Source organism: Bacillus rossius, chromosome 3 (assembly GCF_032445375.1).
Source record: "Bacillus rossius redtenbacheri isolate Brsri chromosome 3, Brsri_v3, whole genome shotgun sequence".
NCBI lineage: Eukaryota > Metazoa > Arthropoda > Insecta > Phasmatodea > Bacillidae > Bacillus > Bacillus rossius.
The window spans coordinates 67822402-67883349 of record NC_086332.1 but is presented as its reverse complement, the minus strand read 5'-3'; the positions used below and the strand labels follow the sequence as shown (position 1 = coordinate 67883349).

The 60948-nt window shown below is 37.6% G+C and overlaps 1 protein-coding gene and 3 long non-coding RNA genes across 4 annotated transcripts; 2 read left to right on the top strand and 2 right to left on the bottom strand.

The window, feature by feature from the left end:
- Window positions 1-1012: 1012 nt before the first annotated feature.
- LOC134530837 (RNA transcription, translation and transport factor protein) lies at window positions 1013-30153 on the top strand. The gene is made up of 5 exons (XM_063366087.1): window positions 1013-1267; window positions 18845-19069; window positions 20342-20437; window positions 20516-20676; window positions 29745-30153. The coding sequence occupies exons 1-5, from the start codon at window positions 1207-1209 to the stop codon at window positions 29946-29948; spliced, it is 747 nt and encodes a 248-aa protein (XP_063222157.1). The 5' UTR covers window positions 1013-1206; the 3' UTR covers window positions 29949-30153.
- Window positions 13641-14617, bottom strand: LOC134530839 (uncharacterized). The gene is made up of 2 exons (XR_010074877.1): window positions 14292-14617; window positions 13641-13824 (listed from the first exon to the last, which is right to left on the bottom strand). It is a non-coding gene; the product is annotated as an uncharacterized LOC134530839 (long non-coding RNA).
- LOC134530838 (uncharacterized) lies at window positions 20306-48065 on the bottom strand. The gene is made up of 3 exons (XR_010074876.1): window positions 47698-48065; window positions 30154-30255; window positions 20306-20646 (listed from the first exon to the last, which is right to left on the bottom strand). It is a non-coding gene; the product is annotated as an uncharacterized LOC134530838 (long non-coding RNA).
- LOC134530840 (uncharacterized) lies at window positions 33586-37900 on the top strand. Its single transcript, XR_010074878.1, has 2 exons — window positions 33586-35916; window positions 37675-37900. It is a non-coding gene; the product is annotated as an uncharacterized LOC134530840 (long non-coding RNA).
- Window positions 48066-60948: the final 12883 nt, after the last annotated feature.

Below are 60948 nucleotides of genomic sequence, written 5' to 3'. Positions count from 1 at the left end.
AAGGCCGAACCCTCCCTGAGAACACGAACCGAACAAAAATTACGTTTAAATAATCAGAGGTAGCGGGGACGGCGTCAATGCAATGTTGAAAAAATACAATACTGACCATAAAAATTATGGTAGAGAAGTGCGATGGCCCTGAACAATAAGTAAACACTTGATTATGCACTAATGTTTAATAAAATATTCCGAAGGTTTTAATATACTGTGTAGGTATAGAGCTGTGTTGTGCATGTCTGCTACACAATGAAATTTAAATATACATGGTATGTGGAGTACAGAACTTGCTAAACGCCCTGAACAATTAGCTAACACAAGATTGCCCACTAATGGATTTTACAATATTTTAAAGGTATAAAGATATGTACTGTGTTTGTATAGAGCAAAGTGATACATAAGTTTTTAATTTCACAAAAAATCACAATACACTGAATATTACGAACAACATAGAAGTAGATGACCATGCCGAAACAACCAGCAGATTACTTTCTCTTGGAACTGTTTCTTGAAAGGAGGAGCATCGAGCGCATGACCTGAGTCCATCTTGCCTCCTTGCCAAAATGCCAACTGTGCCCGGCAAGTAAAATACACAATGGCACCAGGAGAGTTAAAAGGTGAAAAGAGACTTTGAGTAAATCAAACCTAATTTTTATACTTGAAGTCAAAATGAAATGATTCCTCTTACCATTTTTATTTCTGTAAAGCAATACATTTTGGTTTGGGTAAAATGAAGTTTAATGCTGATTCCTTGCAAATGTTATTATGGCACTACCAGATTGCATTTATTTCTAGCGAGTGTTAATAGAGTTATTAAACAAATTAATGGCATTATAGCCTTTATATGGCTAAATTTTGTTTTGTTTTTAATTTTTTTAATTTGTAGACTGCATGACATCCATTTTATTTATTCTATACATCTATAGCGCTATAGCGTGCTGTAGCTGGAGCGCTGAATGTAGCCGCAATTATCAACATGGAGTTTCCAATTTCGTCAACGACTTATATCATTTCTATGCTGAAGTTTGTACATCTATGAAAATTTGATTCCCGGTTTTCAGGTTAGTTACTATAAGTGGCATTTTTGTATTTATATCGTAATAATGACTATAGTAACTTAGATTTCAGTCGTTGAAGTTAAAGTCGTCGTTAGTATTGAGTTCTTTATTATTTATTTTTGTGAAAAATAAGTATTCTTTCAATGAAAAAATGTTTAAAAGAAAACTGACAGCATTAGATTATCATACGTCTGACAATTTTGACGTAAATGGTAAGTTGATATTGGTTGTGTGATTCAGATTAACCATAGTATTGTTAATATCATAGTTGGTTGAAAGTTAAATCACATGTTTATCACTCCCATACACTTAAGATGGGAGGAAGATATGTGAACGTGGGCAAACACCTAGGGGAGGTAGATGTCAGCGAGGATGGCATCCATCTTAGTCAGAGAGGGCAAGGCAAGCTAGCCAGGTTCCTGGAGGTGGAGATCGAAAAAATGCGTAGGGCGGTGGTAGGAGGGGGGGACCATTCGGGAAACTGAGAAATGAGGGGAAGGAAAGGGAGTGGATAGGGGAAGGTGAGAGATTAGGACTGTCAATAGAGGGGGCGGAAAGAGTAGAGGGAAGGAGGTGGAGTGGAGGGATCAGGAGAGAGGAAGTGAATGAAGGAAGAAAGCGGGTGAGAGTGGCGGTGATAAACTGTAGGAGTGTCTATAGAAAGTTGGATGAGTTTTGGAGTGTCGTGGAAGCATATGGGGTGGACATTGGCATAGCAGTAGAGACGTGGCTGGACAAGGAAATAGGGGATGGGGAACTGCAGGGGGCAAACTATGAAATATTTAGAAGAGACAGGAACAGGACAGGAGGAGGGATTATGGTATGTGTGCATGAGGGACTAGTAGGAAAGATTGAATGGGTGGGGGAAAGTGTGGAAATAATGGAATTGAAAATAAAAGGGAAAGGGAAAGATTTCATGCTGCTGGCAGTGTACAGACCCCCAGGGCAAGGGGAGGCGGTTATACAAGGGGTAAAGGACAGGCTGTCACTGTTGAGGGAGGATAGGTGGGTGATAGTGGTGGGGGACCTAAACATGCCAGGGGTGGTGTGGGAGCAAGGACCAGAGGAAATGGGGGTGAGGGAGCAAAGATGGGCAACCCAGTTGGTAAATAGTGGACTGGAGCAGGTGGTGGGGGAGAACACCAGGATGAGGAATGGTGAAGGACAGGGGGAATCTGGGAACATACTAGATGTGGTGCTGGTGAGGCCTGTGGAGGTAGTAGTAGGCACTACGGTGATGGAGGGCATCAGTGACCACAAAATCCCGGTGGTGGAGATAGATATGGGATGGAGGGAGGTGAAGGAAAGTAGGAAGGAAGTGTTAAGACAGTGGAGCAGGGCGGATAGAGCAGGGGCGGAGGCATTTCTTGAATTGGAGTTCTGTAGGTGGGAAGGGATTGCAGAACTAGAAGGGAAGTGGGAGGTTTTGAGGGGCATATTGGAGCAAATGGTGGAGTGCTTCGTACCCCAAAGGAGGGTAGGAAAGGGTGGCGACCCGCCCTACCATGGACGGGAGGTAAAAGTATTAAAGCGAAAGTGCAGGAGGCTCCACGCAAGAGCCAAGAAGCATGGAGGGGAGGGGCTAAACGCAGAAATGAAGGAGCTGGCGAAGGAACTGGGAAAGAAAACTAGGGAAGCACGGGATGCGTACATGGAAAGGATGATGGAGAAAGGGGGGCGGGGAAACTGGGCGGATCTGTACCGATATGTTAGGAGAGTAAAGGGGGAGAAGGGACTGCCAGTATTAAAGGGGAGAGAAGAGCAAGAGTGTGTGAGTGACCTGGAAAAGGCTCGTTTACTGCAGGGACAATACTTATCGGTTTTTGTAAACGGGGGAGTATGGTGCGGAGCACAAGAGGAGAAGTCAGGGGGAGAGAGAGGGTTGGAAATACGGAGGGATGATGTATTAAGGGAGTTGAGGAGACTGAATGTGAGGAAGGCGGTTGGGCCAGATGGGATAGGGAACAGGCACCTCAAGCTGGGAGGGAAGGTGATAGGAAAGTACCTGCAAGTACTGTATGCGCAGTCACTGGAGGAGGGACAGCTGCCGAGGCAGTGGAAAGAGGCTGTGGTGGTGCCCATCTATAAAGGGAGTGGGAATAAGGCACACCCAGCCAACTATAGGCCGGTCAGCTTGACGTCTAACGTAGGCAAGGTGATGGAGAGGCTGGTAGTGAAGTATATAGTAGAGAGGGTGGAGGAAAGGGACTGGATGGATGAGAGGCAGCACGGCTTCCGGAGGGTTTACTCCTGTGAAACGCAGATGGCGGGGCTGCTGGAGGACTTGGTGGAGGCAGTGGATGAGGGGAAGCAGGTAGACACTATTTTTATAGATTTTGAGAAAGCGTTTGACAGGGTGCCGCACAGGAGGGTGATGGAAAAGGTGGAGGGGTTGATAGAGGACAGGAGGGTGGTAAATTGGACAGGGGACTTCTTGAGGGACAGGATCCAGCGAGTGAGAGTGGGTAAGGAATGGTCAGAAGAGGGAAATGTGATGTCAGGGGTACCACAAGGCAGTGTCATGGGACCCCTGCTCTTCCTGATCATGATGAATGATGTAGGGGAGGGGTTGAAAAGCAGGCTGCGGTTGTTTGCGGACGATTGTGTGCTCTATGAAACTGTGGGGGAAGGGGCGCACCTGGCAGAGGACTTGCAGAAACTGGAGTGCTGGTCGAGGGAAAACGAAATGGGTATAAATGTAGGGAAAACAAAGGTGGTGAGGTTCACGAGGAAGAGAAGGGTGGAGGGAAAAGTGTACTGCTGGAAGGGACAGGTGATCCAGGAAGCTGAGGAGTATAAATACCTGGGAGTGATCCTGCAGAACGACTTGGGGTGGGGAAAGCAGGTCAAGAAGGTGGTGACAAAGGGCAGAATGGGGTTAGGGCTGCTTAGCAGGACACTGAAAGGGACAGGTAGGAATGTAAAGGAAAAGGCGTACGTGACATTGGTACGGCCAGTGTTGGAGTATGCCGCGGCGGTGTGGGACCCCTATGTGGAGAAGGAAATTGAGGAGTTGGAGAGGGTGCAGCGCAAGGCAGCGAGATGGGTAATGAATATGTGGAGGAGAAGGTAAGGCGAAGGCAGGATGGGGGAAACTCACAGACCATCGGTGATGATGAAGGAGCTGGGGTGGGACACACTGCAAGAAAGGAGGAAGGTGGAAAGGCTGGTGAGAATGAATAAGGTAATTCGTGGGGGGGAGGGGGGCTGGGGAAAGCTGGGAGCTAGGTTGCACAGAGGGCTGTATCGAGGAAGGAGGGATCATGAGTGGAAGATTCAGAGAGAATGGAGATGGACAGAGAGGGGAAGACAGGTATTCCTTGTGAGGACGGGGCGAGAGTGGAACGAACTTGAGGGGAGGACACTGGATCTGGGAGGAGGGAAGGACTTACGAAGGAGGCTCCAGAGGGGGGAGGAGTGAGGGTAGTTGGGGGTGGGAACTCCTTGCCACCGGGCGGAAGCCCAATTGCAGGTGTAAATTATTATTATTATTATTAAGGTCCGTTCTGAAATGGCATGAAAACGGAGACGGATCTCTCGGAACTTTTCACTATTGACGTCTGCTGTTTCCACAATATACAGAAACGTAACAAATGCCAAGGAATGAGATTTTATTTAAAGGTTACGAAATATTAATTTCAATATAAAATGGATAATGCTTTGAAGTAATATTACGGGCAGAATTTGCATAAATAATACAAATAAAGAACATTGCTGAGTTAATATGTATGGGTCCGTCTCCGCCTATGTGATATTGTAGAAAATATATTTTGTGAGACCCATCTCTGTACTTGCCATTGTAGAACTGGTCTAAGAAATTAAATTGATAAAATCTCTTAAGCAGCAACATAGGTTGAGTTCATATCAATGGCAGTTAAAGATCCTGTTACAATTGGACAGTACCGGTGGAAGTAAAATTCCATCATGGCTTCTCTGGAAAATGAAATAATGTAATTCTAATAACAATGTTTTTCAGTATTACAGATGTTCCTTGTTTTACCCTGAAAACACGTGTATAAATTTATATTGGTTTCTGAGAAATTAGCCTTTTGATTTTTGTGGCTTCTGCCATTTTTCTTCTCCATCTTTAAGGACGTGTATCATAGGTGTACCCAGGAATTTTTTTCGGGGGGTGTTCTTCCAGATTTTTAAGAAAAACTGCATAAATACCAAAAATTAATTATTTCTTGAGTATATAAATATAGAATAGTCTCAAATTTAATTTTTTAACCTGGGCTATTGTTGATATGTAATTTGTACGTAATTTTTCTTTCAATTAACTTAAGTAAGTTCACATTACAATATTAAAATATCTACAAAACAATATATACAAAATATATATAAATAGTTAACTTAATGAATTTACGTACACACTTAACAAACTTATTCCTAATATGTTGACGGCATGACAAGAGAATAATTGCTGTATAATTTGATTGTAAGGGTGTTTGCAACTAAGGCCGGAATTACAATAGCCCGTCCATCCGTCATCCGTCTGTCAATTACGTGACCTGCACCCAATAAGATGGACTGAAAAATGTCATCCACTAGTCTGTCTAAAGCTTGGTAACTTTATACTTTTGATGGGTGAACGGATGAAACTATAACCTCCTAATGTCTTCTAGGTGTTTGTATATAAAATATTATATTAAAATGTATTAAAGTTTGTTTAATTGTTTAGCTGATTCCAAAATCATCTCTTAGCTTACGTTAAGACACATTTCGAAAGCTCTTTTTTGAAACAAAAATGGTCTAAGTCACGGAAGTATTATAATTACGTATGGTAACTCTGGAAATGTGAAAATACATACTGGAAAAAAAAAACACTGAGTTTAATGAGTTTCAAGTACTTACTTTACATTATTGTTTAAGTAATATAATTACATATGATAATTTTTTCCCCCAAATCATTAAGTTTTCTCAACAGTTGTCAGCATTGACATGGAGAAATATTATGACGTACGAGCGGAGTGCTGTAAATCGCCAGCCGACCTCCGTAGCGTAGTCGGATGCACACCGGCTTATGGTGAGAAAGGTTCTGGGTTTGAGTCCCGGGTAAGGCATGGGAGTAAAATTGAGACTTATTCAAAATATACACTTGCGATAAAAGATGATGAAAAAGAATAATAAAATTGATATTTCTGGCTAAACGGATACCGCTCAAGGCCAAAATCCAAGCAGTGAAGTGAAGTTTTATATCGCTTGGCGGCTGACGGACGAACGGATGACGGATGGATGCGACGGGCTGTTGTAATTCAGGCTTTACAATTCAAGTTTAGCAAAACAGAATTAAATCTTTATATATAAAAATCTTGTGTCGCGATGTTTGTTCGGGCTAATTTCCGAAACTACTGCATTGATTTTAATGACATTTCGCACAAATATTTGTAACTTTGTCCAACTTTATATATAGGCTACATTTTATTTCGATTAATGACAGCGTTTTCCGAAAATCAGCTCCCAAGGGTGGTTAAGCACTGGCAACAGTGGGTACTCCATCTCCATGACAATGGGATTTTGCATTGTTTATGCCTTCTGCGTCTTCATGGCAACGGGCATCACTTAGATCTACTTATTTTTCAATTCAAGGCATATTTCTGTATAGATTTAATTATTATTTTATGTAAAATTATTTAAATTTAAAAACATTTGTGCAAAATACCACTGACTCATTACAATTGACTTGAAATCTTTCAACCGATTGAAACTTAGCATAGTTTTTTGTGATGTATGTAGACGCTCACTAAGATATGATTTTCCGAAAATCAGCTCCCAAAGGGAGTTTAGGGGGTGTAACATATCAAAATTCCAGTTTTTGGTAGAAAATCACCATGGCAACGGCTGTTGCTTTGTTGATGCCACATTCATCTCTATGGCAACAACTAATTCAATGTTAGTGCAGTCCTCATCACCGTTAAAATTTTACGGGGACTTTAAATATAAAAAATTGCCTTTTTTTTCTTTTCAATTTTATATCCTACAGACTTGAACTTGACAGTAATGTTCCTCATGTAATGCAATATGACGTTTTCCGAAAATCAACTCCCAAGGGTGGTTAAGCCCGGGCAACAGTGGGACAGCGGGATTTTTCATTGTTTATGCCTTCTGCATCCCCATGGCAACGAGCATTGCTTTGATTTTTTTTCCATTCGAGGTGTGGCGTACCCACAAGGAGGGGCATGTATAATGAGCGGCGCAAGTGTTCTGCCTGTAGACTGCCGTAGTGAATTACGGGTACATCAGTTGTACGTTGCGTGCTCGAGAATCTGGAAACCATCGGTGCTACTCGTTTTCTCTCCGGTACATTACAAAGCATTGTAATAAATTTTTGTCGAAATTAATTGCATTATATTTCATTTATTATTACTGTAAATGGGATATTTAGTCTCATTTTTCCCCCATTAGTATAGCCGTGCGAAGTTGGGTCGGGCAGCTAGTATAGGTATTATATATATTAAATTATATTGTTCTATTACAATATTCGCTAAAAACATCTACACATTGAGTTGAGACCAGCCATTAAGCTACTAACTCAAACACAACTTCACACCACGTTGCACTAAACGAGGTCCCTTTCATCTGAGGCGAGAAATGTACATTTCAGCTTTTCCATGTTTGTAAAAGTAGTTTAAAATTACGCACCTTGCGATAATCAAACCTTTTTCTTCGTGTTATACGTACAGATGTACAGTATTTAAATGAAAGTACCTGACTTGACAAAATGACCAAAAAACGTCAAATCACCCCCCAACCCCCACCCCACGTTTTAATAGTTTTATAGATTTTTGTATGAAATTAGGTCGTAATTACTACTGTTACTCAATGCCCAATTCTACTAAGCAAATCTAAAACATAATCAAAGTAGAGTTGAACTGATTATTCCATAGACCAATCACAGCGATTTGAGAATTTAGGCTGACCTATCATGAACCAACCACTGCAATTCAAATTTGTTTACGTTTACTTACCAATTGGGCTGCTTGGTGACGTTATTTCTATCGTTGCTCTGTGTTTAGAAATTGAGCTGGAATGACATGAGTGTTCATAATTTTCTTGCCTTATTTCAGGGGGGGGGGGGGGTTTGAACCCCCAAAACACCCCCCCACCCCCACCCCCCCTCGGTACTCTCCTATGACGTGTATATTTTGTATTTGGATTTTGTGATGCAGTGGAAGGTAAATGTTCATTCAAACCTAAGTGTCAACCTTTGACAGGGATGTTTTTATCAGTATGGATCGCTGACTTTTTTCATGCTACAGTAAATAACCTGATATAAAAAAACTGATTATTAACTTGATTCGTGTAATGACAGTTACTTTAGGTAATATTCGGACAGAGCTGCTTTATGGAACAGAAGGGAAAAAAATTGTAAAACATGGTTTTCACAAACTAAACACTTCAATGAATTTACCCTGAAGGAATGGTTTATTAATGCCTAATAGTTTGTGAAAAAGAATAGTTTATAGCTTACCTTACTATACCATCATTGTACACCATGGCTTCGTGGAACGAAAAGTAAATAAAAACAGAAAATATGTTTTTCAAGTACTAGAGACGTCCTTTAATTTACCCTGAAAACATGGTTTCTTAATTCCTACTGGTTCATGAAAATTAACAGTTTAAAGCTTACAATACAATACCTGTGTTTTCACACTGCTGCTGCCATTCATTGTTAACCAGCGATCGTGTATCTCTTTAGCACAATTGTAGCCAACTATGGAGAATAAAAGGTATGCTAATTCATATATTGAAGTTTATCCCTAGATCCTGAAGGCTTTCCTGACGGCATGATCCTGTTTTACATGGTACTTCCTGTTTTAATTCAGTACCTACATCGGAAGATCCTGAACATAAAAAAAATACTGTTATATAATTACCTAGTATTGTAAGTCTAATAAAAAGGAATTTTTTCAATCTAAAATCATAATTCACAATTATTTCACATTTATTTCATGTGCAAATTCTTCCGACGTACTAAACTAAAACAGCAAGCATTGCATCACAGAATCAAGCAAACAGGACCATGTCATCAGGATCTTCGGATTTACTGAACTAAAGCAGCAAGCATCATGTACCACAGGATCAAGCCTTCAGGATCCAGGGATAAACTGGGATACATGAAACACCAGCCATATCAAACAAAATTTACAATGGCTGTAATCAAATAATTCCCAGGAAAGACTGCTGATTTCAGTGTGTCAGTCAATTAATTGTGGGTTGTTACAGCAATTTTCGGTATCAGTTCTAACCAGTTACTGATACAGTAATGTACTTGTTACAAGTAGCTGATACTTCTGTATCAGCTACAGCAGTAGCAGTTCCAGGAAGCAACAAGGTATCAGCATTCTCGTAACAGGTTACACATCCTCCGTCCCATCACCACCAGCGTAAAAAGGTATCAGTTTTCACTTTCCACATTCTTCGTAAAAAGGTATCAGTTTTCTCATTCTACATTCTTCGTAGTCAAAAAAAGGTTTCGGTGTTCTCTTTCCACGCCTTTCGTAATCGGAGTCTTCAATCTTTGCAAGGAGCACACACTGCGCACTGAGCGTACTTTGATGAGAAGCCTAAGATGTACATCAAGCTCTGTCCCTGCCTGAACACGCCCGAATATTCACCTTCGGCCAACCTCTGGATTTGTTTTATTTTTGCGCAGGAAAAATGAATTCAAATATTAAAAGTGGTCGGTTAGGTTAGCGACATTAAAACACTTTAGAACACTATGGACGGTTAGTATAGCTACATTAAAATAAACAGAGAAATATAAATATATATATAAATAAACCTGAGCCGAAGGTGAATATTCGGGCCTGTTCGGGCAGGGACAGAACTTGATGTACATCTTAGGCTTCCCCCTCCCCTACATTCTTTCCCTTCATCCCTTATTCGTCGTGCCGCTCCCTCCCCTTTCACAAGCTCCGCCCAAGTGACCGTCATCTGCAATCGGGTTCTGCGCACCTTGGCCGTGGTGTTGTTCCAGGTGAATTCTAAACTGATACTAAAGTACATGATACTTGAATAGTGTACTCGTTTGCAGTACTTGATACAGGTGTGTATCAGTTACAAAGTAGCAAATTGATTCTCTGCAACCCACCTCTACAGTCAATTCAGTGCACAGCATGTATTTCTCAAAGAAAATGAACAATGTTAATAATTCTATTCAAATTTTTGCCTTCCATTAGACTCGTTCATTACAATATGACTCAAAATAGTACATACTTTAAATGCAATTTAACAAAACAAACATTTCATAATACACTTACTTATTCTAATAAAATAACAAACATGAAAGACAAGCATTAAAAATTCCTTGTAATTGCAATACAGTCATTATTATAACACCTAAATTGACTGAGTTCTCTAAACAAAATTTTTTAAAAAATCCACACGGGTAAACCATGAATGTCAGTGATTGCATGAATACATACGTATTGTAATATAAGAATGTAAGCTATAAACTGTTATTTTTTCACAAACCAGTAGGAATTAAGAAACCTTCCTTTCAGGGTTAATTCAGGACTGTCTGAAGTATGTGGAAAACATACATTCCTATTTATCGCGGGTAAACAATGAATTGCGGCGGAAGCATAATAGCACAGGTATTGTAAATTAATATATAAAAATTTAATTTATTAACAAACTAGTAGGAATTATGAAACCATCCCTTCTGAGTAAATTTAAGAACGTGTATAGTGTGTGAAAACTATGTTTTCAGATTTTTTCTTTACGTTCTAAAATGCTGCTCTGTTCGAGTATTCCAAAATCTCTATTAAGGGTTGACGCTTGAGTTTGGATGCATAGTATTGACTCCATATTTTTAATTTTTATTTACCTTTCACTGCATTACAAAATCCAAATCCAAAGTATTGTGCCCGAAAATTAGGCATTTCGTCACTTTTTTTTAATTTTTTCTATAATTTTAAAATTTTTTGGGGTTTCTTATTTTTTTAATTTATCTGGTTGTTAATGGGGGTGATTTACTTTTGTTAGGCCGGTGTACGCCACGGATTTAAACTTTGTGCCAGTGGACCAAAGCCCCTTCCCAGGGGGCCAATCTGATATTTTGCTGTCTAATGTGGACATGGTCAGCCCGGTTGAAATTTCTCTCGCCTGCAGTCACGTCCCGAGTTTGTAATTTTAATTCCCTGCATGACCAAAACTGCTTTGAGCAGCTCCTGGGCTGCAAGCTGCTACCTTGTAGAGGGCTGCTGAGAATAGCATGTCTCGTCACGAAGCAGTCTCCAGTGGAGCTGCGTTCCCACCTTAGTGGCTATTTCTGCCCCCCCTTCCTCTCTCTCCACCTCACTTTAGTTCTGAGAAATCAAGCTAGGAGCAGTGACCGGACGGGACGACGACCTGATGCAAAAACCTTCTCCCTGGTCCGACAGACTCATCCCCGACACCTAGCGGCAGAAAAAAGCAACTTCACCCATGTTGGCCAGCGAGCTGAGACTACGCTCGTGACACCTGGCGGCGAGTCAGTTCACCGCCTCCGTTAGTTCCCCTTTACACCGCCAGAGCGCAGCGCCGCTACGCCTTATGGCCCTATGCTTCTTCCTCCCGACCTGTAGAAGTCGATTGTTCGTTGCCTTCGTTTCGGTCCGGTAGAGAGCGCGCATGTCGTGTTGTTGTCACGCCTCGCCTCGGACTCCTTCGGAAATTTTCGACTTAGAACCGAACCTTCCCCACTCCTCCCTAGGGCTTTAGCGCTTGTTTTAATTAGAAGCCTCGTCCGCCCTCGGGCACTTAGTCCTCTGATCGCGGCTACTGACCAACGTCGTCTCGACGTCCTCTGCGCTAGGAGGTTTTTCGCGGGAAAGGCGATTTTCGGTTGTACTAAAGATGTAGTCAGTTGCTTAAGAGATGTGATCCCATTTGTACAGTAGCCAGACAGAGGTAGTTTTTAGAAAAGTCATGCGTAGTTAGATTTTTTTATTTATATTTAATCCCGAAATTCTGGTTTGCTTCGCGCATCCGCGGATTCTCGGTGCGCGTCATCCACATGTCGGCGCGAGACATCTCGCGAGCCCTGTTTCCACACCCTGTTTGGTGAGTAATCCTTTTTTTTCTTGCCCCAAATTCCCGTTGTTGTTTTCGTGCCAACTGTGTATGACTGTCTGGACGCAGGTCTAATTCGTTTTGAATTTGGGCTGTGTTTCAGACAGGGTCGAAGTTACGGAGGGAGAAATTGCCCCCGCATGATCTTCGGGACCTCCAGCTGATCCCACCCCCCCCCCCCCCCCCCCCCCACTTGTTAGAAGAGTTTGGCCGGCAGTCCGAGGTCATCCTGGAAAGATCCGGGTGATATGAGATATAATTATATATATATATTTTTTTCACTTAAATAGAAGGATCTAAAACAAAGATACCAGCGAGCAGTGTTTTAAGGACGTCATCCTCAAGAATCTGTAAAATCGAGGAAACTCATATATATATATATATATATATATATATATATATATATATATATATATATATATATATATATATATATATATATATAATTGTTGGGACTTTCAAATTTGGTGCAAATTTTAAATTTTTAAATTATGTAATAATTTTTTGTTAAGGTGTAATATGTATTGTTTTAAATAATCCTGGGGCGCGCCCCCTTTAACTTTGTTCATTACTAAGATTGTTATTGTCAGGTTTGAATATTGCGAACACAAAATTCCTTAATAATAAACTAGGAAAACCTATAGACCAAGCTACCAATGTTGTGTATTCATTTATCAAATACCTTCTTCATTGTAACGATCCACGAACTCCCAAGTTACTAGTGTGCAGGGAGTGTAAATTTTCTCTTGTTCACCGGCTCGTGCCCCCTCTGGTAAATTAACTTTAATTTTCTTAATATTTTGCCCAGCAGTTTCCAAGGACTCTTTGATTAATTTAAAATAATATAAAAATTGGGCACGAGGGGCGTTACAGTATACACTTACCTATATATCGAGAGCCACAGGATGAAGTTGCTACACTAAAGCCCAATGGGGGCGACTGCTTCACTGTACAGGCCGCATGATGTAACCTATAAATAGTAATTTATCGGAAACCAGTAGGAATTAAGAAACATTGTTTTTAGAGTAATTAAGGGAACTTATTTAGTGTTCGAAAAAACCATTTTAGGAGTTTTATTATTTTATTTAAGGAAAAACTGTGATATTAGAATTTTACTGTGGCAGATGCTACTGTGATGCTGCCGGTGCAGTGCTAGTCTCAAAGCATTTGGATATTATAATAGATGCTGGAACTTTGATGGTGAGCTTTGTTCCTTGTCCTTATATAGGTGGCATGGTGATAGTGTTTATATCATATGCTTTGTTGTTCGACAAAACCGTTTAAAATGCAGACAGCACAAAACAACACTAAAAAATAATCAAACAATTGCTACAGTTCTAATCAAAAACATTGGTTGGATGTTTTCTCACACTCATCAAATACTTTTGTATTTTTGTTTTATTGATCTTTAGTTTGCTATTTGCAGCACATTTTATAATTCTAATGAAAAAAATTTGATTACATTATCCATAATTCCCATCCATATGAAATATAGTGGAATAAAAGAACAACCAGTGAACACGTACGTAAAAGCAACTGCTGGTAGACATTTTATTTAGCATACATAATTTGTGACATCTCAGAACAATGATCAGTCATGAGTGCCCTGCCGGTCGGATGGCCCCAAAGATGAAAATTGGCCATTGCGACCGCAGCATCACAGCATGTTGTGTCATTGCAGGCCGGAGTTGATGTGATGTCCAGTCATCTTCTGGAATTTAGAGCAGCACCTTAGCAAAATGTTTGGAAACCATCTGATTGTAACACGGCCTTAATTCTCTTAACAGATCAGCTTCTTTGTGGAAAGATTGATTATGAAAATGTTATTATGGAGCAATTTTTTTAATTTATGTGATATTGTATGTGTTTGGACTTGTAAATATTGTGTGTAATTTAGTGTACACCAATCCCTCACTTAGCACGACTAATTCGTTCCTAAAAATGTTCGTGTTAATCGAAATCGCGTATTCTGAAGCATTAGTCCCCATAAATATAAGGCTAAATTATTTAATGTGTTCCAAGATGTGTAGGGAAGTAATCTTTACATAATATAAATGCGTAGAATAATACTTGAAAATGCATATGTCATATAATTTATCTTTTTAAGCCTACCACCGAATACGTTAGATAAAGAAAACATGGCACAGTGTAACGGGAGATAAGTGGTAACATATTTACCGTCAGTCAGCAGGTTGGCTTGCCCGCCCAGGCGTGACCTTCAACACGCGCGCGCGTCTGTCTGCCTGCTGTTGCAAGCAGCTGGATCCTTTGTTATTACGTTTAAAACTTAACAAAATTAAAACACTTTTATGAAATTAAGAACCGGTTTTATATAACTTTAAAACACACAGCCATATGTAAACATTTAATTTGTTATGCACACCTCTTATAAAAGCGGCTATGTAAACAAATCAGTTAACAGATAAACAGATTTAGATTTTCCCTAGAGCACAAACATAACATTAAAATACGGGTACACTCCCTATTTAACGTGGTTGTCGGGGGACATAACTTTTACCCGCATTGTTGCATAACCGCGATGTTTCGATGTGACCAAGGTCAAAAGGCATAAAACACCGCCTGTGCTCTAATAGGTCGGCAAGCACGCACAGTATAGACGGCCCGCCTTTGTGCGGACTTTGCATCCGCAGTTTCCACTAAACACGGGTGAAAAAATAAAAATAATAAATTTTAAAGATAAATATTAAATGTTGAATTGTTTTTATTTTTCCGCGTGCGCGCACAGTTTGTCGCACGGCCTACGAGCGCGCCACACGCCGCCATACACACGTGCGGCACGCAAGCTGCTGCTGCCAGTCTCGTGGTGTTAGCCACAGTATCTGCTTCGTCAGTGTCCGTAACAAAGTAAGTGCAGTGTGTGCGGTTACACACGATTCTGTGGTCAAAGTCTTCTAAAAAGAAAGGCCGTAGTGATACTTCAAACCGAATATGAATCGCAAAGTACCGAGTTTGATTGACAAAATAAAAATTCTAGATTTACTTACAGATAGCTTGTCTTTTGTAGAAGCAGGCCGCAGATACAGGAAAAAAAAACGATTCTAGCATTCGTACAATAAAAAATAAAGAATCGTCTATCGTGTCAAGTGGTTAAACATTATTATCCATGCTTACAGTAAATTATAAATGGTCACATGTGGGAAACAAAAATTGCGCCAATTTAATTTTAGCGCAATCAGTGACGCCGTATTAAAAACCGTGTTAAACTTTGTCTTTACTTGTTTCACCAAACGCTGTGTCGAGTTGCTGAGTGTGTGTGGCTCGGATCGGCAAGTGTTATATTCCCCAGCCTCTGTTTAAATGTCGGGAGACCGCTACACATAAACATTTCCGGGACTTGTTTACTACCTCACGGCAAAAGTGGTACAGTATGGTTCACGTAAATATTGGACCACTGGGAATTCCTGGGCAAAGATTAAAAATACGCTAGCCGATTTACTTTACTATTTAATGTTAAAACATAATACCAAAGTAAAAAGATGAACTTGTATAATACAATGAATTACCCAATAATATTACGTCTGTAGGTTTAAGTTGTAACAAAACATTTATATACAGATGTCCAGTAAAGTACCAATTAAGATTCTGGAGTGGAATTTTAAACACCGGACTACCTGATTTTGCCTTGTACGCAGCGACGCTGCTCAGTCAAGTGACTCATGCTCTGCCTGTGTGCTGCGTGAACACATTCCCTCCCCCACTCCCCCTGGTGTTTCTGCCCGCTCTAATCTCTACCTCTCTCCATGTTCTCGGCTAGCCTCTCCCTACCCAGCGCTTGCCGACAACCAAGCCTATCACACCTCATACCCTAGCCGAGTCACGCTGGACAATGTCGCTGGATGGTGGGCTTTATCAGGTCCCCTGTCCGATGCTTCATTTGTGAGATAAAGCGACGTTAAGAACTAGTGTTTCAGAAAATATCACTGGGCTGGATTGGACCATAATTTGAAAACCCTACAAGATAGAGGAATAATATACGGAGATATCTTGTTTAGAATTTTACTGCGGACATTTTCTACGCCTAGGCTTTTTTCTGCCCGATGATTAGTTTGTTAGTTACAACGCAAAATTATCCTAATCGGCTGTCAACCATTTATTCCATTATTATTATTCATTTCTGACTGGGGGACATGGTTTGACCCGCGATATACCCGATTCTGCGATCAATCGGGGCGCGATATACCGGGAGTTTACTGTATGTACAATATGTACATATACAAAACATAAAAGTTAGTTAAATATTTTCTGGGGTGAAATTAACACTATCATCTTGCTTTTTTTTAAAAAAACGTGTCCAATTTCATCTGCTTTGGTTTCTGTACGGTACGGCCTGGTCTGCAGCCGGGCATCAACGGTAGGGCCTGGTCTGCGGCCGGGCATCAACAGTACGGCCCGGTGTTTGTTTATCTGCGTGCGCATCTCTTTCCCCTCGCATTCCAAACCACTCTTCCCCCCTCGAATTCCATACCTGACGTCGCGTCGTTTCCGAGATTTTTTTTAGCCTGTGGCGATTTCGTGCTAACTGAAATTTACAGACGTGCTATTCGAGACTAGGGCAGTAAAATTTACATTGTGCTAACTGAATTCGCATTAATTGAAGACGTGCTATGCGAGGGATTGGTGTATAGTGTTTGAAACATTTGAATTTTGAACTTCCCGTGCTGCTTGCTAGCAGCGCCAAGTTTTTCAAGTTGGCTGCCTGCCAAGGTGGGTAGCCCTGCAGCTTCCGGCAACGAAGCAACAGTTGTTGTTCAATCATCATGGCGGTAAGTTGTGCTATCGTGCACGCTTGCTGCCAATCGAGTTGTTTGCAAGTGCATCATCATTAATTGTGTAGTTTTATCTGGATTTTACAGTTTCGTACATCTCTAGACAAAACATTTAATCCTCCGGAAGGGATAGTTTCGGTTTTTTCTGGTTTTTATTGAAACGTGTTTCGTGAACACGTGGTAAACAATCACACTTCGTTCATGTTATTTCGTGGGCTATGCTTTCGTTATTTAGATTATTTTCATGGTCTAGATCTGTTCGACAACGTGTTTTAGAAGAAATTCGCAGAGATTTAGTGATCTAAGAAATTGTTAAATATTCTTTGTTTCCGTGGAATATATTTTGTGTTGGGGTTATGTTGTATTATTTCTCGGCGTCTGCTCATGTTTTTCGTTGCGTTAGGTGTTTTGCTGGATATAAATTTTGATTTACTGTGTCTAACCTTGGTTATATTGGTCTTCGTTGTGTTTATTTCTTTGTTGTCGTGCCTTTTTGGTTATTTCGTCTTTTGCTTCTGTATGTGACCATGACATATATAGGCTCGGCACTCGTGCTTATCCGCCTAACAGAGGCTCGGCTCAAACGTGCCGTCGACCTGTCTCAAAGTGTTGTTGGCGATGCTTCTAAGCAAGGCTTGTTTCGGGCCACAGTTCGTGATCCACCCCAAGTCTGTGATAAGTTTGAGGCGGATTTTGTGGTTCTTGGGGCAACACAAAATTCTGACATCGATCTCTCGGAACTGACAGCACGTATGGACGGCTTTGAAGATAAATATTTTGAAGTCATGGCAATGGTAAGTGCCCTGGAGGGGTGTTCGATGGAGAGCTCTGCACGTAACAAGTTAGCGCTTCATGCCTCTGTAATGCTAATAAAAAAAACCATCAAGGGTTCTGGGTAAATACAGGAACATATCTAGTGTTTGGAAAAAGTATTTTCGGAATTTTATTTTTACTTCACGTAAAACCGCGCTGTTAGAATATTACAAAATATTAATTTACCACCAAATTGTAGTTATTTATATAAACTTTACGCTTGAATAACTGTTGGATGCTGTAAAATGGGCAACAGCATATTTTATTTTTAATACAGTGTCACAAAGAAGAATGGAAGAAACATAGTTTATTCATTTAGCATGAAACAAGGGAAAATTAAAGTAAAGTTTCTCGCTGCTTGCTGTAAATAATTCTATGTATTTACACGTGTCAGTCTGGGTTAGAGGAAAATAGTATTCATTCTAAAAAGATCCTGTAAAGTTTAAAATAGGAGAATCTTGCTAAGTTAATGTAACACAATCTCTTGATTATTATTTTTAAATATCTGAATAGCACTAAAGTTGAACACAATTAGGTGTTTTTATGGCTTCTAGACTAATTGATATATTAAACAAAGAAATACTTGAAGAATAAGTTTTTAAAAGTTTAAAATAGAATACTGATTAACCAAAGCACGTAATTTATCTAGTCCAGTCCTTACAAATCCATGTGCTCTACCATCTTTAACATTTCAGTAGCCCACAAAAAATGAAGACTTTTGGAAGAACTTGGATGCTTTCAAACCACTCTTAGAAATTGTCCATTACTTAGCCACTCGCAAAATAATGAAAATTTCGGGCCTAGAGTTAGATAAGGTAAGAAATATGCACTCCAAGATTAAGTATCGCAAGTGGGAGATGTGGTGGCATTACAGTGAGCCAGTGGTTTCCTCGGTCTACTCCCATCTCCCCCACCCATTCATTCTCAAGACCAGTCATAGTCTCTAATGACCTCTATGTTGACGAGGTGTTAAACACTACCTTTCGTTCATCCATCCGAGACTAAGTTTGGAACCTTAAAGACTTTTTTTTTCCTTCCTAGGACTAAGTTTGAAAAATGTGGTAAAAATTCCTCTTTAAGTTAGATCAGCAGCCGTTTTTAAATTTCTTAACTGTATTGGTGGTGTCCCAGATGATGATCAGTACCGCAACTTGGTGATTTGGCTGGAGGACCAGAAGATACGGCACTACAAAATTGAAGACCGGCAGAAACTACGAGACACCAAATCATCAGACTGGGTCAAAGGCTACAAGACCTATCTCAAAGACCTTGCTTGCCCTGTGCAGACGGAGAAGAGGGCCGAACAACTGCAATGGCTGTTGTCATTTGCTGTGCGACTTGAGTATGCTGATAATGGCAAGTAACATCATAGATAGTGTGTTGGAAAGGTGAATTTGTTTTCAAATTATATATATTCAATATATAATTTAAATAAAATATATTGAAAGACCATAATGGAATATTTATTAATAGGTTTGAGTGTAAACCATCATAACAAAATTTCACTATTGCACACTTTAGTGCATAATTCTTTACTTCCTTCTGATGATACCACAATGAGTTTTGTATTAGTGGTAAGTGCATTGTATTTAAAATAAGCAGTATAAAGTTATAAAAATGCAGCCAAGTATTATTTTCCAATCTTCTCCAAAAAATAATACAGATTGTGGTATGACAGCTGTGATCATAAGTATGCCTAAAAAAGTCAGAATTATTTTCATCATACTAAATATGGTAAATATGTAGTTAGTTATATTCAAATTAAATAGTGTTCTTTCTAGTTTCAAGCAGTTAAACTCTTAAAAATAAATTAGAATTACAGTTCTTATACAAGTAACTGCGCATGAATTTGTTTCAACTGTTAATGTTTTGCTTCCAGTAATATTCCTTTATTCATTCAGTTCTCAACTGAAGAAAGATACAGATCCCAGGCCCCGAAACATTATGAAGTCTTAGGTTGTCATCTTTACTATTTTTCATTGTTTATTTTACTTACAATGATTTTCTAGTTTAGTTGTATTTGTTTTAATATATCTGTTGTTTTTTGGATTTGTTTGTGCCGATTTTACTATGGCTTTTTGACTGCTATGATCTCTTGTTGATTCCCAGGCCTGTCATTTTGTTGTGCTCAGTCGCTTGTGTTGTCCTGCAATTTGTTATTTATGTAGTGTTGTGTTAGGCAATGAAAAATTTCCATTTAAATTTTTTGATAGCAAAACGAAAAAAATATAACTTACCATTGTGCTTGAATGTATGTAAAAATAGCAGTTACTTCCCCCTTGTTTTTAGTTTGTATTTTTAGTTTTGGTATTTGCTTTCATTTAGTGTAGTGTAATGCACTACTAGTCTTTTTTACTCTTAAAATGGATTGAGATGGCGCAGTGGCAAGTCACTGAACTATTCCGGAGAAATCGTGTTTAAATCTTAGCCCGCCACTCTGATTTCAGTTTTCCTGGAAGTGTATAAACTTAAGTATTTTTCCCCCCATCGCTTGATATTGGAAATTGGGCACATTAACTTTTAATTAAAAATGAAAGCTGTAGGGTGGCAGGGTTTGGTGTTCCAATGTACAAGTGCGAGTGTACAAATTAGTTTTATTTTTGTTTTCAACAAAATTTATTGTTTCAGTGGACAAATACAAGAACCAGACATCGGAGAAGATTGCGAAGTCAGAATCTCATACACCAAAAGTTGTCTCTACAAATCCATTGGACAATCTTGATTGTAAGGTTTGAAATAATTTTATTATTTTTACATTTCATGTCCTAGAACATACATAAGCTCATAGTGGTTGTTTGACAGTTGACAGTGCAGACTTCAAGAAGGGGGTGAACACACTTGCGCAGCTGCTGAGTGTGACACGCCACCCAGACCACCTCATCACGTTGCGGGCGGTCAGCAAGGTGGTATGCCGGCGGCTGTCCGCAGAAGCCCTTGAGAACCCAGACTCCGTTATAGTTAAGGCAAGATAAATCACCATACTTCTTTAGTGCATTTACAATTTTTAAAGTTTTTGAGGAAATATGGAGGTATGGAAGATGAAATGATAGGCATAAGATAAATTATTTTATCAACCTACAAAGACCCCAAATTACAACAGTTATTAACGGAACCACTGATACCAGCTTTAGTACTTTTTTATTTGCACGTGTTCATTTTTTCTGCATATCTTGTCTTGCTGGATGCACTTAGCAGTCATGCACATTCTATTGATTACTGTTCATTTACTGGACCATACCAATAGTTTACGGTTTTGCCTGTAAAAATTGAAACATTGTCTTGTCAGGTGCAACATGTCAGAGAGAATTGTGGTCATGTTAATAGCTCACCCTTTTCTTCAGTTATTTTTGACATGTACTTTTGAGATCTTTTAACCAGATCAGTAGATTATTTATGTTCAAAAACAGTAAAATTAGAAAAGAGACATGTATTGACACTGTGTTTGTTAGGCCTATTTAATTTTGACGTATCCTTTATTCATGTCTGCAGATAATTCATATCATTTTGGATGGAAAAAGTCTGCATGGTGGTAAAATATTACAATTCTAACCTAAATAGAGGCTGAAATTTTAATTCTCAAGAACCACTGCATCCAAGAAAAACTTCAGTAGACTCAAACACAAAAAAAAGTAAATTAGTTAATACACATGACCATCCATAATACAGCACTTACATTTATTTACCATGTTTTTTGAGTCATCTTTATTTAATATATTGCAGTAAAATAAATTTCAGTATGCTAGCATATTTTTTCCTATCAGTAAACTGTTAAAAAAAAAAAAATTGATTGGAGAATAACCAATATACATAGCAAAAAAAAAATTACTGAATTAGTGTGTGTTCCATTACTGCTTACTGCCTGTAAGTCTGAAAGAACAAGTTGAAGTACAATTTTTCAACTACAGTAAACTCCCGGTATACCGCGCCCCGATAGATCGCGGAATCGGGTATATCGCGGGTCAAACCATGTCCCCCAATCAGAAATGAATAATAATAATAATAATAATAACACAGTAGAACCTCGTTGATTCGTGATGGTCGGGACCGAGATAATCACGGATTACCGAATTTCACGGACTAGCGATTAAAAGCCCGGAAGGTCTTGTCAAGCTTCTCAGACACCGGCGTGCACCTGGGTAGGCCAAGGTCATGTGACGTAACATCTACCGAGGCTTACTGCGCCTTGGCAGCAGATGGATAAAAAATAGTAAACTCTCCATTATTCGTGTTAATTGGGACCCGCCGATGCCCGGATAATTAAAATCCTGTAAAAAAAATTTAATAAACCCGGATAATCCGTTCACGGTAAGGACCGTCTTCGAATTAGTCTCGGCTTAAAAAAATACGGCACTGCCTAGCCATTAGTTCACGGTCATTTACAACAGCCAAAGAGAGAAAGATAAGATCGTGCTGAACTTGCACACATAAATTTTTGGTAGCCCCTCCCTCCCGCCCCCTTCCCCCTCCCCTCCTTAATCCAGCCGAATGCCAGCCAGACACGTCACTCGCCAGGCGCCTGCCGTGCGTTGGCGGGTGGAAACAAACAAAGGGAGACGGGAAGCAGAAGTCAGGACATCCCCCTCAAGTTGAAAGAGTGACAAATGTGACAGCTGAAAGTGGGACGACACAAAGGGTCGGTACAAACAGCGTTGCAGTTTGGCGGCCCATGCGAAGGCTTGCAGTGTTTGCCGGCCGCCGGCCCGCGTGACGTTAATTTTAAGCGCTGACAATTTTTACTTCTCTTTTTTTTTCTCTGCACTTTTAAATCGTCCCGGATTATCCGATTCCCGAATTAGCGCGTCACGGATTAACGAGTTTCTACTGTAATAATAATGGAATAAATGGTTGACAGCCGATTAGGATAATTTTCCGTTGTAACTCACAAACTAAGCATCGGGCAGAAAAAAGCCTAGGCGTAGAAAATGTCCGCAGTGAAATTCTAAACAAGATATCTCCGTACATTATTCCTCTATCTTGTAGGGTTTTCAAATTATGGTCCAATCCAGCCCAGTGTTATTTTCTAAAACACTAGTTCTTAACATTTTTTTTAACCCACAAATGAAGCATCGGACAGGGGACCTGATAAAGCCCACCGTCCAGCGACATTATCCAGCGTGACTCTGCTGGGGATTGATGTTGGATAGGCTTGGTTGTCGGCAAGCGCTGGGAGGGGAGAGGCGAGCCGAGAATATGCGACCAAGACACCCGGGTAGACGGGAGGAGTGGAATATAAGCGCCAGTGATGAGAGGGGCGATTAAGCCGAAAGGGGGGAAGTCTGGTGACCTTGAGTAGTTCACTCATTTCCGTCTGCACACTTCTCGTGGTCACGTGTGTTGACAAGCGGAGACATATAAATGTTTTGTTACAACTTGAACCTACAGACGTAATATTATTCGTTGTATTATACACGTTCATCTTTTTTACTTTTGTATAATGTTTTAACATTAAATAGTAAAGTAAATCAGCTAGCGTATTTTTAATCTTTGCCGAGGAATTCCCAGTGGTCCAATACTTACGTGAACCATACTGTACCACTTTTGCCGTGAGGTAGTAAACAAGCCCCGGAAATGTTTATGTGTAGCGGCCTCCCGACCTTTAACCAGAGGCTGGGGAATATAACACTTGCCGATCCGAGCCACACACACTCAGCAACTCGACACAGCGTTTGATGGAATAAGTAAAGACAACGTTTAACAGACTTTTTAATACGGCGCCACTGATTGCGCTAAAATTATTTTGGCGCAATTTTTGTATCCCACATGTGACCATTTATAATTTACTGTAAGCATGGATAACAATGTTTAACTAACCACTTTACACGATAGACGATTCTTTATTTTATATTGTACGAATGCTAGAATCGTTTTTCACGTATCTGCTGCATACTTCTACAAAAGACACGCTATCTGTAAGTACGTAAATCTAGAATTTTTATTTTGTCAATCAAACTCGGTACTTTGCGATTCATATTCGGTTTGAAGTATTACTATGGCCTTTCTATTTAGAAGACTTTGACCACAGAATCGTGTGTAACCGCACACACTGCACTTACTTTGTTACGGACACTCAGACGAAGCAGATACTGTGGCTGACACCACGAGACTGGCAGCAGCTTGTGTGCCGCACGTGTGTATGGCGGCGTGTGGCGCGCTCGTAGGCCATGCGACAAACTGTGCGCGGCGTGCGGAAAAATAAAAAATAAAATTCAACATTTAATATTTATCTTTAAAATTTATTATTTTTATTTTTTCACCCGCGTTTAGTGAAAACTGCGGATGCAAAGTCCGCACAAAGGCGGGCCGTCTATACTGTGCGTGCTTGCCGACCTATTAGAACACAGGCGGTGTTTTATGCCTTTTGACCTTGGTCACATCGAAACATCGCGGTTATGCAACAACGCGGGTAAAAGTTATGTCCCCCGACAACCGCGTTAAATAGGGAGAGTACTGTATTGTATCTTAAGAAATGCATCCTATGAAGTTTTGTTTCTTAAGTTGAAATGCTTGTCTACAATTCAAAACATTTTTCTTACTGAATGGTATGGTAGACAAGTTTCACTATTCAGAATTTTAAGTTGTAGTTTTTTAGAAGATATACATTTACCTACTTGTTATTAGTGATTGTGTCTAAAAAAAAAAGGCATATTTGTACCTCAGGTTTCAAAACAAGAAATAAACTCTTCTGATAATAATTAAGTTCAAAGTTGTCTACTTTGCCAAATAGATAAACATTTGTGTAGCAGCATGCCATTATCGGTGCTGCAGAAGTGTAGCTGCGATAGATGGAGAAAAACGAGTGGGCTGAAAGTGATTCTGATGTGGAAGAAGAGTAAAATAAATTTTTGATTTTCTGTAGACATACATCAAAATGTAGAGGCTGGCTTGTGATTGAGGTCAGCCTCTATTCAGGTAATTACGGCAACTTCTCATAGCTGAACACCATCATATTTCATGTCAGGCAGGACATATTTTTCTGCAATTTGGTACATTTTACATTATTATTATTTTTACCTGCTTTTCTGGAATATCTTTTATAGGATATGTAATGATTCCTAAGCTACAATCTATTTTCTTGAAGAAAATACAGGAAAGCACCAGTACAACGAACTTCAGTTAAACGAACACTTCACTTAACCGAACTCATTGTTTGGTCCCGCCAAAAACGTATATAATAACCTTGAATTTTATTTCATCTTAACGAATTTTACGACGGTCCGTTTCTTCGTGAAACAAAAATATTCACTTGAACGAACAACCTTGAGGCACATTATGAAAAAAATTACCATCCAAAAACTTGTTCTTTATTTTTAATTTTCTTATTCAAACGTAACAGCGTGTACGTAAACAAAAACAATAACGGAACTAGTATGTGTGCGCACGTACTATCGAAATTAGTAGATTAATTCTCGTGTTTTGAAATAATATTGGAATGGTATTACGTCCGTTGTACGATACAACTAGTACATATTCTCGGATTTTTTGTTTTTTGGCTACTTACATTACGATAATTTTTGTACGGTACTTTGGCTAACCTGTGTTTTAATTTATTTTTTGAAAGTCATTTTTTTCATCACAGTCCATAGTGTTTTTGTCGTGTCTACAGGCGTGAAATTTTTTACGTTTTTCAATAGCGTTGTGTTCTTCAGTGCCGGTTGTAGAAATGAAGCGTGTGACAGAACAAAAGTGTATATGGGGGAGAAAAAAAAATAACGCAATTCATCAAAACTTTCGACCTAAGACCTAACTATTCAAAAGAATGACGATGCTTGTCGTCTTCAAATGTTTTGGAACACCATGCGTTTTGTAATGTATGCACGTGTGACTTTTCGATTGCACACGTTGGAAGGGATGACTGTAGAGGGCACATTGAATTAAAGAAACATGCGGAATATTTTATAGTCATGACGAGCAATAAATCCATATCGTAGTTTTTTCGCTACATCTGAAGAAACGAAAGTAACTAACGCAGAGTTATTGTTTACAAGTTCTGTTGTTTGTTTATAAGACAGTTCTTATCCAACCAGGATAAAAGAAGCAAATAAAAAGACAATTGTTCAAAAGTATAACTTTGCATACTTTGAATTGAAGGTTGAAAATTTCCTGTAAAATTATTGACATTTCTTACATATTCAGATGATTGTATTGTTCAAATAGTTTTTTTTTCCCTTTGATTCATTAATTTTCATTGTATTCATATGCATAGGCCTACATTTTTCATTTTTTTTTTTTTTGCATATTATTGTCCTTATTTTATCTTGTGTGTGTTATAATTCCTCAGGAAAGATTTATCGTGCATGATTTACATGTACTTTTTCCATATAATTGTCATTAATGATGGGTGTGATTTGAGGTTGGCAGCTCTGCCTACAATGTGTCTCCTGACCATAGACAAAGCATCAGCAGAGAGTATGTGAACAGGTTCTTCAAGCGGCCATAGACTAATGACTGTGATACTGAACCTTAGTACACTTAAGGTGTTTCATGTGTTTATCGGTGTACATATTAATAACAATGCTTATGTTTCAGTATAAAGAACTTCAGTATAACAAACTCAACTATTTTTTGGTCCCTTCATGTTCTTTATAGTGAAGCTTTCCTGTAGTTACTTTTAATGATGTAATTTCTATATTGTTACAAATATTTTAACGTAGTTTTAGTTTTAAATGGACTTTCATCTCATAAGAACTTATTACTTTTGTTTGTGTAACTACAGTGTGATTTCACATTTGTAAACAAAATATGTTGTCTTTATTTAGGCATTTGCGAATACTAGTTTGTTTTTTTTGTGCGAAGCGAATATCAAATTGAATGTTAAAATTTTCACGAAGTTGAATCGAATTGCGAATATTGTTCTCAGCGAGGCTGTATTACACTTATGATTATTTTTATAATTATTATTATAAAATATTGGATTTAAGTAAAAAAGGTATGTTAATGTTTGTAATGTTTTAACTGATTGTCATTAACCAATTGGGCCGTATATATTATACCATTTATTAAAATCATAAACAAACCAGAATTATATGATTATTGCGCAATCATTTAAGTAAACCTGAGTGTCACACTAGATTTTTTTTAAGTAACTCAACACAAAAAGCTAAATATTTTCATCAGAACGTGAAACTTTGTATCACAACCGAAGCTTCACATAAAAATAATAAATTTCCTGGCTAAGTGAAATAGAATATTAGAGAAAAAAAGCATTTATTGATTCACTTGGACGAAGCTTCGCACAGGCCTACTACACCAATCCCTCACTTAGCACGACTAATTCGTTCCTAAAAATGTTCGTGTTAATCGAAATCGCGTATTCTGAAGCATTAGTCCCCATAAATATAAGGCTAAATTATTTAATGTGTTCCAAGATGTGTAGGGAAGTAATCTTTACGTAATATAAATGCGTTGAATAATACTTGAAAATGCATATGTCATATCATTTATCTTTTTAAGCCTACCACCGAATACGTTAGATAAAGAAAACATGGCACAGTGTAACGGGAGATAAGTGGTAACATATTTACCGTCAGTCAGCAGGTTGGCTTGCCCGCCCAGGCGTGACCTTCAACACGCGCGTGCGTCTGTCTGCCTGCTGTTGCAAGCAGCTGGATCCTTTGTAATTACCTTTAAAACTTAACAAAATTAAAACACTTTTATGAAATTAAGAACCGGTTTTATATAACTTTAAAACACACTGCCATTTGTAAACATTTAATTTGTTATGCACACCTCTTATAAAAGCGGCTATGTAAACAAATCATTTAACAGATAAACAGATTTAGATTTTCCCTAGAGCACAAACATAACATTAAAATACAGTAAACTCCCGGTATATCGCGGGTCAAACCATGTCCCCCAGTCAGAAATGAATAATAATAATGGAATAAATGGTTGACAGCCGATTAGGATAATTTTGCGTTGTAACTAACAAACTAAGCATCGGGCAGAAAAAAGCCTAGGCATAGAAAATGTCCGCAGTAAAATTCTAAACAAGATATCTCCGTACATTATTCCTCTATCTTGTAGGGTTTTCAAATTATGGTCCAATCCAGCCCAGTGATATTTTCTGAAACACTAGTTCTTAACGTCGCTTTATCTCACAAATGAAGCATCGGACAGGGGACCTGATAAAGCCCACCGTGCAGCGACATTATCCAGCGTGACTCGGCTGGGGATTGATGTTGGATAGGCTTGGTTGTCGGCAAGCGCTGGGTAGGGAGAGGCTAGCCGAGAACATGGAGAGAGGTAGAGATTAGAGCGGGCAGAAACACCAGGGGGAGTGGGGGAGGGAATGTGTTCACGCAGCACACAGGCAGAGCATGAGTCACTTGACTGAGCAGCGTCGCTGCGTACAAGGCAAAATCAGGTAGTCCGGTGTTTAAAATTCCACTCCAGAATCTTAATTGGTACTTTACTGGACATCTGTATATAAATGTTTTGTTACAACTTAAACCTACAGACGTAATATTATTGGGTAATTCATTGTATTACGTATACAAGTTCATCTTTTTACTTTGGTATAATGTTTTAACATTAAATAGTAAAGTAAATCGGCTAGCGTATTTTTAATCTTTGCCCAGGAATTCCCAGTGGTCCAATATTTACGTGAACCATACTGTACCACTTTTGCCGTGAGGTAGTAAACAAGTCCCGGAAATGTTTATGTGTAGCGGTCTCCCGACCTTTAAACAGAGGCTGGGGAATATAACACTTGCCGATCCGAGCCACACACACTCAGCAACTCGACACAGCGTTTGGTGAAACAAGTAAAGACAAAGTTTAACACGGTTTTTAATACGGCGTCACTGATTGCGCTAAAATTAAATTGGCACAATTTTTGTTTCCCATATGTGACCATTTATAATTTACTGTAAGCATGGATAATAAAGTTTAACCACTTGACACGATAGACGATTCTTTATTTTTTATTGTACGAATGCTAGAATCGTTTTTTTCCTGTATCTGCGGCCTGCTTCTACAAAAGACAAGCTATCTGTAAGTAAATCTAGAATTTTTATTTTGTCAATCAAACTCGGTACTTTGCGATTCATATTCGGTTTGAAGTATCACTACGGCCTTTCTTTTTAGAAGACTTTGACCACAGAATCGTGTGTAACTGCACACACTGCACTTACTTTGTTACGGACACTGACGAAGCAGATACTGTGGCTAACACCACGAGACTGGCAGCAGCAGCTTGTGTGCCGCACGTGTGTATGGCGGCGTGTGGCGCGCTCGTAGGCCGTGCGACAAACTGTGCGCGCACGCGGAAAAATAAAAACAATTCAACATTTAATATTTATCATTAAAATTTATTATTTTTATTTTTTCACCCGTGTTTAGTGGAAACTGCGGATGCAAAGTCCGCACAAAGGCGGGCCGTCTATACTGTGCGTGCTTGCCGACCTATTAGAGCACAGGCGGTGTTTTATGCCTTTTGACCTTGGTCACATCGAAACATCGCGGTTATGCAACAACGCGGGTAAAAGTTATGTCCCCCGACAACCGCGTTAAATAGGGAGTGTACTGTATGTACAATATGTACATATACAAAACATAAAAGTTAGTTAAATATTTTCTGGGGTGAAATTAACACTATCATCTAGCTTTTTTTTTAAAAAAACGTGTCCAATTTCATCTGCTTTGGTTTCTGTACGGTACGGCCTGGTCTGCAGCCGGGCATCAACGGTACGGCCTGGTGTTTGTTTATCTGCGTGCACATCTCTTTCCCCTCGCATTCCAAACCACTCTTCCCCCCTCGAATTCCATACCTGACGTCGCGTCGTTTCTGAGATTTTTTTTAGCCTGTGGCGATTTCGTGCTAACTGAAATTTACAGACGTGCTATTCGAGACTAGGGCAGTAAAATTTACATCGTGCTAACTGAATTCGCATTAATTGAAGACGTGCTATGCGAGGGATTGGTGTACTTTTATTTCAGGTTTTTAGCCTATTATGACCTTAGTAATTCCCTTTGGGGATTTTTCTGTTACTTTTGTATGTTCACCAAACTGATCAGTTTTTGTTTATTTCAGGGAAAGCCATTTCCATTTCAAGATGCTGACTTAGGCTTTGACATGGGCGACTACGTACTGAATCAGGCAGCCAAAATTTTGAGACTACTCTACATTCACGACTTGCGAGACCTGCAGACACGCATCAATGAGTGCATAGTTGCAGTTCAGGGAATAACTGCAAATCCTAAAACTGATACCAAACTTGGGAAAGTTGGGTTTTAGCTGCAAAATTGTGATACCCAAATACTTTCAAGTCATATTCCACCTTGAAGTAGTAAATTCATCTTGCATGCTTGTTTTAACTTTTCTTTCACAGATTCCACCTATCAACAATTTTTGCTACACTTAGTATTTCATTTAAATTTCATATACTTGTCAAAACAAATCTTGTACAAACATTGTAACACTAAATAAAGTATGAAATTACCTTTTGTTTCTTTTCATTACTCAGATTTCTTTGGAGTATGCAGAAATGCAGTGTCAAATGGTGGCAGATTCAGCAGTCGAGCAATTCCCAAGCCTCCCACAACTGCAAACAATAATTTCAAGTATAAATAGTATAAAAATTTAAATTTTTCTCCTTGATTAAAAAAATAATTGAAAACTGTATATTTTTAAATTTATAAAGGAAATGTAAAATTACATTTTTATATTTGGTTGGAATAAATGGACGTATGCTGAAAGTAAGATAAGTGTTTTGGTAATTGTCAAATGCTTACACCCCAGCTACAGCACTCATTTGAAATGTTTGTGCTGTCCATCCAATCTCCCTCCTTCTATACTATAGAAAGAAGAAGAAACAGGGGTTATACTCGGGATTCAGGTCCCTAAGGCCACATATTGGCAGCTGGAGTTTGATATGCCTCACTGTAACTAACTGCAGAGGTGAATCAGGTTTTTAGAGGCTGACTGGTCTTCTTGTCTACATCAACCTGAGGGCTGTACCTTTGACTAACACTTTGCTACCATGCCTCTACACACTACCACTGTTTTAAGTAGTCAACTGTTATTGTAAGGCATACACGAGACACTGAAGCCAAAACACTGCCCCCATATCACCCCCTTTTCGTACTGCTGGCAACTACATAATTAATGCCTTGCAGAAAGTGGAAGGTGTGAAGAAGGCCAAGGTATTGGAGGAAGCCATTCCAACTGATTACACTGAAAGAAAAGGGAATTGAAGGGCTGGGGAGAATTCTAGATGTGGTGAAAGGCATAGTTATATAGTCTTCTTCTGGTGGTTACCCCTGTCGGACCACCGCTATTCAGCCTGCTAACCCAACCATCTGCCCAGGAATTGAATTAAGGTGCACCATGGAGGATGTCTGCTCAAGTACTGACACAGGTCTCCCCTACATAAGCAACCCAGTCTAAGGAAAAACTAAATCACTTAACAGAGACCTGTTTGATTTAGTGCTGAGGGGCTCGACACAGCAGCCATACTCTCCCGATTACTACTAAAAAAAAGAACATGTTGCTGCAGCACCTCTCATGGTGACAATTTTATCATAAAATTAAAATGTGAAAATGTTTATGCCCACTTGAAGACAGATTTTTTTTTGTGGTTTTCACCATTGAAAATACACAACACATTTCGGTTCATTAACTTCTGATCTGCTTGAATATATGTATACAGACACACATGCACACACAAATCAAAGTTATTCCTCAAAATTTATCCAGACTTGCCAACTTTTGAAACCCTCAATTAGTAAAATACATAAAAACTAATATAACACGCGTAAACTGCTCGCGGCAATTAAAAAATTAATAAACTTTCATGATATCACATTTTTTCTAGTAATCGAAATTATGTAATCGTTTTAACATACATTAACATTGCAGACCAACAATCATTCTCATTATTTACCATTATGGAAACATTTTTGCTTAGTATCACATCAAAGAAAAAAACTTCGTTCCTTGTGGTACCCTACAAATCAACAGTGTACCTTTGTTACAATATACACTGATATCAGTTAACTTCCAGTAGGATCTCCCTGGAGTACTGGTAATGAAAGCAACCTTGACACTATCATTTTCAAACTTACATCACAAAATGTCACTACTAGTGGATATAATTTGGATTCAGAGTCATTGCTGCCGTCGGTCGCGACTGAAAATGCCACAGTTTGTAAATTGCAAACAATTTTATAGTTGCATCTGTTGCCATTTCTTTCACGATAGCCGTCGATTTTGTTCTTGCGCAACCAAATTTTTTTGCTACTTCAGAATTTGAAAACATTTTTCTGAATAACGGGCAGGCGTGATCCGAAACATTTAAAGGAATATTATTTTCAACCAAAAAGTTTGTAAACATACATTCTGCACGTATTACAGCATTGTCTGTGCTATTACTTTTAGCGAACTAATCACTAACCTTTGAACTGACTGCAACACTTTTAACATTTGCGAGATTTTTTGAACAGTTCTTCCGCCGTGCCCAATGTTGATGTCACATCTACACACTGAAAAAAATGTGAACTGTGTTCCCTTGCTTGATTTAAGAATACACGGAAAATCCAGCGTATATGTATCACGAAATGCCTGAGAATAATGCGTATCACGTTTCGGGGGCATTTTCTTCTTCACTTGATTCCACTTCCGTTAATTGTGCACATAACACGTTTTTATTAAAAACATGCAATAAATTTGATTCCTAACCTGTAATAAACAAAATCAAAATTGGCTCAACTTTAATTGAAGAATCACAACATACGCTTATGCACGACACCATCTTGCCAAACTAAAAATACTATTTAAACTGGTTCGTGATTGGTTGTAAGCGCATCAAATGTAACTCAGGCGGCCAATAAGGAAAGATATACAATCGAACAACAAATTACGTGGTTCGCTGGCCTTCGACCAATAATATAACTCAATTACCGCACTTGTTTCCACAGCAACAACACATGGCAACAGCTTTCACAAACCATACAATAAAACATTTAAGGCAGACGGAAAATACATGTTTTAATAAACATCTCGTACTTAAAATTCGTAAAAAATGCAGACATCCTCGTACAATCGTAAAACGGACGTGATTTTCGTACATTTTACGAAAAAATCGTAAAGGTTGGCAAGTCTGTTTATCAATGTTTTTCAACATTTGTAAATGGTTTTAAAAGGCACTAATATCATCGGTATTGCTGCATTTATCCTGAGGTCCAAGATTTCATGTTGCCACATTTAAAAGCTGACAATTACTCTATAATCTATAATAGACATGGGCAGGCCAGATAAAACAAAAATAACTAGGTGAGCCAAAAAAAAATTGATCAAAACACATCCTTATAAGTCATAAACTTTATTTTTACATATCACACAACTTATAATATATACTACAATGTTAAAAAAACTTAGAAAATAAGTTACAAAAATTGATTATTCGTTAGAGACTGCTTCTAAAAGTTCTTCATAATCTGGTAGAAACAGGGAGTTTGCACGCAACCTATGCAAAGTTGCGTGCAAACTCAGTTAATATTAGATGCGTTAATACTGTACTTAAAACGCAAGGAGAAGAAAACCGTTATTCTATTCTAGCTACACAGAAAATACATTTTGTCCTATGTGTAATTGTAGGGGTTTTTAAAACCACGTCGCAGGCCAGATTGACTAGTCCGAAGGGCCGCACTTTGCCCATGAATGGTCTATACCTATTAGAATAGGTCCCAGCAACATTTAGATCAGTAACTTACAAAATATTTATTTTGGACTTGAATTAAATTTTCTGGTAATGACTAGAAAACAATCCCTAGCATACAAAACAAAGATGCTTTTTTTTTCTTTTAACCAAACACATTTAACTTTCATAATTAATTTACCTTACAATTTAACTTATCACTACAATAATGTTGAGCCTCACAAATTAGTATATAAACTATATTCAATAACTTTCTAAATGAAAGCTTTAACCTAATATAACAAAATATTTTTTTTGTTCTGTAAAAATTCTTTAATTTCACTAATAGTTTATTCCTCAATAGGTTTCTAACTAAAAGGCTGGTATGGCAAGCAATATTTAAATTACTATAAACAATGTAAGAGACTGAATAGGTTATGTCAATATAAATAACTACACTGTAAAATGTTGCAAAAAAAAGTGTGTGTGTGTGTGTGTGGAGTCCACATGCGACAGAAATGAAACTTTTTGCATATGAGGTATAGATAAATATAAATTTTTAGTATTTTTTTATTGAACAAGCAATAAAAATTGAGAATAATAAGGATGTAGGTGTGATCAGAAATGAAAAATAAAAAACAACCCTTTTTCCGCATCCTGTACTGTTGCATCCGTTCACATGCACTTTTTAGGGGTTTATTCCCATGTCACCTTTGATAACACCTCTTATTTGCTTCTGCCTTTTTATTATTTTTAGTCAAGATGTTAAATCACAATCTCCAGTTGAATAAAATGAAAGAACAAAAAAACCACTATCGAACATAAATTACTAGAGACATGCATATTTCGCAATTGTGATAAAACAAATTTTTACGCGAATTTGAGTATATTTTTTAAGAATAACGTGAATTTCTCACATTTTTGATAATAACGTGAAATCCTTGAATTTTCGGCAAACAGTCAGAACATTTTTCTCATTCGAACACAGCAATTCAATTTGTAAATACAGTAACAAACGTGAAACAACAAAAAACCAAAAATAACTACGCACAGTGTATAGCAAGTTGACGAACAATACACAGCACACAAGTTTTCCGTTGCTGAAATAAGTCGTTTGATGGCACAGATCATATTGATCTTGAACAAAATGGTGTTGTGATCGCGCTCGCGAGCAAGCAGTCATGTGTATGTTCAATATATTTTGATATTCGGCTCGCCTGGACAGTCGATTATCACGGAGTTTACAGCAGGTTGTTTCTCGAAGCGTTGTTTGTCCATTACGTTCATGTTTATTAAAACCAAATACCAAATTTAAAATGCAAACACGGTGACGATTCGTAACATTCTGTTGTGTGCAAGTTAAAGTTTAACGGGTCGAATTTTGTTAGAGATAGTTTTCAACGTCTGTGAAACAAATTAGAGGTGTACAATTTAAACTTCGGCTAAAACATTAGGCCTATTAAAATGCCTAAAGTGCCGGTAACTGCAAAACAGCGAGCCTCTGAATTTTCTCAACACGGACTTTATGCTAGTGATTCAACCACACTTTTTTGTCGTCACTGCAATGTCACTGTCTCTTGGGATAGGAAAGACTCATGTGAAAAACACAAGAAGCGTGTCTTCATTGCAAGGCTCATCTAGTACGTCTGAATGCCAGTCGTCAATATCTTCAGCGTTTCAGACAGCAAAAAATAATGTCCAAAAAGACAAAAAGTTGGAATTTATAAAGGAAACAACCGAGACCTTTATAAAGGCAAATATACCCCTTGAAAAGCTTGATGATCCTAATATCAGGGCATGGCTGAACAAATACATCGAAGGTGCTGGAGACCTGCCACTTGCGAGAACAGTCCGTGAGAAATATTTAGGGGACATAGCCAAATGCAGAATTGAAGATGCCAAAACTGCATTAAAGGACAAAAAAATTGACATACTGTGCGACGAAACAACAGATAAAATGGGTAGGTGTGTATTTTTTGTTTTATTTAGAATTCTGAATCTTCGGCAGGATAAAACAGAAATATTTGTTGCAGGAGTTTACTTTCTTGAAGCTGCTAAAGCCACAAACTGTGCGAGGGCAATTTTAGATTCACTCAAAATGTAAAATGTACAGTATGGTGATGTGCTCTCAGTAGTAACCGATGCTGCTCATTATATGACCAAGGCTGTTAGTATTCTCGAAGTAATCCTTGGAGACCAGTTAACGCATGTCCAGTGCTGGGCATAAGTTAAACCTTGTTGACAATGTCTGGGTGAAAGAGTTGCCTGAGTTGAACAATGCTATGAGCAAAATAAAAAATGTGTTCAACAGCACCAGCGGGCTGATTACGAGCACACACTTTGCGTTATAAGTTGCGATAAATAACGAAGGTTTGCGAAGAATATCGCAGGAACCAGCAACGTGATTACGAACACATCGTGTTTCGTTAAACTTCGAATATTGATGACGTTGTGGCGGTATATATCGCAAACTTTGATTACGAGCACACTTTTCAAGTGATATTTATCGCACCGGAGCTACGTTATATATCACGGGCATTTCAAGTGGTGATACGAAGCGATTGTGAGGTAAGTGATATAATTACTCTTAAAAATAATGTCCTCCCGTCCTAAAAACGGCATTATAATTGCACATTATTGTTTTAAATATAGTCGAGTACGATGTAAAGCGATGAAGTTAAACGAAAACAATTGTTTTAGGTTAGCGTGTGTATATTTAAAACGCGAACATTATTTTTAAAGTGCTATTTCTGTTTATTAATTGTACCATGAAATCATTGTTTTCAATGCATAGTTTGTGTGGAATAATTATGAAGTGGTTTAAATACGATCAAAGTAGGTAAGAAGAATATTAATAAATGCTGTGTCATAGCTTATCAAATTAATCCTAACCTAAAGAGCGATATTATTTACACGCACATTATGAACTCAACATAGCTATAAATAGTTCAAATAGGCTACTTATGTATATTTAGTGTTCGGGTATTTGCTCAACATGCATTTTTGTTTAATCTGTGCGCTTGTAGACTTCAGACAGTAAATTGTATATTTCTTTATTTAGTTTCAGAAAGCTATTTCCGGCCTCCTTGTGTGTTCAATTGTGCAATACATTTTTCATTTGTGCTCATTCATTTACATATTGGCTCTATTACCTAAATGTGTTAACATTGGTAATTGTTAACAAGTGGGGCTGATCATAAAACAAATAACTTGATGAATAATTTATTTATGAATTCCCCTCCTTAAACAGGATGATTCTATTAAATAACATTTCGAGCTTTTATGTAGGGGAGGCGAGGCTTTATTATAAAAATAAGTTTATGAAAACGGTAATTTTGAGTTCCTATTATTAACCTTGATACTTATTTCTGTTGAGATATTTCAAGTTGTTTACTGTTTAAATTGTTGGTTATGTGTGGTTAGCTACACTTCAAATACTGCAAACCTATTCATGTCTACAGTTGGTTAGGTTAGCTACATTTTAAATATTGTATAATGAGGTAAATATGGTGAAAAGCTACTTGTCCATATGTTTTTTTAAAATTATTTATTAGTTTTCAGACATTAATTCCAATAATTAACATAGGCTATCAATACTGTAACATTGTTTTACTAATAGAAAATTAAGCTTACCTCACCTAACCAACCATCCACACATATTTTGTAGTACAATTAATGTAACTAACCTAACTTAACTTACCATTCACACAGATCCACACTATTTTTTTGTTATTTTTAATTCATCTAACAAACTTAATGGTGGGAATGGCTGGTTTGATTAGGTTAATTATAAATACTTGAAAGTAGTGTAGACAGTTTATTAGGTTATGGTAGTTATATTAAATATACTGTGAACTCATTTTAACGGTTTTTAAGAATTATATATTGTAACACAGCTAACTCTAACCTAACCAACCGCACTACAGTTTATACCTATTATTTTTGTTGGTAACATAACTTAAGAAACAGTTCACAAAATCACACAGTAAGTATTTTTAATGTAGCTTACTTAAGCCAACCAATCATTCTCATGTCTAAATTTTTTGATTTACCTAACCTAACAAGCTATTAAAATGGCATATTTCTAGTTTAACTGCTTGAAGAATTACAACACACACATGGAGAATTGTTGGAAAAGAAGTCGAAAAGTTAAAATTGTTTTTAGAAATTAAAGAAAAATGAATGCAGTTATGCGTTACATCGAGGAATATTAGCTCAATAATATCATCTTAAAAATTATTTTTATTAATCAGGCCCTCTTGTTAACAATTAGTAGCCTACCAAACTATATTACACTAATTTAGTTAATGTTTGAAAATATTTCAGGTTCTACACAATGGCCTTTGCTGCCTTTCTGCTAAATATCGAACTGGAGGAGAAGGCAGAGAAGATTGTTAAGAAACCATCAAAATCCCTTCGAATTGCCAGATTGCACCCTCATAGCAGTTGGAAAACCTTAGAAAATGAAGAAACATGAAGAAACGAGCTATGCAATTTAATAAATACTTTGTTATCAAGTTTGTTGCATTTATTAAAGAAATTGTGAAAATAAGTGTTCACTCATTTCCATGTTTGTATACAAAAAATTATTTCTTAACACAATATTTTCTCATAATTGGCAATTTTAGCACATGCCTCTAGCATGCCTTTTAACTTTTCTTTAAGTTCTTTGATGCATTTTTAATCAAATTGCTGGTTACCATTTCAGAAGCACATATTCCCAATGCTTCTCATCAGCTGCCAGCTGTCTTTCTTGAATGTTGTTTATCAGCTGCCAGCTATCTTTCTTGAATGCTGCTCAACTGATCTTTTTTTATTATTTTTAAATTGTACTATTGATCATTATCAGTATGAATTGTATAGGTTACACTAGGTATCATAGAGGCAGAGTTATAATAAAGGAGGTGCTAATAACAAAGTACAGATTCTATAAAGTATGCTGACTAAAAGAATTATCAAGGTTTTTCCAGTCAAAGATTTCACAATGCTTGTATATAACCATTCTTTACTTTTTTTTGTGTAAACAAGATATAACATGGAAGAATTTCATTAGACTAGCTGACTATCAATGCAAGTTCCAGCAGGTACAACTGCTTGTTGTTGCCAGTGAGCCCATTTGTATACAGTATAGACATTGTTTCATGTGGACGAATATAAAAAAAATATTTTGAACTAATTTTTATTATTGTAAGTTTAGAATCAATGTAGGTATGTTTATTGAGACTGAGACAAGTACAAACAAATTAAATGACACACATTGCATTTAGCTAGATAATTCAGGAACAAATATTGACTTACTTAGTATGATTCATCTTGCGATAAAGTTTGGTACAGCTCCATTCCTTGCACCTCCCCAGTCAACACTCTGCATCTTATGAATTTTTATCATCACTCACTGTTCTTATCTTTCTATTTATCATCAGAATAACCAATAACCATTAAATCTGTGCTTAGATGTGTGTGAACATTAAAATAAGCAATTTAAGCTAGTATTTAGAGATCAAATCATATGTTTCTTAAAATATGTGATGAAGCATTTGAACAGCTTATTTAACTTTAACTATATTAAGTAAAATTTAACTTAAATAAAAGACTAATACAGTAAATTAATATGTAACTGATTGTGACTGATGGCCATTATAACAAATATGCATAAAAAACTCTTAGGTTTCTTGGCTATCTTATGAAAACACAAGGATTGTAAGAGGTCTTGTTTTAATAATGAACCTACCAGGGGTATATGCAGGGGCAAGAGGAATATATGCCTCCCCCAAAATCCTAAAAGAAAAATCTATATTCCCCCCCCCCCACCACCCAAAAAAAATAAAGCCAACAGGCTAAGTGCTTCTATACCACTTTCCTCCTCCCCATCCCCCTTCCTCCCTCATAACAAAATTCTGCATACACTTCTGAGTAGAACAACTTTAATTTTTATTTTTTTTAATATGAACTATTAACACTTCCATGTTTATGCAAGTCATTTTTTTGTGTTTCATTTTAAATGTAGCACACCTCCAATTTCTCTCTGTCAACTTTCAGGTATCTTAACTACTTAATTTTCACCACTCTTATTTTAAACCCACTACACCAATCTCAAAAAACAAAATTGGAAGCATACCAGTATTGAAAAAAAAATATATTTAATTTTCAAATAAATATTTGGAAAAGTATAGGATAAACAAAATGCATGACTAACACAATATAATGTCTACCAGAGGTTGAGGGACAAAACCACCTTCTAGAATCTACATCATTCCCAATGATGATGCTGTACCGAAGATTTGGATAATTCACTGGTCAAGGCTGCTCAGAAATATAACTTGGATAATATTGCCAGCTGTTATCTTAGCAGCTATTGCTTAAGCTGCTCTTTTTATTGCAGCATATATCATGTTGATCCATTACTGAAATTAAAAAAAATGGATTAAATAATTGGAATGCATGTACATGAGAAATTGTTCAAACTGAATATTATTTTACATATTAAACCATCAATTTCTAAACTTGCTGAGAAAAAGTAATCTATTAATTTATCTTAATGGAAAAAAAAGGGGGAGGGGAGAATTAAAATTATTGAATATTTCTAGACAGTTTTTAAAATAATTGCAGCATATTAATAATTTACATACATGTTGGATCATTAACCAACTTGAATGCCATCTTGAAAACAAAGTTGTTTACTCAGTACTTACTCTAATTACTCAGTACTTAGTTTCACTTGTTTAAGTCATTGGTGAGATTAAATTAAACAGCAATTAAAAAAAACATAGCAATGAACTTTCATATCCTCAGATTATAAAAATAAACTGTTCTTACACTGAAAATTTTCAAGAACTGTTCCATAATAACTGTTTAAAATGTCAATCTTTTTAAATTGAAACATTATGGGCCTAATTTTATCCTTAGAATATGCAACCCAATACACTGAAGAGTTTAAAACAGACTTCAAAAAATGAAAATACAAAAAGTAGCCCATATCTTCTCCATTGTAATTGAAGGCTGCTGCTTACATAAAAATTGTAATGCTATATTCACTAAAGAAAAAAAAAAGAAAACTAATATTTTGCCAATGGTCAATGGTTTTTAATGTCCCTAAACGTTTGTTAAGCCTCTTTGTCAGTTAAATCCACAGATACATGCAAGCTTCACATTCATTATTTGAAGAAAAATTGGCTGCAAACTCTCTGTGGCTCTTAATAAACCACACCATGATTTCTGTTGGGCAGCAGTAACTTTACCAGTGCCACTCTAAGGCTTATTTTAACTGAGAACACAAATATTCAACAGTGTCCTCTTTAATAGCGGCATGTGCACTCTAGTCAAGAAAACCACAAATTTAAATAATTTACTGTAATTAAACTTTACCAAGTGTACGAAGGGAGTAAAAAATGTTTGAGTGACCTATAATATAAATATTAGCAAAATTATTTTTATTTATGAATGGTACTAATATCTTGGAAACATTGTTTCAAAACACTTGTATATAAAATATACGAAAGCACATGAGTATTAAAATATATTTATAAAATTTTAACTGATTAGATTACATAAACTAGAAAGCTCACCGCTGGAAATATGTTAAAAAGTGTAGTTTTTATTAGGTATGCTAATAACCACTTAAATATATCATCAACCACATATATGTATAACTTTGAAGTATAAGGTTATGTTTTTACACAAGCACACAAAACTTGACTAAATATTTTTTTTTAATTCCACTCTTCATATCATATCAATAATAGGTAAAATAAAAACAGACACGGGTTCGTGGTAATTAGTTGTTCCTTTAATTTTGTAACCTGTAGAGTGGCCTCATTTTCATTCTATTGAAGTTTAAACATGCTTCTCGTTCGATGTTTATGTTTACATGGCAAGACGCAGTTAGCCACAATGACGACGCGAAATCTTTAACTGCATTTTTGATTTAAACTTCTACGAAAAAGGCAGCAAAAAAAGCTTTAAAGACTTTATTTAAGAAATTAGTGCATTAAAAAAGATTATTTTGTTCCCAGTAACACTAAGTATTCATGATTCACTTACAAAATAGTCTGTTCGACGAACATATTAATTGTTCAATTGTTGCTTGTCCTCTGACGTCATGGATTCGTATCGCAGGTCAGCGTTACCGTGGAAAATAACGAAACGCATATCGCAAGGTGGGTCGTAATCACCAAATGCGATACGTGTTTCGTTACCGCGTGAAGAATAACGCTAGTCGTCGATAGTGTTCGTAATCAGCCCGCAGGAAAAGAAGGCACTTGTATACTAGCTTTCTTGAAGAAAAGCATGGAGAGAAACTTCTATTGTTCCCACTTCCTGTTGTTACTAGATGGAATTTCTGGTTCAGCATTTTTTATGTAGCAGACTACATACATGACATTGTTGATTTCTGCAAAACAGATTAACTAAAGGCAACACAAAATTCAGGGGTTGAGTTTCTGTGCCCACTCACAGAAAATGACATTTCTCTCATTCTTTGTCAAGCTGTCTTTGTGAAAGAGCATGCCAAGAGCCTTGTAGAGCTGTTGTGCTAATAAAGAAACTTGAAGGTTCTTTGTATCCAACTGCCCATTCACTATATGGGGACTTGCAAGATATAAAAAAAAAGTGAAAACATCACTTGTGGCATTTATTTTGAGGCAACCAGTAGAGCCTTGTCTAACATGCCCCCTGCTAAAGCTGCTGAAGCTAAAGTGTCCATCACAAGAACAGCAACACAAGCCCTTTCCAAACTGAACTCTCTCATGACAACTGACCCAAGTAGAAAAAGATTTGAAGCAATTCAAATTTTTGGTCAGGAAAGTTTGTTGCTTGCTAAATTAAACCCAGAAATGGTGCAGAAACTGAAAACTGTCCATAGTCTCTACTCCATAAGCACTGAAGAATTAACAGCTGGTTTTGGTCAGCTTCAGGACATTGTTACAAAACAAATGGAAACAGACAATTCAGTGGACGTAGTGAAGTCATTGAATGTAGTAAAGCTGTCACAACCATTGTTTGCTTCCAGCTGCCTTGAAGCCATCTGGATGCCTGCTGCAAACATTGACTGTAAACGATTTTTGTCCTCATATAACACAGTCCTAACAGACCGCAGGACAAATTTAAGTGAGGCTAATTTGTGTATCATGGCTATTTTTGCTTTCGAGAGCTAATGAGGATTTTGTCCCATGCGTTTATGTCACTATTTTAGAGACTTCATATTTATTCTTGCTGGTTTAGATACTAAAATATTTTCAATAACTATGTAAAAAATATGTAAATTTGATTGTAAATTACTGCTGCTAGTGCAACTGTACAATGCAAGAATGTGTCCAAAATTTCAAGGTATGCTTAGCTTAATTTTTTTAATTTATAGTGCTAAAACTATTTAAAAAATAACACCACTTTTGATGTATGATAACACTACTTTTAAGGGTAAATAACAATGAATTTTGCTATAAAATAAACCCCAAAACTGCATGTCTCTATAAATTACACTTACAAAGTCTATCTCACAAGTATATAAGTCCTTTTGACATTTCAAATCACAGTGTTGTTTTTTTGACATATTCAACCACACTATTTACATAAAAATGAATGAAACTTATAAAGTTAATTGCACAAATAAATAACTCTTTTCCACACTAATAAATTGTAGATACTTTAAATAAAAGAAATATGGTAGCATCAATCAGCCATTATGAAAACTGAGGAGTAAACAAACAAGCAGGATTATGAGAATTTGTAGCATCACTACTGTGTCATTTCTACCTCTCCCCTGCTGTCTCCCCTTCCGGCCATTACAACTATCATATAGCATGCTACAGTACATACCTATCCCCCCCTCCCCCTATACCGTCTTCCCATTATACTACTAGTGCATGCGTAGGAGTGGCGCCGCTGATGCACTCTCCTCTTCTACCGGTTCCCCCACCACGTACCTATTTCCCTCATGCAATCGGAATTTTCATAACGCTCGAAAATTGTAGCCCCCTCAGCAAAGAAGTTTAACTTCAAAAAGGTTAAGGAATATAAAAATGTTATGCAGGATAGTAATGGAACATAAGTAGGTCTGAAAATACCATTTCCTTATTTATATTTAAAATAAAAAAGTCATAAATAGGAAATAAACATTTCTTTTCAAAAAATAATTATATCTTTTATTGTGTGTGTTAGTAAAATGTTCATTGCATATCATAAATTTGGTTCCATAAAATAATGTGAAGTAGTTTGTTTTCAACAATTTTGAGTACATAAGTATTTAAGGCCTAGACACAATCAACATCAGCATTTCATTAACATAAAACTGTATTTTACATCAAAGTTAAACTTTACGTACTCCAATCTGATTAGCTATGATTGTACATTGTGACAAGCATTTTCACAAGCCCGGTATAAGTATTTTTTAGAGTTCATTCTACATTCATTTCTCGCTTAGTAATATTTGTTATTGCTAAAACTATGACAACATTTTACACTAATCAGAATCTCTGAAATTCCTACTTCGTCATTTGAAAATTTTATTTAGTAATAAAAGATGTGTGACGAATGCATTGTGCAAAACGTTATTTTCTTTTGTTTATAATGTTCACACTTTCCGAAAGAGAACAAAATTTATTTCTGTATCTTATTTCAAAATTCCTGTGCTATTATGGAATTTTTTTCTGTAAATACTATTGCTTTCCCTCATGATTACTCAAATACAGCTACAGCAGCATTAATTTCTTAAATGCTAAAACCATAATAAAACACAAGAATGGTCATGTCCGATACAGACAGACTGCTGTGATTGTTTTGCAGTATGTAAAAGCTTATCACTGTAAGGTTCCTGCCATATTCGCGCAGTCATGTCTGTCTGATCGTGTTGTGCAACCGTGCTGCTGTAGCAGCGTGCCACATTCACTTTGTCCAATGCATATGGTTTACAAGGGTATACATAGAGAGCAACACATTAGATTATAAATATTTATCTAGGCTTTACTTTAAAGCTTTGTACAAAACAGAGATTAATTAAAATGTATAGCAATAGAATTTAGATACATTTCTTAAATATTAAAATTAATTGACATAGAAAATGATTATTTTTGCACTAACTTACAGATTGTTTGAACTCATGCTTTATATTTGTGAATATTGTTAATGATGTCAAATGCAGATGGGGTTGTATGGCTTCGGAAGTTAAAGTTTGTCAGCTCCAGACATCTGCTTTGCATGACTGTACCATTAGCACCTGACATCACTGATGTGGCAGGCCCTTAAGGCCCGTCTAAAACAGGCCGAACCTTTGGGTGGTCTGTGTCCTTATCCTAATGTGAATATCACATTGTCACACAAAAACCTGCCATCTACAAATGTGATGTCTAATTTCACTGGTTTAAACACTAGTCACCAGACCGCAGTAAACATATAGTACCAAACTCTTAAGAATATTCATTTAACTTGTGCATGCTGAGGGATTTCAATATTATTTAGTTATTGTTACAGCAAAAGTCAATTATAATAAATAAATTAATGTGTTTGGCCTTTGAAAAATGCTGGTCGCAAACGGATAGCAATAATTAATATTTTTGTCTGTTTTCTTAGCCTCCTGCCACCACAGTGTTATTTTCCATTTATCTTTCTGGTAATTTTCTCGTGTTGTGGATTTTCCATAAATAAAATAATAAAATTAAGGAAACACCTTTTTTGAACACTAAAAACGTTCCTCTATCTACCCTGTAAACAGTGTTTCTTAATTCCTACTGGTTTCTGAAAAATTACTGTTTGTAGTTCACATTTGCTAGCCTATGCAGTGAAGCGGCCACGGCCGTGTTGTGCTTTAATTGCATTGCCGATCCTGTAGTTTTCCGTACGTAAGAAATTGTATATTTTTGATTTAGATATTGTAACTTGATGTAACGTAAAGAATAACTTTGAAAAAATTACATGAGTCCCTATTGTACGTCCAAACCCAAGCATCAACCCGACAGGGATTTTTTTTAGCAGTATGAGGCGCGACTTGTTATGTGCGGCAGCACTTAACCTGACGTATTAAAGGAATTGTCATTGCGTATCTCAAACATTATAATTCCTTTTATACGACAGGTTACATGCTATCACATGCAAACAAGTTGGCGCTTCGTGCCTCCATACTGCTAAAAAAAATCCCAGTGAAGGGTTGAAGCTTATGTTTCAATGCACAGTAGGGACTCACAATTTTTTTAAAATTTATTATTTACGTTACATTGCGTTACAATATCCAAATTGTAACCAGTACAACTGTTTACAGTTATATTATTATTATTTTGATTATTATTGTAACGTTAATTGTATATTTCATAAGCTGATCTTATGTATTTAATTTATTTATTGAAAAGTGGACAACCAAAGTTAACGTATATAACACATCTAATTGCCAGAGACAACACACGTTTTAACTACAGGGTCATCTAAGCATTATTCTTTGGAAATTTTATTCATTTGCCTTAGTTCAGCACTCTTACACGCTAATATCCAAGTTTTATTTCACTATGCAGTTAATTTGGTTTGCTGATTTTTTCAATAGCTCCTTGGTTGCTAGGGACGGAAAGTAAATAGTTAGAAGGAAGAAGAAGGGAGACACCATCGCCATCTTGCAGCGGGAAGACGTTTCTCGGGCTGGGGCGAACCAAAGCCTTGGTTGCCGCCCGAGGAATTGAAGATTCGCGTCATCTGCGGTCGTGTGCTATCTAGAATTCTCCACACTATTATTTGTGAGAATATTTCTGGACTGAATAAGTCTAAGATAGGGAGTATCGGTGACATCTAGTGCCAACTTCCGCGTCTGTCCCGTTCGTCCCATAGTGGTTCCGGACGACTGATGTCAGTGCCAGCTACGATCGGCCACGACGTTTGGTGAGACCGATCCTAAATTAAAACAGACTTTTTAGGACGAGAGGGAAGTTGATTCTTCAGCCAGACCCCCGGCTACATCAGATCTTCTGTAGTTCGCCAATTACAGCTTCCAGCGTCCAGTGTTCCAGCGTCGCAGCAGACCACCTGGAGGTCCTAGGAAGAGAGCCTCAAGCCTCCGACAGATTATAACTAGACCCGGCATGGTAGTCAATGTGTTCCTGTGACGTCATTTACATCTACTTACTGACACCTAGGTCTGAACAAAATGATAACATACACAGTAAATTATTTTGGTTGTTCCTCTCGCTGAATTACATGTTAACAGTAACTTCACGTCAATATCAAAGAACCCATTAAAATTGTATGTTTTCCAGCTATTGCTATTTCATTTACAGTAAATGTCAGTTACGTATAAAACAGACTGGGTCATAGATAATGCAAATTTCCACTAGTCACACAACACTACCTAATTTATTTTTAATAATTACTCTCCTGCCAGTAATACAATGCAGTGACGTGCTAGCTGGAATAGCAGTCTGGGTAATCGATACAGCAGCAGCGTTCCTGAGATCTACTGCGGAGAGAATAGGTGCCAAAACCCCGCAAGAACAATAATTATTTACAGTTGACCACATAACATATAATACATATTTCAATTAGAAAATAAAAAATATACGTGTTCTTATGTATGTAATACCACAGGATCAGCAACAAAATTAAAAAACCACATGGCGGTGACCGCTTCACTGCATAGGTTCTGAAATGTGAACTACAAACCAAAATTTTTTTAGAAACCAGCAACAATTAATAAACGCTGTTTACAGGATAAATAGAGGAACGTCTTTAGTAGAAACATTAAAATTTCATTATAATTGCAATACCTATACTTGTGATATTAACTACTTTGATTATTAACGTAACAGGCCTACCTATATTGACTAAAGTTCTCCTAAACAAACACACAGATCCTCATAGGAAAACAATAAATTGTGTAAGCAGGATCAGTGCACAGGTATTATATTGTAACCTATAAATGGATATTTTTCAAAAACCAGTCTGAAGTTAGAAACCCTGTTTTAACGGTTAAATTAAAGTGTTATTGAAATTTAATAATTTATTGATGGAAAAGCCGCAATGGAAGAAAATTGCCACCTTTTTGAGACATGAATGGGAAACAGCAAATATCACAAGTGATGCTACCAAAGGATGCAGATTGGGACAAAAAGTTGAAGTTGACCAATATATTAGATCTTCGCCCACAACACCCATGACATTAGGGGGTCATGTGGACCAATCAGCAATCATAACCGTCAGACATAATTTGGGACATTTAAAATGTAGAACTGGCCTTTAACTATCTATATGTAAATGATTATGTTAATTGGGCCTAATCCTTAAGGAAAATTGGCAATTCACTTTTAGTTAATAAGTTACTCAAATATCAGCTCAATGAAATATTTTTTTTTACTATCATATTTTAATATAATATTAACTTACCTAATGCTATTGTTGTAATTGTTAATTTTTCATAACCTCGTCTTTTCCAACTCTGATAGATTAAAAATGCACTTACGCCAATCAAACCCGAACCGCTCACAACTCTACAAGAAAAACAGTCCCTCGGACGCTTAGTTATTGTTTGATAGCTTGGACTACTCATTTCATTTGTTAGTGATTTTCGATAAACCACTTTGTATGCCAAAACTTACTTTCCAAAATTCAATCTAATATTTATTATTTCTTAAATGGATTTAGTACTATTTGAAGCAGTGTTACCAGATCATAACCTCAAAAAATTCTCCCATTCATTGAGATGCAGTCATTATAAACTAGTGATGGGTCGTTCGTGACCGATTCGTTCAAAAAGAACGAATCTTTGAGAGAACGAAAGGTCGTTGGAACGAAATCTTGCGATTCGTTAAGCTGGTTTTACACTATGCAATTCACTTCTCACACAGCTCCTTGCATGCAAGCTTTCGTGCAATTATTGCATGCAATCTTTCATTTACACAGCGCAAATTCCCCATGCAATAAACATGCGATCTGTTTTGTTCCCGCCACATTTCTGTACAAATGGATAATCAAAGGAACAAGGCAATTTGTGCACTGACAATGATGTAAATGTTATCTGATGAAGCACGATCGCAGATTTCTAAACTTGTTTTTTTACATCTTCTGTGGTCGTGTTTACACGTAATTCCGACACAGACGTGGCCACAGCTTGTATTGCTTTCTCACGCAAATGTTTGTTATGGTAATTTGGCGATTTTGTGTTGTACAGAACTGGATATTTTTGATATTCATCCAAGAGCCGCAAAACACACTCGGGTGTCCATTCCATGTTTGTAAAGTGCTTGCTTTTGTTTATGTTTACAACTACGCGCGTAAATTTACTACAGAGAACGACCAATCACAGTGCTTGTTCTGCGCAACTTGCATCAAAATATAGAGCATGATCTATTCTCAGATATTGCGCCGTAGCTTGCATCGCGTGTGAAATTCTGAGAATTTTTTATGTGAGCTGCAATGCAATATTAGCAGATTGCATGGAAATTGCGTGCATATTGCGTCGTGTAAATCCAGCTTTAGCAATGTAAAGAACCGGAACCTTGAAAGATTCGGAAGAACGAAAACGCGGAGAGAACGAGAGAACGACAGAACGAGAGAACGAGATGAGAGAACCGGCCACGCGCCCGGTCTGATTCGTTCGTGAAATGATTCATGACGTCAGGAGTCTGAAGAATTAGTAATCACAGCGTGCGCATGTTCACATGAGCAAACGATAACTGATCAAATAAAATAGGGGAATATGAAAAGTATCTATACCTGAAAATGTCAACTGTTAAGTAGTGGTTTAAAATTGCTTTTTCACATTCACATACACAAATTTGGAAAAAAAAAAAAAAAAAACCGTATTAATTAAAAATAACAGGGAAAGTAACTACAAATGTTCACACTTACCATTTTTGGGTTAATTAATGTACTTCATTTGTTTCTCTTCATACTGAATCGCAGTAGTAGTATTAAATTTTTGTCTTTTTTTCTCTAAATGTGTTGGTCTACATGTAAACACTTACTGTCACTAGAGTGTAAATAGCCTATATATTAATATTTGTAACTTAAAAAGTAATAAAATATAAATAATCTTGTTTCATATACGCAACTGTGATTCACTGGCTACGGAAAGCAATGTTCAAATTCAAATACAAAAACACGTACCTAATACTCTAAAGGATGAACGAGTTACGACACCTGATAAAAGAGCCAGATCCCATACACAGAAAAGAACGATATGACCGAGATGAACGAATCATTTCACGGAACTGATCCAAAAGAACCGACTCGGTCAGAAGAACCGTTCTGCCCATCACTATATTGGAGCCCATGAATATTGGAGCCAATGAATATAGGAGCCGATGAGTATTGGAGACAATGAATATTGGAGCCAATGAATATTGGAGCCAATGAATATTGGAGCCAATGAATATTGGAGCCAATGAATATTGGAGCCAATGAATATTGGAGCATTTGGAGCAATTGGAGCGGATTGATATTGGAGCCCATGAATATTGGAGCCAATGAATTTTGGAGCCGATGAGTATTGGAGACAATGAATTTTGGAGTCAATGAATATTGGAGCCAATGACAAATGTGCTGCCTTTTCGATGATGGTGCTGCCTTTTCGATGTCGATGCTTCCAAATGTGCTTCCTTTTCGTTGGCGGTGCTGCCTTTTCGTTGTCGGCGCTTCCAAATGTGCTGCCTTTTCGTTGGCGGTGCTGCCTTTACGTTGTCGGTGCTTCCAAATGAGCTGCCTTTTTGTTGACGGTGCTGCCTTTTCGTTGTCGGTGCTTCCAAATGTGCTGCTTTTTCGATGGCGGTGCTGCCTTTTCGTTGTCGGTGCTTCCAAATGTGCTGCCTTTTCGATGGCGGTGCTGCCTTTACGTTGCCGGTGCTTCCAAATGAGCTGCCTTTTTGTTGACGGTGCTGCCTTTTCGTTGTCGGTGCTTCCAAATGTGCTGCCTTTTCGATGGCGGTGCTACCTTTTCGTTGTCGGTGCTTCCAAATGTGCTGCCTTTTCGTTGTCGGTGCTTCCAAATGTGCTGCCTTTTCGATGGCGGTGCTGCCTTTTCGTTGTCGGTGCTTCCAAATGGAATACAACGATTCAATTTGTAAATTAATAATTGATTTTTTTCGGAGACTTTTGGAATTTTTCCCGCATTTCTAGCTAAATAATTACATGATTTCAAGATGGCGGCCAAATTTCAAGATGTCGGGCACCTCAGTAATAATAAATGATTATTGCACTGTAGCAGGTTATAATAAAACTAGCCTGATGGTAAGACGAGTACATACAAGATGTTGTCCTCCAGCAGACGAAAACATTATGGTGGCAATGACCGCTAGCATGCGGTAGGTACTCCTGGTAGCACGTACTGAACATAAAATGTCGGATCCATGATGGGCGTCAAGGTCAAAGTCAAAGATCAAGGTCAAGGTCAAATTTCAATGTCAAGGTCAAGGTTCAAGGTCAAAGTCAAAGTTCAAGGTCAAGGTCAAATTTCAAGGTCAAGGTCAAAATTCAAGGTCTAGGTCAAAGTTAAAGGTCAATGACAAAGTTCAATGTCAACAGACGAGGTTAAAGGTATGGTGAACAGAAAATTATATCAACATGTCGCCAGCACACTCTAGCAGACGAAAACAAGATGACGGTCTCCAGCGGACGAAGACAAGATGGCGTACATGACGTCATACCAGCTGACGATGTATACCTTGGTATTGTTGGTAACGATATATACCTTGATATTGGCGGTAGGTCAGTCTGTAGGTGGCTTCTGTGGAGGAAGGATCTGATGTTTTTTTTTATTTTTTGCCCTCACCGGTTTCGAACCAAGGACGGGAATCGATATAATCAATCAGAATTCTATTAAGTTAATTTTTTGATGAATTTTGGAATTTTTTCCGATTTTCTAACATAAAAAATACGGATTTCCAAGATGGCGTTTAAATTTCAAGATGGCGACCATAACGGTAATTGCAACATTAATAGGATCCAATATGGTGGTCGTAACGTAAAGTGTAAGAATGACATGGTACTCAACCAAGATGGTGGGTGTAACGAAATATGCAACATTTAATTAATCCAAGATGGCGACTGTAACGTTAAGTCGAACAGTGGTTTTTAAGATTTTTATTTAATTCGATTATTTAAATTTTTAAATGATTTTTAAAAATTTTCCCGATTTTATAACATAAAAATTGCGGATTTTCAAGATGGCGGGCGTAACGAAAATTGCAACGGTGACGTCATAATCCTAAAAGAGGCTTATCGGAGGCTGTAGACATAGATGCTTAAGCCTATATCAGGAGTTTCGTGGTTTTTAAGGCAAAACGATTTTTGTGGTTTTTCGAAATCTTAATTTTCCCTCGAAACGGGAATTTTTCCCTCGAAAACAGGAAATTTTCCATCGAAAACGGGAAATTTTGAGTCAATTTTGAGGAATTTTGAGTCAAAAATGGCCGCCGTGACGTCACAATCCAATATGGCGGACACCGACACACACACCACCGCCTGACGCCTGTTTCAGGACCGTCATTTACATACTACTCAAGGGTAGTGAAATTGCAAAGAAACCGTACAAATGTTGAGGCAGAGTATGATGAAGAGTATTTTCGAATCAGTATTTACGTACCATTCTTAGATTATCTAATCTGCGAACTCTCTTCCAGATTTCCAAAATCACAAATGACGCGAATTTCTGAACTAAACAAACTTATGTCACCAGACTTTGGAGAGGACTTCGAAGATTCTGTTCCGTGTGTAGTTCAGCTTTACCGGGATGATTTACCTTGTTTTTCTGCTGTGAAGGGAGAGCTGAATATTTGTAAACAAATGTGGTTATCTAAGCCAATGATATGCCAAAACATCCTGCTCAAGCATACAAACTGGCAACAGATTTGCCAAATCTAAGAGTACTTTTTCAGATCATCTGCACTCTCCTAAACACATCAAGTACATCAGAACGTTCATTCTCAACACTTAGACGACTTAAAACTTATCTAAGAACCACAATGACTGAAGAGAGGTTAAACGGACTAGCACTACTACACATACACCAAGATCTTGTATCTTTGAAGACAGCTGAGGAAGTTCTTGAGGTGTTTGCCAGAAAGCATAAAAGTAAACTTTCCCTAAGACTAGATTAAATTACAATTTAAGAATTAAACTACTCTTGTATAATTTATTGATGTCCTTATCATTTTATTAAACATATAAGTTTTATAAAACTGTAAATGGTATTTATATGGCTACCCGTTAACATTAAAAGAAAATTCTGTTGGAGCTTCACCGGTCACCGGTTTTTTTAGGGGGGGGGGGGGGAATTCCAGACTCCCAGTGGCCACCCCCCTCCCCCCTAGAAGTCAATCCTGTATCCGCCCCTGGTGGGGAGTCGACCTTTAAGGACGTATCTAGCAAATGAGTACAGTAGGACCCAGAAATTATCTAGTGGAAACTGAAAAGGGCAACATTGTCAGGAGAAACTGTCAACATCTTTATAAGACTGGGAATCTGGTTCATTTAACATAATGGACAGGAAAGAATTAGTATGCAATGATGAAGCGGTGGAAGCTGATTGTGGGGGCAAGAAAAATTATGGGTCATGGGGAAGATTCTCAAACTGACAAACAACAGTGGGCAGAGGGTGATTCTAAAACTGATAGTAATGGGACCACAAACAAGAATAAAGAGAATTCAGGCACTCATAAAACACACAGTGGAAGAATATGTATTAAGCCTAAGTATTTGGCAGATTATATGTAAAGGGGTAATGTAGGGTAGACCGGGGGAAATCGGGTCACGGGGTAAACCGGGTCATCGTAACAAGATCTGCTGTGTTGTGGCGAAAGAATGAACTGGAGGCTACGGAACCTACCAAAGAGTGCTGTTATCTGTCTATACAACCGTCCACTACAAGGCGAATATCGTCTGTAACAACATTCTGGTAGTCTGTGCGACATGAACCCGAACCTGTGTAGTCCTGAAGTGGAAAATTCTTAACAATGTAAGTTTTATTTTGTTTCAAATAAGCCTTTACGTTCGCATTTCGAAATAGTATTGTAGTTTAAGTAATGGAGTATGAAAATATGTACCCAATTAACATTCTTCTGCATTACTGAAGCTCTATATGTTTGACAGGATTTATAATATTTTTCTTTTTTTTTAAGTGCGAAATGGGGTAACTCGGGTCGCTGCCTTTGGGGTAAAACGAGTCACTGCATACTGTTGGGAAATCGGGTCGCTTCATATATTTGCTATATATTGTGAAGCACTTTATTCTTTCTCAATTTTTAAGTTAAGACCTATTCTAAATAAGTGGAAAAAATGAATTTAAGGCACATGACTTCAACTTTAGTTAAAATTTGTAAGTACTTATAATAATATTGAAGTTTAGGACATGTTAAAATAATGAAAATATTATCCATGTAAATATAGAATTACGAGTTCACTGCCAAAGATGTAAGTGGAAGGAGCACCACAGAAGAAGTGAGAACCCTGTTACCAACACCGGAAAAATGAACACCAAAAAGAATAGGTGAACGAAAAACTGTTGCTTCTCTAAGGCTACTGTCAAAAGAGAATCGCACATTTTGGAATCCAGGAAATTGAAAAGCAAGAAGCAGGTGTTAAATTAAGTTCAAAGCAAAGCTAAATTGAACCTCTGAAGACGAAGAAGCGAACAAAAACTAAAAACACATCCGAGTTGGAAATTTTGGAAGAAGGCCAGGATGATGAGGAAGATGTTCTCTGCAACATATGCAAAATTGCATACAAAGACATCAGAAGCTGCACTGCTGGAGACTGAATTCAGTGCCAGTCTTGTAAAATGTGGTACCATGAGCGCTGTGTCAATGCTTTTCAGTGTAAACAGTTTTTATGCGGAATGTGTCTGTCAAAACAGTAAAGAAAATCTGTTGATCCGATTTGCCCCACTTGTGATCCGATTTACCCCACTTCTGTCCAAATCGGGTCAAAACATTTCATTTTCCTTTTATCAAGTTTAATGTCAATTCGTAAGGAAGATTGGCTAATGTTTGTATGTAAATATGTACATAAATGTATGACTGATATTTCTGTACATTATTTTATGGTAAATTAATATTGGTTTTATACTTATTCAGGAATTTCAAAAAATTGACCCGATTTCCCCCGGTCTACCCTATACCATGTATAAAATTTAAAAAAAGGGAAAATATCATATATGTGTGATGGTGTGGTCTATGGACCGGAAGTGTGTATTGGGAAGGCAACGATGGCGAGCATTGTGAGAGCTGATGTAAAAAAAATATGTGGTTATCGCAAACCATCTAGAAATATCGTGTCCTTATTTAATGGGTTAACACCCATACATGACACCCAGGTGGAAGCAAGCCCTTCGACTTTAGTCTAGAATGCAAAATATCCTGATGCTGTTCGTTATAACTTAATGAATGGTTTTATATTATTTCGTGGTAAATATGTTATAAATGCAAGAGCTTTAAGGAGTGAAGCATGTAAGGGAACCAGTTTCGTGAGTAGAGGAACCACTCTTGCGACCTATGTAAGTTGCCACACTACTTAGCCTAGTGAGGAGCTCTCAGAGAAGATAATAATAATCATCGCAGAAAATATTATTATGTTTACGGCAGCCTAAGAAAAAAATCATCTGCCTAGCTTTGCTGGCATATTAAGATTGCTGCAAGCCTTGTGGCACTACAAGCATGCAATAATGGAACAAGCTTACAAATCTCCAAGTATACAGCTTGAGAAGTTGCCTTGAGAAGTTCACTTCAAGATTATTGCAAAACTGTGTCGTAATTATTGAAGTTTAACTAAAATGAATTTCGATAGCATGGCATAGAAAGTATAAGGATATTAAAGTTTTCTGAAATAAAATAAAATTTGTGGCAGGTTAATATATTCAAGCATACCGATTAAGTCAGCTGTCAATTATGGCAAAGTAGGTGCGATCATTTCGTAGCGTACTTTTACATCGTGCATAGTACAGTCTGAAGTTTTGAAGTTTGTGGTTGACGCAAGATGTCTTTGCACGGAATGGATAAGGCGAAGGGAACACGCGATTACCACTTAAGGCTTATGCTGGGTTCATAATTGAAAAAATAACAGTAACAGTAGGTCGTTTGCACAAGATTTGACCGCCATGTTTACGAATATACGGATTGACAAAAGCGCATAGGACGGTCGTGTGCATGGGAGACAGGTCGTGTGCATAGAAGGGAAATGCAAATATTTTTATCTGTTACGGACTCATGGCACAACAGCAGTTGAGATAAAAGTATGGTGCAATTTTGGCGGGTCTTGAGTAATGTTTATAGTTATCAATTATATTAAGGCAAAAAACTAATGCAATTACTTAGAAAATGTCACTAGCGATATGTATAAAAACAAATAAAAAAATATTTTGTGCATAGAATTGTTCACTAATAATTCTACATAAACCAAATTAATTTATATGTTGAAAAACTGTGTTCAAAAACTGCTGGTCAGATTTCACGGGCTGACCTGTTGGTAGTTAATATAGTTATTAACTTTTTACTAACTCTACTAACAAAATTTCATTGACTAAAATTAACAATATGTTTTCAATTTTGAACCAATTGCGCACAGGTTGTGTGCACAGTCATGTGCACGGTCTGCTATGCACTAGCTTATTATTTTTCAGCTGTGAACCCAGCTTTATAGTGATGTGGAGTTTTCTTTCGGGTCGCGGGCCGATATTTGCCGAGGACAGCCGACAGCTTCGTGCGCGAGGAGGCACCTGTTGCCGGAACCAGTCAGTCGGTAGCTCGTCTCTCGCCGCGCTGCCAGGGTGACGGCCGCAGCTACGCCCTTATGACCCGGCGCCTTGGCAAGGTAAGCTCGCATTTCTTTCCCTCCGAATACTTCTCCCTTAAGGTAGGTCCAGACACGCAACAACGAATCGTAACGCAACATCGACACGCAACTCAACATCGTGGCACAACATCGCAAAAGGACATGGTTGTGACACGTATATCGTCTGGGTAACAGGTGTTTGCAACACCACGCCGTTACATGATTCAGTTCTTGTGAAAACATGTACGTGTACAGGTGTGATCCAAGTACGTGTAGTGATATTTATATATAAGTAGTTAATATTATAATTAATTTATTATATACACTTTCCTGATCCTACGCCGACACTCAGGGCCGCAACTAGAGTCTCTGGCACCCGGGGCATGAATGGATTCATGCCCCCCCCCTCTTTTTTTGCACATACCACACCAATAAAGCTGGGGGTCCGGGGGCCCTCCCACGGAAAAATGGTGCTATTTAAGCATTTTCCATACCTACATGTAACAGTTTATGTGCTACTGTACCTTCCATGCATGAACCCACTATGTCCATAAAGTAGTCCGTATAGTCACTAGACTTCTTCATTCAATATGTTGAGACGTTATATTGTAAATCAGATTAGACATTCCTGGCATGCAAGTTAAAAAACGTTTTACCAGTTACCAGTTGTAGTAGGAATTACAATGCAAGCGATTTCGGCGCCCCCACAGCTTTGCGCCCGGGGCGTATGCCCCGCTTGCTCCCCCCTAGTTGCGGCCCTGCCGACACTCATTCATTTTTGCCTTTTTTGAAAAAAATTAACTTTTCTTTTGCATTCAACCGCTGTAGTTTAAAAATGTTCTGCAAGTTTATTCCAAGAAGATATATTTTTTTAAATTTATTATAACAGCTAGGATGGTTTGAGTCCCTCAACACATATTTACAGCGATAAAACCTGATAAACTGCAGCGTACGTTATTGAGTTCAACCCATGTTTGAAACTGAGGCACTGTTACGCAGTCCCGTCCACACATGCTAGGAGGATGCGCCATGCAACAGCGCAACAAGCCTTCTATGTGACGCTGGAAAACCGACAAGCGATGGATCGCTCTTACGTTATTATGTTACGATGTTTCAGATAAGATGTGGCGTCCAAATATGACACGGGATGGCGTGGCGTTACGATACGTTGTTGTATGTCTGGAAGCACATTTACTTTTCGCTTTCCAACTCGTTTAGAATGTCGGTTGACAGATTGCGTGGTTCAAAGGTGCCGCAGGAAGTCTTGCGATTTTCGTGCCAGCCTCCGACCACGGTGATTCTGGTTCCGTTCCCATGTTGTAGGCAATGTTTGGCGGACTTCGCTTTATTGGGGGGGGGGGGGGGGGGGGGAGTTTCTCTCTACTTTTATCTTTTATATATAACGACTCTTCGTCCTAAAGGTAGACATCACTACCAACGTAAGAATTTTTCATTTTCTTTCATTGGGACATCACTACCAACGTAGGAATTTTTCATTTTCTTTCATTGGTATTGTTTAAGGGCTATTCATAACAACTGGTAATTGCTCAGGCATTATATTTTTTAAACTGTCGAAAATTTCGCTACCAGATAATTATTGCTAAATATTATCCGCTAATCATAAAAAAACTAGAACGTGTACTTACATGATTTTTAAATTACTTTTTTCAATGCGTCATAGTTGCAGAAAATACATTTATTTTCTGTTTTTATACACCTTGTTAATGTTTGAAAATACCAAAGCGCCAGAGTCTCATACACTCTTGGACATTAAGGTGGGGTTTATAATCTACGCAAGGGACGCAAGGTCGCAACACAACACGCAACACACAATCAACCAAGAAAATTACGGTTATTTATAACGCACCAAATTCGCAAGAGTTACCAATCCCTAAACCTGAAATGTTAAAACAATTGAAAACAATTTTTTCCTCGGGCATCTTTTATAATAATTCATATTTATCACAAAAACATATGAAAATGTCAATAATTTGATTTAAAAGTATTATTTACTTTCACTGTGCAAAACTTTAACAAGTGAAAACGTGATGTATATAATAAAAACGACCTCATGGCATTATATGCACAAAACGTCTGGTTATTTAAAAATTTTCGGACCACTCCACTTCTAAAATGGAAGGCGGCAACCCAAGCCGAAACGCAAGAAGTTGAAAGCTGGGTGATGCTTGCATATTGTCTTTGCGTGCTGCGCAGTGTATAAACGAGTTATTTAAAAACGTCAATGTTATTTGAAAACATAAAATAATTACTACAAAGTTGAGAGGGGACATACATTCTACACTACACGCATGAGCAGAAGCACATTGCTCATGCATGTGTGCATAATCAAATACATATGCTCACAGAATAAGTCTAGCCGAATCTTCACCAAATATATTAATATAAATAAAAATGTAAATGTTCGTTCAAAATCTTAAATCTCAGAAACCTCAGCAGAATGATTTTCCAGGAAATACATGGACTGGACCTCTCGATGAACTCCGTTTTATTTGCGAACATTCTGAAGGGCTGCAACGTGTTAGTTCAGATGCTCCCTCAGTCTCGGTCTACAATGACACGGAAGCGGAGACGAATCACGTACACGGAGACGAATTTCACGGAACGAAGAATCTACAATGGCACGCATGCGGACACGGATCCGTATGGATCAGCTCAGCAATGCCCAGCTCTTCCGTTTACGTCACTCTGTGCGACCAATAGAGGCGGAGTATTCGGCCGCTTTGGTAGCCATGTTTGAATACATTTTAAAAACATTAAAAACAGTTTCAAGTATAAGAATATTCTAGTGTTCTATCCTTAACTTATGGTTTATTTTAATACCAACACATTTAAATTCCGACAGGAAATTCAATCTCATTGGTTACCATTTGTTGCATTTCCAAGCATTTGACGGATAGCGAAACGGTAATATCTTGCGGTTCCGTGAACCGTTTCCGTTTTTTCATGTTTCCGCGTCATTGTGGAACGGGTAATCACACGTAAGTACGGACGGCGCGAGTCGAAAATTCTCTATCCAAGCACGTCCACCCGATTTATGAGTACGCCATTTTGCCCGAGGCTCCTGAGGCCGTGTCGCCATAGCTGACGTGAACGTGGCGTGATAATGGGCGCTGGTTCGTGCCCAGCCTCCGGCAAGCCTAATGATGTATGCGAGTCGCTTTATAAAGTTATCGGTATCTCCGTGTAGTCTGCGTTCTCTTTGTCCCGTTCGTCATTGGCACGTAAACTGAGACGGAACTCCCGGAACTTTCACTAACGCGTTTGCTGCTTCCACAATTCCAGGACACAAAAAATGACAACCAATGAGATTGCGTCTCAAGGTTACGAAATATATTTAATAAATATTTTTTCTCTCGAAATAATAGGACGGGCAGAATGTACATAAACAATACAAATAAACTGCAAAATAATAATAAAACGCTATATATTCTTGTACTTGAAACGATTTTTAAGATATTTAGAACATAAACAAACATGGCTACTCCCGCAGCCAAGTATTGGGCTCCTATTGGTCGCACGGAGCAACGTAAACGAAAGAGCTCAGAATTGTCGAGCTAATCCTTACGGGTCCGTCTCTGGCTGCATGCTACTGTAGATACTCAGTTCCGCGAGATCCGTCTCCGTTTACGTGATCCGTCTCCGTGTCATTGTATAACGGGTCTTACGCTGTGAACAATCCATGAAAATTACACATACGAATGTTCAGTAATTTTTACATTTTTCTTGCAATTTTCAAAAAAACAGGTAAATTTGAGGTAAATCTACACAAGTGTTTCTACAAAACGGTTCTCGGTTGTTCTCGGTTAAATTGCATGAATGTAGGCCTACGTCTTAAATAACAATAACTAAACACATATGTACAATAACTGTAAACTCACACAATTGTTTTACAGTCTTTCTGTGCTTGACTATGACCCTACTCAATGTCGCTATCTGTTGAAAAAAAATTTTTTAAACATTGACTTGAATTTTCCAAGTTAATAAAAAAGTTTCTGTACCTAACATCTTTGTGAAATTAAATTCCTGAAAAAAATATAAATATAACGTTATGGTGCTTTCATTAAATCAGTTACTGTTTTACATGGTTGAATATTATCAAACACGATTATTTATCGTGTTTGTACATACTACACTCTCCTAAAATGCTTCCTAATTGTATGTACGTACGGAAATAAACTCATGGTTACCTAACAGTAATTTATTCCAAGACATCTGAAATTATCGAGTATTTAGGTAGGCATTTTTAGACGTTATACGATTACAATGAGGGAACATTATAAGAATATAATCCCCAGGTTTTATGGGGTAGCTAATGTGTTCTATCAATAATAATTTATTATCATGATTCCCTATAAGCTGCCCTGCTCGTCTCTCTGACGGCTGTCAGTGCGGATCTAGCTCTGAATCGCGGTCTGTCCTTCAAAAAGGCCTCGTGCGAGATTCTGCGTCGTACTGTGGTCCAGTCGATATCTAAGACTATGTCGGCACTGTAAAAAATCATAAAATTAAATATAAAAATTCTTAGCAATGTTTTTGCCGTGGTGAATTTGAAAGAAAAAAGTAAAAATGTTATATTTATAAACAGATGTTTCAAAAAAAATATTTTTATGACAGGTCTCGATTAAATAGCACGAACGTTCATATTAAATAACAATTACTACTGTGTTAAATTGCACACTTGTATGTATGCGTGAAAATACACATAGGTACAATAAATGTTAATATATTTAAAGTCCTATTTTTATTGGCCCTTCACTGATGTTTTTTAAACGCACTAATGTTGTAAAATTGCGCTATATTTGTCAGAGTAAATTGACAATGAGAAATTATCTGCAAAAATACATATACATAATG

What these genes read in the sequence shown, in the direction of transcription:
- LOC134530837 (XM_063366087.1), top strand. Translation starts at nt 1,207, where the DNA reads ATGTTTAAAAGAAAACTGACAGCATTAGATTATCATACGTCTGACAAT. An exon ending in TGACAATTTTGACGTAAATG is followed by an intron (nt 1,268 to 18,844) that starts GTAAGTTGATAT and finishes GTGGTGTCCCAG; the next exon opens with ATGATGATCAGTACCGCAAC. An exon ending in ACTTGAGTATGCTGATAATG is followed by an intron (nt 19,070 to 20,341) that starts GCAAGTAACATC and finishes TTATTGTTTCAG; the next exon opens with TGGACAAATACAAGAACCAG.